The sequence below is a fragment of the Malus sylvestris genome, chromosome 9 (assembly GCF_916048215.2).
Source record: "Malus sylvestris chromosome 9, drMalSylv7.2, whole genome shotgun sequence".
Lineage (NCBI taxonomy): Eukaryota > Viridiplantae > Streptophyta > Magnoliopsida > Rosales > Rosaceae > Malus > Malus sylvestris.
Window position 1 is genome coordinate 17,274,534 of NC_062268.1, and position 72,089 is coordinate 17,346,622.

General features: G+C 38.0%; 2 protein-coding genes and 1 pseudogene across 2 annotated transcripts; all 3 read right to left on the reverse strand.

Annotated features, from left to right (window-relative positions):
• Positions 1-8,264: 8,264 nt before the first annotated feature.
• LOC126633848 (uncharacterized) lies at positions 8,265-9,614 on the reverse strand (annotated as a pseudogene).
• Positions 9,615-10,239: 625 nt separating this feature from the next.
• Positions 10,240-13,537, reverse strand: LOC126634457 (uncharacterized). Its single transcript, XM_050304984.1, has 4 exons — positions 13,467-13,537; positions 10,719-11,230; positions 10,406-10,631; positions 10,240-10,293 (listed from the first exon to the last, which is right to left on the reverse strand). The coding sequence occupies exons 2-4, from the start codon at positions 11,145-11,147 to the stop codon at positions 10,247-10,249; spliced, it is 702 nt and encodes a 233-aa protein (XP_050160941.1). The 5' UTR covers positions 11,148-11,230; positions 13,467-13,537; the 3' UTR covers positions 10,240-10,246.
• A 1,543-nt stretch (positions 13,538-15,080) lies between these two features.
• Positions 15,081-18,519, reverse strand: LOC126634451 (phospholipase D alpha 4-like). The gene is made up of 5 exons (XM_050304973.1): positions 18,440-18,519; positions 18,288-18,407; positions 17,433-17,993; positions 16,149-17,346; positions 15,081-15,790 (listed from the first exon to the last, which is right to left on the reverse strand). Exons 2-5 carry the CDS (start codon positions 18,381-18,383, stop codon positions 15,345-15,347), a joined length of 2,301 nt encoding a protein of 766 aa, XP_050160930.1. The 5' UTR covers positions 18,384-18,407; positions 18,440-18,519; the 3' UTR covers positions 15,081-15,344.
• Between the last annotated feature and the right edge of the window lie 53,570 nt (positions 18,520-72,089).

Genomic DNA, 72,089 nt, shown 5'->3' on the forward strand with positions numbered 1-72,089 from the left:
CCATCTTATTGGCACCATCATTCAAAAAGCCCACTGTTCCTTTGTAGCAATCTGATACAGTCCCATTTTAGTTCTAAGTCTTGCATGCAATCCCTATTTTCCGTAGATGTGATAATGCACGCAATTGCATTATCCCAGTTAATTAAAATACTTGTATCTTGCCAGGATATTCGGTAGTGATAATTACCCCATCTTGCATGCTAAACTAAATTTTGTAAACTAAATGATATGAAAGTTGGTGATTGGATTATTACTTAATTATTGATAAATGTGGTCATTTTCTATTAGTAACACCTCATTAAATTTGCTAATTTAGTATACAAATTTAGTTTCCCTAGCACTACTCTTATAAAATTGCAACCGTATCATCCCACATGGCACTGCCAAATTCTATCAAATCAATCTCCTAATGATGCATTACTCCACGTGGCCAAAGCAATACATGAATAAGACAAAGGCATATCCCCATTATTCCACTTTGTTTAAACCAACTAGGATCTTAGATAATATTAGGGTAAATTACATAGTAGCCCCTCAAGTTTGAGGTCTATTTGCAATCTTATACAACATCTTTAAAACATTTCACTTTCTTACCTCAAGTACTATTTTATTTCAATTTCATACAACCGTTACATTTTCCATCCATGGATCTGTTAAATGCTGACGTGGCTGCAACATATATGCCATGTGGCTGCCAAATGTCTGCCACGTGGCAAATAAAATAATTTTTTAATTTTTTTAAAAAAACCTGAAATTGGAAGAAAAAAAAAAGGGACCGAACCTCTGCAACCCAGAAGAAGAATGAGGAAGAAGAAGAAGAGAAGAAGAAAGAGGAGGAGGAGGAAGAAGAAGAAGAAGAAGAAAAAAAAAAAAGAAAAAAGAAAGGGACCGAGCCCAGAAGAAGAAGGAGGAAGAAGAAGAAGAGAAGAAGAAAGAGGAGGAGGAGGAAGAAAAAGAAGAAGAAGAAAAAGAAAAAAAATAGAAAGGGACCGAACCCAGAAGAGAAGAAGAAAGAGGAGGAAGAGAAGAAGAAAGAGGAGGAGGAGGAAGAAGAAGAAGAAGAAGAAGAAAAAAAAAAGAAAGGGACCGAACCCAGAAGAGAAGAAGAAAGAGGAGGAAGAGAAGAAGAAAAAGGAGGAGGATGAAGAAGAAGAAGAAGAAAAAAGAAGAAGAAGGGACCGAACCAGAAGGAGGAAGAAGAAGAAGAGAAGAAAGAGGAGAAGGAGGAAGAGAAGAAGAAGAAAAAAAAATGATCGAACCCCCTGCAACCCAGAAGAAGAAGGAGGAAGAAGAAGAAGAGAAGGAGGAGGAGAAGGAGAAAAAAGAAGAAGAAGAAGAAGAAGAAAAAAAAAAAAAAAAGGGACCAAACCCAGAAGAAGAAGAAGAAGAAAGAGAAGAAGAAAGAAAGAAAAAAAAAGTGGCAGACAGGTTTTTTAAAAAAAAATTAAAAAATTATTTTATTTGCCACGTGGCAGACATTTAACAGCCACGTGACATATATGTGGCAGCCACGTCAGCATTTAATAGATCCATGGATGGAAAATGTAACAGTTGTATGAAATTGAAATAAAATAGTACTTGAGGTATGAAAGTGAAATGTTTTAAAGATGTTGTATAAGATTGCAATAGACCTCAAACCTGAGGGGCTACTATGTAATTTACCCATAATATTAAGTTAAAACAATTTACTATACTATTAAGAGATTATAATTATGATTGAAACCTTAATAATGATAAGAAATTACCTTAACAACTCTATCATCCAATGGTCTAGAACTCTGCTCATTCAACGGTTGATGCGAAAATTAACTTAACACACAAATTAAACCTTCTTGTTAACAATTGTAGTATGGATAAGTAGGGATCGTTCTGGACCGGGGATTAGGAGGGATTGTTAATCTACTCTAAACTGACTTAGAAACACAATAATAAACTTAAAAACACTTAACAAGACTCACAAGACTCAAAACTGCCTAAAAACAACACTAAGGCATTTTCTGCTACTAACACAAGTTTTGGACAAAAATTGATTATATCTTGACTCAAAACACTTAAAAACAGAATCTAAAACAAGCTCTAACTAATATGACTCAAAGAAATAAGGTGGGGTTGATTTTGGACGAAAATAAGTAAATCAAGACAAAAACAATTTAAACAGATTCTTAGACAAATTTAGGTGAATTGATGGGTGATGGGTTAACTAGGGAGTTCTTCTCCACACATGACACACTTGCATTCAAATTGATTTCCAATTGCTTCTCTCAATAAGTCATGAAACTCAATACTCCAGGTTAACTGTGACAACACTTTTTTAACCTTCAAGTTCTCCTTAAGTTACTGAATTAGATGGGAAAGCACATACAACAATTCATAGCATTCTCTAAAAGTCCCCTATGTGAAAAGCACAATAAAGGTACAATCAAAGATCATTAAGTTTCATGAAAACTATAAGCATTGACAAGGCAATTGTAACTATGAAAAGCATGAAACTTTTGCCAAGAATTCACTTAACACGATTGTTTATAAGCGACCTCCACTACTTGCAAATATAAGTTTGTAACTATTAGGTCAAACTCCCTTATATTTTAGCTTCAAATCCTTGCATGAAAACTAAGTGTGCACTCTTAATAAACATACAAGAATAAGTTATCAATCAAACGGTTAAGCAAATTGAATTCACAACTTATGAAATAACAACTGAAGGTAATCAATTCATAATGCAAGTATAATCATGGTATTGAATAGCCCCCTAGCCAAGAAGGGCTTAGTTCCTCATAAACGCAAAACAAAGATACATAAATTTAGACATTGAAAACAAAGAATGAAAACACCTAGAAACGCTTCAACAATCCAACGTCTTGAATGGCAAGCACGTCCAAGGGTCTCCTTCCTTCTTCTTTGCTGCGGCACAAGGGATGGTTGAAGGTTTTTGTGGTGATTTGTGGTGGTGGATGGATATAGGTTGGTTATGGTGAAGGGTGTAGTGCTTAGAATGGTCAGAAAGAGGTCTTATTTATAGGGAAAGGAAGGGCTACGAATTTATTAAATTTGGAATCAGAAATCAATGGAAAATAGGCAAGAAAGGTGCAGGAATTAAAGAGAATAGGAAAGGAAATTCGGAAGAGAGTGTAGGACAGATTTAGGAATGTGTTTTGAGGCACAAAATAGGTAAGAATCCTCTCCCCTTGTGTAGCAAGAATTGAAACAAAAGGGAATGCAATTTTGGGTCAGAAAATAGGTAAGAAAGGAGAGAAAGGTAAAGGGGAATGTGAATTAAAATCAGAAAATAGGAAAAGAGAGGATCCCTTGTGCGGCAAGGAAAGGAAAAAGCCTAGGGTGGTGCGGCAATATCTAGGGCAGGTTCTAGGACTTCTGGAAATATGTAATTAGGCAACCTAACATGTTTTGAAACCCTTTTGTGGCTGGAACATATGTGAGGAAGGATTAGGAAACTTTAGAGCCAAAGATGGAAACCTCCAAGAATAGAAACTTCCAACTTTAGAAACTTTGGCTTCCAATTCTGAACTCTTTGTTCTTCATTTTCATTTCTTCATTTCTTTCATCTCATTATTCATTCCTAGCCTTCTTTGATCTTCAATTTCGTCCATCCACCTTGCTCCAAGCATAAGCTATCCATTCCATGCCCAAAACTGCTCGAAAAGGCTCCAAAATGCACATGTTTGCATACTTTGTCCTTAAAACCTGAAATTGCACGAAAATAGCTTAAAATACTAAAATTACTAAGTACTAGCAATGTAAATGCAAGGAAACAAGCTAATTAAGTCGCATAAATATGCTCCTATCAACGGTCTCAATTGCTCGGACCAATTGTGTAAAATTGGGTACAAAGATAACTACACCATATAACCAAAGTACAACCTAATCAATTAATTTTCAACAATATCAAAAGCATACGCACAAAATACGTACATAGTATGCACAAATGAAGATCAAATAAACCATGAACAAAATTAACTTCAAAATGCATGCAATTACACAACCCTAAAGCTTAATCCGTTAATTTTCCCCAAAATAATTGCCAAAAATAGTCAGTCGCACCCAAACCTAGGGGTGGTTCAGTATGGGATACCAAACCGAAACCCTAGTCCCGATTCCCAAATCGAAATTTTTGAGATTCTCAATTTTAAGACCGATCCCAAACCAAATTTTTGGGAATCCCAATTTTCGGGAATCCCGAAATAGTTTCGGGATTTTGGGACAAATCGGGAATCCCAAAATAATTTTGGGCTTTTGGGTTTTTGGGCATTTGGGCTTTTCAGCTTTTGGCCTATAATAGTGGGTTTTTGCACTGTGCAATGTGCAGAATAGGCAGAATAGCCAATTGGCCCAATTTGCATAACATAACAGTTCTTCAGTAATGCCCCAGCAAGAATAACATATACAACATCTCACAGTAATGCCCCAACAAGAATTACAGAAGGGCAAAGGAGAGATACAAACAATATATTCACATATGCCTCAAGGCTCGGGAAAAATAATCATAAAAATGTATATATGTATCTTGAACTTGATGGTGGGATTTGATTGTTCTACAATATATAATTAGATTGTTCTACAATATTTATAGCCTTGCATTACAATGGTGGAATTCAGCAAGGAAGCTAAGAGTTTGTTTGGCATCCTTCTTGGATCCAAAGTTTTGTTTTAAAAATGTGGAATGTAACTAAATTACTTAACATTTAACACTCATTAGCTTAAAGAAAAACTAAAAATTTGATCCAAGAAGGATACCAAACAAGACCTAATTGATTGATACCAAGTCTTGAAGAAATATATCTATCAACCAATAAATAAAGGACGTCAAGAATGTTTTGATCCAAAGTTCCAAACACTGCTTGCGCTTGAACAACATGCAATGCAACCACCACAAATTAAAACTAGATTAAATGCATGTGTTTTCTCTACCTTGTTCTACTTACCATATATATAATTAGATTTTATCATGTAGTGTAGGGCAGTGTTCCCAAATCAATTGGCATAGATTTTCAAAGCAACCACTACAAATTAACTGCGAAGGTAGCACTAAAGCTGAATTTTTTAAGTTGTGGAATTACAGATACAACAAATATTCATAACCATCTCAAACATATTTGATAAACCACAATGTCAAACAGTTAGGGAAATTAATTATTGGGTAAGTTCCAAGAGCTCAAATCTTTACACCGCCTACAACAATTGAATTGAATTAAAACCCTAAAACTTGAGCAGCAACTAGGTTGTTAAAGTTGAGCAATTTGAAAGATGAATAACAATAATAAAGATTAAAGCGAAACAAACCTTGACGATGAAGAATTGGGATCCCTAAGCAGCCAAATGGAATTCTGAATCCCTCCTTACTCTTCAAATGCTGGAATTAAAGCGTAGGCAAAACTGATAAGCTCATATTTATATATATTTTACATCAAATTCACTTGTCTTTTTTTAGTTAGTTCCTTATATTTTTGAGCTATTTACTTTGTTTTTGTGTTTAGTAGGATTTGTCAAACAAAGAAAAGAAAAATAGCACAAGTTGGATATTAGGTGACAAATTCGTCAAAACTGCCTGTGCAGGTCAGCTGACTTTGGAAGCAAGTTGCGAACAACTCAGAATGAATTAGAGAATGAGCCTTATATGCTTAGAAAGCTACGGATGTCTATTTTCTGGAGCATTTCGCGGATTGTTAATAGCATTTTTTTAGAAGACGTTATGGCCGTTTTAACACTGAAAGGTTTCCAAGACGCTGTGCAGTTTGTAACTGCATTGAAGGCAATAAATCCAATAAAACTTGCAGCCAAGAACAAGCCAGCTGACACCTCTTCAAATATCAGATGAAATGGAATTAAAAATGAGGATTAAGAGGGAGTAATTGGCATAAAGGCTACCTAAAGTGTTACAATTGTTTTACCACATTTCCTCTCACTTATTGTCATCACTAAATGGCTATTAGTGGGTGAGTTAAGGAGAAGAAAATGATGCAGCAAGAATGGGTTTAAAACCAGCATTGGGGAAGGAAGAAAAAGGGAGGAAGCCTCGGTTGATTTCTTTCGGTTCTATCTTCTCAAACTCATGTCTATCTTTTGTTTTAACTTAAGGATTGTGTGTAACTAAATTTTTAGTAGTTAGGGGCTGTTTTGAAGCCCCGAATATGATTGCAATTTTGTTATGACATTTCGTTGAATTACTTTTATGAATGGATGAAAATTGGTTCACTACTTGTCTCATTGATGAATTCTTTATTTGTTTTCTATGGATGCATACGTAGTAAGCATATCTAGGATTCTAACACTATGAATGTGTGTGTGCTTGCCCTTGTTGAATGAGGACCTACATATGTTCTAGAGTAGTATTTGTTAATTGCGATTAACATGTGAACCAATTTCTAGGATAAGTAAGACAACGCCAGTACTTACGATGCCTTGTGATGACTCAAACTCTTTTCGTTCTTAATGATTTCTACTTGTTAAATCTATGAACACGCCATTCTAGATTGCATGCTAGGGACTAAGTTAAGATGAAAACGCCATTCTCTTAACATACTACGTAAGAAAGAGTAATAGGTTGAGTTCTAACATTGAGCCAACTTGAGCATCTTCATCCGGAAATAAAAGAAATTTGAATGAAACATAACATGTTTGCATGATTATTTGGTGGTGGATAGCAATACCCCTAACTCGTTTTTCTTAATTTGTGAACTACTTAAAATTTGTTTCTATCCTGTTTTTGTTCGATTTAATTTAAATAGCAAATCAACTCCAAAAATCCCAAAAATTTGTGTGAGTGTAGCTTTGTGTGTCTAGTATCTACATATAAAATTTCGTAGACTTTAGATATGTATAAGTCAGTCTAATAATTATTTTTCAGTGGCTGGTCAGTAGGGACAGCAACCCAGTTTTTGTGACATTTTAGGTAGTTAGATAAAACAATCTTCTGCGAGAAAGACCCTTATTTTCATATGCTACAATTGACAAATCTTAGTGTTAATAAGGAAAATCAATAGGACATTTGTGTGCTACTTTGTGGTGTGCTTTTAATCCTATCAAAAACCCTAGATGGAGAAGTGCCTTTTTGAACATGTAGACTAAAAAGATTACTCAGGTGAGTCACTTGTGTGGCTGGATTTGAAAACGGAGAGAGAAATCGGCGAGGAGGGTGAGCGAGGTTTGAGTCTGAGGTGAGAGAGAGTGAGTGTGAGACTGTGAGTCATGACTGTGTGAGTGAGTGAGTGAGTTCTGTTCTTCTGTTCTGACTTTTGAGTAGGTTTGATAATATTCAACGGTTGAGATTAAATCTTAACCAAATCCGACGGCTATTACAATTCCGCATATATATTTAAAATTTTATTTTTTTATTTCGGTTCGGTTCGGGATTACCGAAATCCCAAAAACTTGAGACCGATTCTTGTATCGAAATTTCGGGATTGGTTTGGTATTAGGTACCACAATTTTCGGGATTTTTGGTTTGGTATTTTTTCGGTTTGGGATTTTTGGTATTTTTTTCCAGCCCTACTAATTGGGAGAGAGAAAAAGCGAGAAACATTATCCAATCTATTAATAATTAAATTTATTTAAAAAAAATATCATTTCTGAAAAATTATATACTAAAAGAAAAGCTCATGTACAAACATGGAGAAGTGGTGGCGAGTCGAACGACGTCATCATGGGTGAAGGAAAGGCGGTGAGGTTGACAGTGGCGATCGAAGCAACCAGCTAAGCTGAAGAAGAAAGCCTTGACGAGGCCAATCAGTGGTCAGCAAAACGCACAGAGCGTCTCATCGATCTTCAGTGAGCTCGAACTCGTTTGAATTATTCACAGAAGTAGCATAGATTGGTGTTGAGTGAAATTTTCCTTCTTATTTTCTGTGGAAACAAAGAAAGAAAGTTGGAAGTTAGAGGGTGAGAACAATACCGTAAAGCTGTAGGCGGAATAATTTATACGAAATATAAGGTCATGGATTTGCAACCCGGGTAGTACTGACTATTTTTGTTGGATAAGATAAATAGCCACTGGATAGTACTGAATAAATTAGTCGGGCGCTTGGTGCAGTATCGGATTAATGACCGTATTATTTATACTGTGTTTGGTACTGAACATGATAGGACAAGAGAAAAAAAAAAATTGACAAATCTTTGTTAGTTTGTTGAACTTTTCTCATATTTATACCTTTTGAAAACTACACAAATTTTCAAATAAAAAAGAAATATAGTAAATTCCATACATCAAATTCAAAATATTTTCCAATAACATAAACGAAGGTTCACAAAAAACAACTGCAATCGTTACGTTATATGATCCAACCACATATCCAAGTTCATAAAATATACAAATGCAAGTTGGTTTCAGTAAGAAACAGTTTGTCCAGATAGCCAAAATATTTGCATGCTGCTTTTAACAAAATATACGCATGATGCAGCTTTTAACAAAAGATATGCATGCTGCTTTTAACAAAATATATTGTTGTTGGTTTGCAATGTCAATTGCGGTTACTTTGTCCAAGTAACATGAGTAAGAAGTCTTTTTTCATTGGACTATCCAAAGTCAAGAATGTCGTCTCATTCTGTGGCTTTTCAAAAAGGATATTTAGTGCCTTGATTTGATCCTCATTAGACAAATTCATTTTTGACAATTCTGAAGCAATCTCAGGTTGTGGCCCTTTCCCAAAAGTAGCTTGTAAACTCCACCCAACTTATCAACTGATTCAAAAATCATTTCTTTAAATGCCACAGCAAGATCATTATCATTAGCAGCTCTCTTCCTTTTTCGAGTACTTGAACTGCCAGACCATCGAGCAACAGAGGGAGATATAGTCTCCACCTCATCTTCATCTTCATCTTCATTAATGTGCTCAGGCTCATTCATCATCTTAATAGGAGTTGCAGCTCCTACTCCAATTGCTCGATCTTTCCTAAAAATAACATTCAATCTGTCATACAATGGAAATGATTTTCCTAGCCAACCCTTTGCTTATTGGTTAACCTACAATGCGAAAACAAATCACACTATCCATAAAATACATAATCTTATTTTGTTCCCTTCAACCTATCTTGATATAATCAAGCATCCATCAATTTAATCAGCAAAACTGTTGTGTACCCAATCATATTAAATTTAATCAGCAAGACTGTTGTGTACCCAATCAATTTAATCAACAAGACTGTTGTGTACCCAATCAGTTTGGTGGACACAATCATACTATTAAATTCTATGGAAAGGAATATGTTAAGTAATCAAATATGTAAAGTTAAATTCTAATATTATGTTAGAGAATTACCTTCACATAAGATTGCCATACTTCAGTGCTATCAACCTCAATACACTTTCGTACATCATTCCATGCAAAACCAGTTTTATTAACCATGTCATAAACTATTGCATAATCTTTTTTCCACCTCCTCATTTTGGACTCAATATGTGGTACTGCCTTTATATTTGCATTAGGACATTTCAAATTAATAGCTGCTTCAAACTGAGCCATTGTTCCGGGTTTGAAACAACTGTTATCACATCGCAAATTCTTAACAACTGCTTCCTCAAGTATAGACAACAATGCATCTTCTTCATATTGTTTCCAAACCCTTCTACTTCCTTTTGGTTGACTACTTTGATCACTTTCCATTCCTATAATTACATGCACAATAAGATAGCATATAATCAATAGTGCATACAATTAATAGTAAGTGATAAAAACCATAAGCAAATCATCACACTTTTTAAATAAATACATAACCAGTTCACACTTTGTTCGAATAAAGTATCATAACTGAATACATAAGAAATCACTATTTGTTCAAATAACAAACCATAACCAAAATACAACATGGATATGTAAGAAAATTAATCAAATTATGCTTGTGCACGCCACTCGTTGTACATATTCATAGCCAAAGTGTTTCTCCATGCAGTCCATTCTTGTGTAGGTTGAACAGTCTCAATCATATCTTCATCATCATCACTACTTTCAGATTCGTCCAAGTTTAGGATTTCGTTTTCTATTGGATCAGCTAACATATGCATTCTAATAAGATTATGTAATAGGCAGCAGGCTGTCATAATCCTAAGTTGTGTTCTAATTGGGAAAAATGATGGACCTCTTAAGATGCTCCAACGCATCTTAAGTAGTCCAAAACATCTCTCAATGACATTTCTAGCTTGAGCATGTTTCATATTGAAATACTCCTCATGATTAATCGGGAGTCTTTTATTTCTCCACTCTGAGAGATGGTAACGCACTCCCCTATACGGTGCAAGTTATCCTGGACCATTTGTGTACCCACCATCCACAAGGTAGTAGCACCCTAACACACCAAAAAATGTATATTATTGTATATAAGAAAAATGAGGATTCAAATTACTAATATAAATTCTCTTCAAAAAAATTACTAATATAAACAAATAATCTATTGTTACCCGTGGGAACTTTTAATCCCGATGGTCTACTTATCGCATCTCGGAGTACTCTAGAATCAGAGGCCAACCCTTCCCAACTTGGGTACACAAATATAAAATTCATGTCCATATTACAAACTCCCAACATATTGGTCACAATCTCTCCCTTCCTTGATCGGTATCTTGGTTTATCTCGCTCAGGGACATGAACGTTAATGTAAGTCCCATCCAATGCCCCCAAGCAATTCTAAAAAAAAAATCATTAACATTAGTAAGCTCAATATATTTAATTACATTAATTTTATAAGTAATTTTTATAAAATATGAAGAATACCTCAAACCAACTCCATTTAGGATCTGGGTAGGCATTAGGAATGGGTTCTGGCACTTTCAAAAGTGTACCTTGTAGCCTTAACACTCCATGTAGAATGGAATTGAAATACCTACTTATGGTCTCCCCCAATCGACAAAACCTACTCCCAATTGTATGATTCTTTACATGATGTGCAAATATATGCAAAAACATGCAAACTTGTTCTTCCATTGTCACTACACCATCCAATTTTACTTTACCATGGTCACGAAGCATTTGACATAAATAATGGAACGTTCTTCTATCCATTCTAATTTGGTTCACACATTGAACATCATCATATCCTATTATGCTGTCTAAATAGGCTGACCCTACCATTCTCCTAACAAATGTGCGATTTCTAAGTGCAAGTTGCCGATTCCGCCTTCTTGCTGAATTACGTTTCATCATGAATCACATCATCAACCAAGTCACAATATTCAAGTACCACACCTTAACAATGAAGCTTGCCACAATCTTTCTTTCATCCATGTCTAGTGAAAATATAAAATAGCATTATTAGATAGTGGCAAAAAATTAACTAGAGCATGAATGCATATAACATTGAAAACGGAATGAAGCATGTTAATAAGTCCTACCAAAAAATGTCATAGTAATTATAAAATATAGGGTAAATTACATAGTAGCCCCTCAGGTTTGAGCTCTATTGCAATCTCATACAACATCTTTAAAACATTTCACTTTCATACCTCAAGTACTATTTTATTTCAATTTCATACAACCGTTAGATTTTCCATCCATGAATCTGTTAAATGCTGACGTGGCTGCCACATATATGACACGTGGCTGCCAAATGTCTGCCACGTGGCAAATAAAATAATTTTTTAATTTTTTTTTTAAAAACTTGAAATTGGAAGGAAAAAAAAAAAAGGTCCGAACCCAGAAGAAGAAGAAAGAGAAAGAGAAGAAGAAGAAGAAAGAGGAGGGAGGAGAAAGAAGAAGAAGAAGAAGAAGAAGAAGAAGAAGAAGAAAAAGAAAAAAGAAAGGGGTCCGAACCCAGAAGAAGGAGGAAGAAGAAGAAAGAGGAGGAGGAGGAGGAGGAAGAAGAAGAAGAAGAAGAAAAAAAAAAAGTCTGAACCCAGAAAAAGGAGGAAGAAGAAGAAGAGAAGAAGAAAGAGGAGGAGGAGGGAGAAGAAGAAGAAGAAGAAGAAAAAAAAAAAAAGGTCCGAACCCAGAAGAAGAAGAAGAAGAAAGAGAAGAAGAAGAAGAAAGAGAAAGAAAAGAAGAAGAAAGAGAAAAAAAAAAGAAAAAGAAAAGGACCGAACCCAGAAGAAGAAGGAGGAAGAAGAAGAAGAGAAGAAGAAAGAGGAGGAGGAGGGAGAAGAAGAAGAAGAAGAAGAAGAAAAAAAAAAGGTCCGAACCCAGAAGAAGAAGAAAGAGAAAGAGAAGAAGAAGAAGAAGAAAGAGAAAGAAGAAGAAGAAGAAGAAGAAAGAGAAAAAAAAAAAAAGAAGAAAGGGACCGAACCCAGAAGAAGGAGGAAGAAGAAGAAGAGAAGAAGAAAGAGGAGGAGGAGGGAGAAGAAGAAGAAGAAGAAGAAGAAGAAGAAGAAGAAGAAGAACAAAAAAAAAAAAAAAAAGGTCCGAACCCAGAAGAAGAAGAAAGAGAGAGAAGAAGAAGAAGAAAGAGAAGAAAAAAAAAAGTGACAAATATGTTTTTTTTTTTTAAAAAAAAATTTATTTTATTTGCCACGTGGCAGACATTTGGCAGCCACGTATCATATATGTGGTAGCCACGTCAGTATTTAACAGATCCATGGATGGAAAATCTAACGGTTGTATGAAATTGAAATAAAATAGTACTTGAGGTATGAAAGTGAAATGTTTTAAAGATGTTGTATGAGATTGCAATAGAGCTCAAACCTGAGGAGTTACTATGTAATTTACCCTAAAATATATGTAGTCTCAAACACCAAATTGGATGGGGACAATATGCAGTATCTTCAACCTCTCTTAAACCTTTATGTACACATTCTCTACCAATATGAAAAACTTTACTACTACAGGGAACCTCATGTGAAAGCTGCTTTTACTCTAGGTAGAGTACTCAAAAAGCTAGCCAATCGTTCTTGAGCCTATTTTTATACCAGACAAGATCAAGAGAAATGCTATATGTTTTTATTACCTTTATTTTTCTGATTAGGATAATATGTCACATGTCATGCTTTTAATAATCTTGGGGATGTCTCAGCAATTGAAAGGAAGTGTACAAACAATTCGTTTTTACATGCTTTGTGGTATGGTATTTAAAATCAATCAACCCCATTCCCTTAAAGCTTTCAATCTGTGAAATCAGTATCTTTTACGCTCTCGTTATGTTTGGATCCAATATAATTGGAAAGTTTATTTGCTTAAACCGAGTCTGGAAGCAAAGTTAACAAGAACTTATGCAATGTTTAGGAGAGGTTAAGGATCATGCAGATTGTCCCCATCCAATTTTAAGGCGAGTGCAATAAACCCTAAATTTAACCACAATAAACCCTAAATTCAACCCCAATAGCAAACCCTAAAATTAAAAAATTCTAATTAAAACACAAAATTACATAATCAATTGCATAATTAGAGAGAAAATAATAACTAGATTCAATCAATTGAAAGAAAATTGCAAGAAAAATAGGAGCAGGGGGAAGAATAGAGGGAGGGGCGGAATCCTAGAAGAAGAAAATTGAAAAGAGGAACTGTGATTCAAACGAAGAAGAAGAGAAGACGAACCTGGGATGAGCGGAAGAGTGCGTCTGGAGAGGAAGAGAGAGCGCATGGAGAGGAAGCGAGAGCGAGCAAAGAGGAAGCGAGGGCGAGAGCGAGCGGAGAGGAAGTGAGGCCGACTAAGTTATATGGTGAATTTGGGCTGTATAAGCAAGCGGGTGAACGACGTGTAAAAAAGGTGGGCCCAAATTATTTAATCCGGTGCCTATTTAATCCAAACGGCCACTAAACACTGTACATCGTATTATTAGTACTATCTGGTGCTTTATAGGGTGTGCCAAATAGGGCCTCAATGTTTGCCATTAGCGTTTGCAGAGAGAGATGTAGAGGGAGTTTGTCGGTAAATGCAGAAGGAAAGGAAAATATTCGTATTCTTTTATATTTAAATATAAGGATAATGTTAGAGAAATCAAAATTTTTCATCAAATTATAAACCAAATGATAAGTCATCAATATGAAATAAGCACGTTAATTAAAGTTACGTAATAATCAAATCATCGACATCCACATTATTTGGTTTATAAAAGTTGATTTAGAAATTTGATCTCCTTAGTATTATCCTAAGTATAATATAAATATCGGTTTACTGAAAATGCTAGAAAGACAAATCTTGTATTAAAAATTTGAAATAACTCAGAAATATAGTTTAGTTATAGTTTTCGTTATTATAAGTAAGAAATTTTGAACAATTTCTTCAATTTGATAAAATTTATTGTTCTAATGCTTAGCTGGGGCGGAAGCACTAAGGGGCAAGGAGGGTCAGCCAGGGCCGACCTTAAGGGTAGCCCAAGTAGGCGCCCGCCTAGGGCCCCTAAAAAAAATTTATATCCTGTAATTTAAACCAACTTCTCATTCTCTTTATTTCTATTGAATGTTTAAACCAACTATTATATGGTCTTAAAGATTGTACTTTAAGGTCATCAAAACTTTGAATTATATATTTTTCTTTTCAATAACTTTTTATTCAATGGATTATTTTACTATTCAATTCGTTAGTGTGATGTTGATTTTAGAAGAAAAAAAAACACAAGAGAAACAATTGGCGTTGAATTAATTATACTCGTCAATAAGGTTTTATTGTTATTTACTCTCTTGATCATCAAGTTTTATTATTCTTCACTCTCAATCTTAAACTCTTGACTGTAAACATTTAGTACATTTGTTTCTAAAAATGTGAATTGTGTAATGTTTAAATAATGTTTGTGTATTTATCTTATTTAGATATTAATTTTTAATGATATTTGATGTGAAAATAGAATTTTTTATGTATTTAATGAATTCTTTTTTATACAAATCAATATACAAAGAACCACTTCGAAGGCTCGCCTAGGGCCCTCAAATTCTCAGGGCCGGCCCTGGGGTCAGCTGACTCTTCAAACTCCGGTGAATCTCCATAGATAATTTGGATGATGCCCCTTTAAAAGTTGGAGTTTGCCTTCATACCCTCTAACTGTTTGATAAAATGCTTCAAAAAAGAGTTCCCTTGTTATTATTATTATTATTTAAATATTACCTAACCAAAATGAAGTCTTTTTGAGTCATGTTATTTTACACACACGAAAAAAAAGAAGAGCAGCTTAAAGGAAGGATACACACATACACACACACACACACTTCAGGTATAAAAACATAGTATTTCGTTTATTGGGGTAAGCAAAGCATCACCACACAAGTAGTTTGTCCTCGTGCAATTATTGACATGTATACACAGTCTTTACAATCTTGACATCAAATTAATACTCTCCCCATTCACGCGACACAACCAAATGAAAATTTTGAATAGTTTTACATTTTCTGCAAACAATGACTTCGCTAAATTGCTCTTAAAAGAATTAAAAATAAAAGATTTGTATATATATATTTAAAAAAAGGCTAATTAATCGACTATGTAGTAAATATTGATGGTATCACTTTTGATCTCTTGCCCTTCACCATAGCCTTTGTATCTGGAAAATGACCATCACTGCCTTTCACAAGGTCCTCAACATATCCTTCCTCTGAAACACTCATGGGATATGTCACAAGATGAACACCTTCCATGTCGACCACTTCTTCCCCACTGTAAATTTCCCACATCCGGTCTCCGATAAAACGCATCTTCTGCACGCATTCTAAGCTTTCGGGCTGCTTGAACAGTTCTTCAACACGACCTGTGTGTTCGTACCATAATGACATTCGGTATGCTCCAATGTTGCCTCCCGAGCTCACCATCATCTTGTTGTCACCGTTGTCGGACTGGTAGCATCCAATGGCGATCTCAGTGTCTCGATGTCCGTCCATGGATCTTTGGTTTATGTTTGCAGATCCTAGGATAAGGTATGCATCGTCCACTAGATCATAGTAGGCACCACAACAAAGATAAATTACTTTAACAATTTAATTTTCTTATATCGCATTATTGATTGTACCACATTATAGAGAACATCTCTAATAGAAGTCAGACCATACATAGGATTACTCAACTTTAATTTGACGAGAAAGTAGAAAATGGAATCAATTAATAAGTAATAAGTAACAGTGCATGTACGATATTCAGTGATCACATTACTGATTGCATTTCTCACAAAAGCGTAAACTATGTGAAATCCACCTATTAAAGTAGGATTTCACCTTTGCGGGAGATAACCAATTAGTAAATACAATACATATAACTTTATTTATAAAAAAAATTGAAATTCATCTACATACCTATCATGAGCTTGGAGTGAACATAGACCATGAACCTCCTATGCTTTTGTGCATTCCAATATTGTGTTGCATGATGAGGAGAATGAGGGGGAACAAACTCCCCTTGGGTCTCAACTTCTCTATTGGCAAGGCAATAGAAGTTCAAATAGTCTCTTGGGTGATGCCCTTCAACTCCACTTTCTTTTATGGCTTCTCCAATCAATCTATACATCATTGACATTGTCTTTCTAGTCCAATGAAGTATATCCTGCACAGGTTCACTCTCAGGTAACCCTTCTGGCCACATTGGAATCACGATATACACTGCAAACCTCTCCTTTTCTTTGATCTTATTGACCACTTTTAGTGCAATTTCAACGGGGATCAAGTTTCTACATCCACTATGCTGATCGTTCTCCCACAGATAACACCCTCCCATGAAATACTGGTTCTCGATGTATAGAAACTTATCGGCGCGCCTAATTGCTTCAACGTAGGCTTCATGAATGCTATGTTCCACGGTTAGGTTTCGAAACAATTGGCTTGCCGAAACGTTGTCAATTGACCTAAGAACTTGAACATTCCAGCCCCTCTCAGAGGGTTTACTTGCATAAGTCTGTTGAATGAGGCTTGTTAAGGTGATAGAAGGGACCAATAAAGAGGGATCACATTTCTTGGACCATCGTTGTTCGAAATTTGTTAGAACATCCCAAGCAGCCTCGCCGGTTATACAAGCGTGAGCATCATGCCACGGCGTTCTTGGCCCTCCTCTCTGAAGGCTAGCCCCGGAAATGTTGGTCTGGTAGAAATCAGCACAATGTGATTCTGTATTGAGTGTTTGAAACAACGAATGTTGCTCCGTGTCGTAGCGCCCATCACAAAGATCTAGACCCCCAACAAAGCTCATGATTTCTTTGTCACTTGCACTGGTGAGTGATTTGATGTCTACAGTTATGGTTTTCTGATGGTGAGAGAAGATTGTGGGGAACTTGCGGTGAAATCTAGGGCACAATTTGCATATCACTTTCGTGTGTGCAAAGTAACAAAATGCATCTTCATCATGTGTTCCCATTATTCCTTTGTTCTTGATAATTTTTAATGAAGTTTGATCATCCCAAAGCATTATTCTCACTGCCACACCTTCCTCGGCCTTCTGCTTTAGTAATTCACCGAGCTTCACCCCTCGCGCACGCGGGATGTCTGTTTGAGGATCCCTGACCTGATTAAGAGCACAATATAAGGCTCTGAAACAAAAGAAACAGTAATAATTTATAGCTTGGAAAATTGTGTTGGGATTCTATTTACCAGAACCATCTTAGGATTGAAAGACCAGCCCGCAATGTAAATCAAATGTGTTGCCCCCTCAATGGCTTTGTATACATCTTCCCATAGTCTTCTCGGACTCCCACAAAACTCCGGCGTAGGGTTGAAAGTTGAGCAGTGGTGAGCATCTTGATAAAGGGTGACATGGCTGTTGGATCGTTGTGGAAATGATGCATTCCTCAACCCCTTGAATCCACCATTAACAGTTATTGTCCCCCAAGTTGGTTCGAACTTCACGGGCTTAAACCATAACATAAACCGGAGCTTGAGTTCTGGATTTGGCTTCCCATTTTCGATTACAAGAGGGAGAAAACCGTTGATAAAACTTGCTTCGTTCAGTATCTCATGTGCCTGAATTTGAAATTTTCCCAAGATGGAGCATTTTGTTTTCATGGTAATGGTGATGGTCGAATCAGGCGGATGAGCACAGAGGATTTGAAAGGTTTGGTTCCACACACGGTCGCGTTCGTGGGTCGTCTTTGCCACTTTATTGTTGTCTATTTTGATGGTCACATATGCAGGCTTTCCGTTTGCAAAAATACACTGTAAAACAAGATTTCCACACAATTTTCCGTTAAAGCAAAAATTCAACTCTTTGAGATTGACACAACAAATTGTAGAGGAATGGTTAAACTCTTGCATGTATAATGCATGGGAAACTTATTAGAATCAATAACTAGACGGTAAACAACTATATGTAGAACATGACGGTTTTCTCTATCGGTACCCCTCTTTACTGGAGGAGGTGCGTGCTGAGTTCAACACTCATGAACTACAGTTGCTGATAAAATTGTAAACATAAAAAAAAAACGATAGCTAGCTTGTGAAAATTCTTACATTGAAGGGGAATATTGGTGGTGGTGAGTAAGGTGTGGCATGGAAGATGGTAGCTTCAATAGTTCCATGGAGAAACTTATATACTTTTCCCTCCATTGCTTTAGCCTTCAAAACAATCTGGAGAGAGAGAAAGAGAGAGAGAGAGAGAGAGAGAGAGAGAGAGAGAGAGAGAGCTTGTCAATTAGTCATTGTCTGATTCTGATATACAAGGTTGCAAGTAAGTTTTATGTGTTTTGCAGATATAGAAGATCGATGGGAAGGAAACTTTAAGTGCAAATAATGAGGTAGCAACAAGAGTAGGAAAAACTTGTGAAACTTTCAATATCCAGTCTTAGAGGCAACCCTCAACTCCAAAACAAGTTTTTACGTCAAGTTGAAGTATCTTAAACTCAAAAGAACAAATTTCATTGGTTTGCCCAAAAACCTAAATTTTATGGTAAATTACATAGTAGCCCCTCAGGTTTGAGGTCTATTTGCAATCTTATAGAACATCTTTAAAACATTTCACTTTCATACCTCAAGTACTATTTTATTTCAATTTCATACAACCGTTACATTTTCCATCCATGGATCTGTTAAATGCCGACGTGGCTGCCAAATGTCTGCCACATGGAAAATAAAATAATTTTTTTAATTTTTTTTTTAAAAACCTGAAATTGGAAGAAAAAAAAAAGGGACCGAACCCCTGCAACCCAGAAGAAGAAGGAGGAAGAAGAAGAAGAAGAGAAGAAGAAAGAGGAGGAGGAGGAGGAAGAAGAAGAAGAAGAAAAAAAGGGACCGAACCTAGAAGAGAAGAAGAAAGAGGAGGAAGAGAAGAAGAAAGAGGAGGAGGAGGAAGAAGAAGAAGAAGAAAAAAAAAAAAGAAGGGACTGAACCAGAAGGAGGAAGAAGAAGAAGAAGAGAAGAAGAAAGAGGAGGAGGAGGAAGAAGAAGAAGAAGAAGAAAAAAAAAGAAGGAATGATCGAACCCCCTGCAACCCAGAAGAAGAAGGAGAAAGAAGAAGAAGAGAAGGAGGAGGAGGAGGAGGAGGAGGAAGAAGGAGAAGAAGAAGAAGAAGGAAAAAAAAAATGGCAGACAGGTTTTTAAAAAAAAAAAAATTTATTTTATTTGCCACGTGGCAGACATTTGGCAGCCACGTGGCATATATGTGGCAGCCACGTCAGCATTTAATAGATTCATGGATGGAAAATGTAACGGTTGTATGAAATTGAAATAAAATAGTACTTGAGGTATGAAAGTGAAATGTTTTAAAGATGTTATATAAGATTGCAATAGACCTCAAACCTGAGGGGCTACTATGTAATTTACCCTAAATTTTAAGTGTCCCATTTGTTTAGTCTTCCATTGGATTATTAAAAATTAATTAGATGACATGATCAAAATAAACTAGACAGCCCAACAAGCAAGAGTATAATGTTAGGATTAACATCCATTAATTTTAGTTTGACTTGCCAAACAAAATTGCCAAACTATAAGTCATTAATTTTTTAAACATTTCTGGGTTCCCCAACCCCGCAAAACTGGCAAGGAAGCCGATTTAGCAAAAAAATTAAAAATTAAAAATTGAAAAATAGAAAGAAATTTTTTTTTAAGAGGAGTCAAGGGTAACTTTATGTACAAGAAACTGGTTGGAAGGATGATGAGTGTGAGTTGAGATTAGTGATAATGACTTCAAGGCACGTTAATGTGTTGTACGGATGTCAACGTTAGAAAGGAGAACCCAAAAGGAGAAAGGACATGAAAATTCATATAATAACTGCTGGGTTGGGAGTCTGAGGAATACAAATAGGTGATGATGGAGATAGCAATCAAGATTGAATTAGAATGGATATCTCCTTACTTTTAAGGCACATTGAATGTAGAATTGACTGATTTTTCATTTGGGGGATTAGAAGAAGATTAGATATGGAGATAACTCATCATTTCTAATTCTACAATTTTGAAGAAGATGAAGGATGGAATGGATAAGTCTTCTTCATGAGTAATTCATTTTCTACTCTCTAGTTGGTCATAATTTTTCATTCCTCGCCTTAACATACCTTGAAATTAAAGACTTATTCATTCCAATTCAATCGTAAATACCAAACAAGTCCTTAGGAAACGATAATTCATGTGATATATTGATTTTAAACACAAAATATGAATAGAGATTTGGAAGAGAATATTGCTTAAGGAATTAAGTTGTAAGGAATCGATGAGATTAATAAGAGTTTACTAAAGTTTGTTGGACTTCGCAACCATGGGCGTAACCACATTGGTTGGAGCAGATGCACTCCCTCTTAGGCAATTAGGTGCGAATTCTCTCATTGCAATTTATATATTAGTTTAACTTGAAAATATCAAAAAGAAAATCTAATGAACTTTCTTCTACAGAGTTTGATTTTTTTTTTTTTTTGGTTAGAAATAGGGCATAAGGTTAAGACACCAACCTGTCATCTAAATACAATGTCGTGTGTGGAAAAACTGAAATATATGACACTATATTATTGATTTAACACGTAATAATGTTGTCTTGATGAGTATATGTAACTCATTCTCGTTGGCCTGTTTAGGGGCATTTAGGTTATCCATGTCAATGGTATTAACTTAATTTATCCAAACCATCAACATAAAGGTAAAATAAAATTCATTTCACAACATAAGTTCATAGTTAAGCAAAGCCTCCAAATTGCATAATCAAGAGTCTTAAGGAAAAGAAAAAAAAAAAAAACTAAAAAAGAACAATTTATTTCTCAGCTGCCCACCAATTACAGAGACTAACATGAATATTAAACATTTCATGCATGTTCGGTTCGTACTAACCGGCAACCGGTCCTGCATGATTTTACCAAGTCTTTGAAAGGACACGAGAAAGAACCAATAATTGATAAGGCCAACACAACCGATCCAACAAAACATGTGATGCCATGCGAATAACTGAAAATAACAAACCAGCTTTTGAAATCACTAAATGTAGTAAAAAGTGGGTATGTTTGCCCACATGTGTATAATAAAGTTTCACATGCTAATATTTTGTAAGTTTTCGTTGAGGTGGCTCTATAAATAGAGCACTTCGGTTGTTCAAAGTGTGAAGAACATCAAGAAGAGAAAATGAAGAAATATAATATTCTCAGTATCCCTCATTTTCTAATATCTGCAATACTTTTGTCAGTATGATATTTTGCACCACTTCATCCTCGCTCTTATCAAAGGTTATTTCTCTACTTTTGCCTATTTATAACACGTTATCAGCACGACTCTCTGATCGTTTCTCATTTCCCTTCATCGAAAGAAGAAAAAAAAAAATGTTTCCTCTAAGGTTTTTACTGTTCTTCTTCTTCCTCTGCTTCAATTGCTAGATATACCCTCGCGAAGAACTGTTTGGACCATGTTTACTTCTAGTTCTCAACCTAACAGTTACTTATATCTTTGATTTTTTTGTTTGGTGTAACTCTTGACTACTAACCCAGTGTTTATTTATGCAATCCAAGATGGTGCGGTATCATTGCCTATGTTGGACTGCAGATTTTAAGTGGAGCGGTATAATCGCCCACCCTATCCTACATATTTAAATTTACTTGCTATTTAATTTTATCGCAATTTTAGGTGATGTGGAATAATCACCCACTATGCTCTACATATTTAAATTTTATCGCAATTTTAGGTGATGTGGAATAATACCCACTCTGCTCTGCATATTTAAATTTTATCGAATTTTATCCCAATTTTAGGTGGTATGGAATAATCACCCACTCTGCTATGCATATTTAAATTTTATCGCAATTTTAGGTGGTGCGGTATAGTCGTCCACTCTGCTTTACATATTTAATTTTATCGCAATTTTAGGTGATGCGGTATAATCGTCCACCTAACTCTACATATTTAAATTTTCCTGTTGTTTAAAGTGGTGCGGAATAATCGCACATCCTATACTTGTTTCGATGAGAATGGTGCGGTACAATTGCACTTCTCATTAATCATGTAAATCTCAAGCCTGAAGTTTCGAGTACTTAACATTTTTGCCTGAAGATAAAAAATTTGTAAGAACCAGAAGTTCTAACAATATATTCCTCCAGAACACATATTATTGTAAGTTTTTACACACCTCATTTTTCTTTTAGAAAAGAAAATGGCGAACTTGGTAAAGCTTGATTTTGCTGCCCTGGACTTTACTGGAAAGAATTACCTTACCTGGGTACTGGATACCAAGATCCATCTGGAAGCAGCGAATCTTGGAGATACCATCAGGGAAGAGAGCAGCTCATCCTCTCAAGATCGGGCAAAGGCCATGATTTTTATTCGACGCCATCTTGATGAGGCACTAAAGAGTGAGTACTTAACAGTTGAAGATCCGTTAGCCATCTGTAAGGCCTTGAGAAACATATACAATCACAGACAGCAGTGATTCTTCCAAGAGCTCGTTATGACTGGACTCACCTAAGGATCCAGGATTTCAAGTCAGTGGCTGAGTACAATTGACGTTATTTAGAATTACCTCTCAGATGAAGCTCTGTAGGGATACTATTACTGAGGATATGTTATCGGAAAAAACTTTCAGCACATTTCATGCCTCTAACATGCTCCTGCAACAGCAATATAGAGCGCGATGCTTCATTGAATACAACCAGCTGATATATGTGCTCCTGGTAATTGAACAGAACAATGAGCTCTTGATGAAAAACCATAATTTTCGATTTACTGGATTAGCACTGTTCCAAGAAGTGAATGCTACTTCCCTTGAAAGGAGTACCATATCCTCCCGTGGCAATAATTACAAATGAGGACGTGGCCACAAGCGAGGCCGGTGGAACGGGAAAGGCAAAAACCATGGTGTCCAATTTCACAACCAGGTTCCAAGGCATAATTCAGGCCCGAGCTTTAAAAATGCAAATTGCCAGAAAGAAAAAACTCATATGAACACTCCTAGAAATCCTGAAGGAGTTTGCCATAGGTGTGGTGGCAACAGACATTGGGCGCGTACTTGTAGCACCTCAAAGCATCTGGTGGATCTATATCAAGCCTCCTTCAAGGAGAAGGGTGTCGAGATCAATTTCTTCGACCAGGCTCAACCAATGGAAACATATGATCCAGTGACCAATTTATCAGGACAGTTAAACACAACACACCTGGATACTAAAGACTTTATTAATGAAAGATGAAATGAAGTTTATGGATCCCATTGAATTATTTATGTTTAATGTACTCTTGTCATTTGTACTTGTGGTTTAATGCTTGCATTTTCAATTCAATAAAAGTAGTATTCTGAATAAACTGCTTTTTCTTTACTTAGAGAACAAGGATAAAAATTATGGTTATTCTCAAAATAAGAGCAATGGCGGAGACTTTTGTCTTGCAGACAGCACAACCACGCATTCAATACTTCGAGTTTCAAAGTATTTCTCGAATTTGGTACTTGCAAAAGTAAAGGTAACAACAATATCAGGGCAATCAGATGTAATTGAAGGCTCAGGAAAAGCCCAGATTATGTTACCAAATGGAATAATATTGTCCATACAGAATGTATTATATGCTACTCAATCCATTCGAAATTTGTTGAGTTTTAAAGACATACATCTAAATGGATACCACATTGAAATGAAAAGTGTAAAAAATGTAGAATATTTATGCATTACCTCTAATGATACCCAGAAGCGTATATTGGAGAAGTTGCATGGTTTATCGAGTGGATTGTATTATACATACATAAAGACAGTTGAGACACATTTGTCATGAACCATAAGTTCATGGATTCAAAGGTTTACATGCTTTGGCATGATCGTCTGGGTCATCCAGGATTTACCATGATACGTAGAATCATTACCAACTCTAATGGACATCCATTATTGAGCAGACACATTGATATCTCAAATGATAACCTTTGCAAGGCTTGTTCTTAAGGGAAGTTGGTAATTAGACCATCACAACTAAAGGTTGATGATGAATCCCCATCATTTTTGCAAAGAATTCAAGGGGATATTTGTGGACCTATTCAAACCATTTTGATATTTTATGGTTTTGGTTGATGCATCTACCCGATGGTCACATGTTTGCATATTGTCTACTCGAAATGTAGCTTTTGCAAGACTTCTTGCTCAGATAATTAAGCTGCGAGCACAGTTCCCAGATCATCCCATTAAGTCCATTTGACTTGATAACGCTGGTGAATTTACGTCTCAAACCTTTGATGATTACTGCATGGCACTAGGCATTGATGTTGAACATCCTGTTCCTCATGTCCATACCCAAAATAGTTTAGCAGAGGCATTTATCAAGCAGCTTCAATTAATAGCCCACACTCTACTCATGAGAACGAAATTGCCAGTCTCTACATGGGGACATGCCATTTTACATGCAGCATCATTGGTTCGACTAAGACCCATAGGCGGCCACCAATACTCATCAATACAACTCGTGTTTGGACATCAGCCAAATATTTCACATTTACGAGTTTTTGGTTGTGCTATTTATGTGCCTATTGCACTGCCACAACGAACTAAAATGGGACCTCAGCGCAGACTAGTAATTTATGTAGGTTTTGATTTACCATATATCATTAGATATTTAGAACATTTCATTGGTGATATGTTTACAACTTATTTTGCTGATTGTCATTTTGATGAGACAGCTTTCCCGTCGTTAAGGGGAGAAAAGATCGTTCTAGAAGAACGACAAGAGCTGACATGGGTTGTTCCCACCTTATCTCATTTTGATCCACGAAGCACTCAATGTGAAAATGAAGTGAAAATGATCGTTCATCTTCAAGGTATTTCTAATCAAATGCCATATGCATTTAATGATGCTTCGAAAGTGACAAAGTCACATATACTAATTGCAAACGCACCTGCAAGAATTGATGTCCCTGTTAGACAAAGTGGCAGTGAATGATTCATCCAGTGCACTCCTGAAGCGCGGTAGACCCCCAGGTTCAAAAGATTCAGTCTCACGAAAGAGAAAGATGAGGGCACAATTGAATCCAAATGATATCATTCAAGAAAAGAAATTGAATGATAAATCCACAATTCATGATTCTGTACTTCTAGAAAAAGAAAATGTCCTTGACGAGACACATGTCCTTGAAGAGACAGAAGTACATGAAAGCAAAGAAATATCCATAAATTATGCATGTACTAATGAATTGTGGGATTGAAATGAAATAATCATCGACGACATGTTTGCATTTGCAATAGCCACTGAAATTATCTTAAGTGATGACATTGGGCCCCACTCTGTTGATGAATGCAGACAGAGACAAGATTGGCCTAAGTGGAAAGATGCAATCCAGGCAGGATTAAATTCCTTGGAAAGACGAAGTGTTTTTGGACCAGTAGTCCAAACCCCACCTGGTGTGAACCCCGTAAGTTATAAATGGGTATTCACAAGGAAACGTAACGAGAAAAATGAGATTGCAAGATATAAAGCACGACTTGTTGCACAAGGTTTTTCACAAAGACCTAGAATTGATTACGAAGAGACATACTCTTCTGTAATTGACGCAATTACGTTCCATTACTTAATAAGTTTGGTGATTTCAGAAAAACTTGACATGCGACTTATATATGTCATCACCGCGTATCTATATGGAGAATTAGATACAGACATATATATGAAAGTCCTAAAAGGACTTAAGTTGCCTGAAGCAACTAACAAACCACAAGGAATGTTCTCAATCAAATTAAGGCGATCACTATATGGGCTGAAACAATCTAGGCGAATGTGGTATAATTGTCTCAATGAGTATTTGATTAAAGAAGGATATGCCAACAATGTCATCTGCCCTTGTGTGTTCATTAAGAAATCAAATACTAGATTTGCTATAGTGGCAGTATACGTTGATGATATGAACCTAGTTGGAACCCCTGAAGAGCTCAACAAAACTGCTGACTATCTGAAAAGCGAATTTGAAATGAAAGACCTTGGAAAAACCAAATATTGTCTCGGCCTGCAGATCGAACATTGTGTTAATGGAATTTTGGTCCATCAATCAGCTTACATGAAAAAAATACTGAAGTGATTTGGCATGAACAAGGTTTATCCAGTTAGCACCCCAATGGTTGTTCGTTCTTTAGACATTTAGAAATATCAATTCCGTCCAAAAGACAATGATGAACTGGTCCTTGGTCTAGAAGTACCATATTTGAACGCAAGAGGTGCTTTATTGTATTTAGCATAATATAATATACCAGATATAGCTTTTTCAGTTAACTTGTTAGCTAGGTACAGCTCTGCTCCAACAATTCGTCATTGGAAGGAAGTCAAAGATGTTTTACGATACCTTCGTGGGACAACAGATATGTGTCTCTTCTACTCAGACAAGCCCACAAATGAATAGATCCTTGTTGGATACGCAGATGCTGGTTTTCTTTCCGATCTGCATAAAGCTCGCTCACAAAATGGATATGTGTTCACTTATGGAGATACTGCAATTTCATGGCGATCAACGAAGCAAATGCTAGTTGCTACATCTTCCAATCACTCGGAAATAATTGCTTTACATGAAGCAAGTTGTGAATGTTCTTGGTTAAGATCAATGATCCATCACATCTGGAATTCATGTGGTCTACCTTCAAAGACAGACACTCCAACTGTCATCCATGAAGATAATGCAGCATGTGTCACCCAGATGAAGGAAGGATTCATCAAAGGTGATAAGACTAAACACATATCTCCAAGATTTTTCAGTGCACATGAGCTTCAGAAGGGTAAAGTTATTGAAGTCAGACAAATCCGTTCCAATGAAAATTTAGCAGACTTGTTCACCAAATCTCTACCAAGGTGCACATTTCAGAAGTTAGTGCAGGGAATCAGATTACGTCAGCTTACAAATTTGAAGAATGCGGAATTAGGGGGAGATACAATTCAGGGGGAGCATCCATGATACATGCATGTTGTACTCTTTTTCCTTCGATTAGGATTTTTCCCACTGGGTTTTTCCTATCAAGGTTTTAACGAGGTAACAAAAGCATGCTTAACACCATCCGGGGTAAAGTGGTACTCTTTTTCCTTCACTATGGTTTTTTTTCCCACTGGGTTTTTCCAAGCAAGGTTTTAATGAGGCAACTGATGTTGATATGTGGGTATCCAAGGGAGAGTGTTGTAAAAAGTGGGTATGTTTGCCCACATGTGTATAGTAAAGTTTCACATGCTAATAGTAAATTTTGTAAGTTTTCGTTGAGGTGACTCTATAAATAGAGCACTTCGGTTGTTCAAAGTGTGAAGAACATCAAGAAGAGAAAATGAAGAAATATAATACTCTCAGTATCCCTCATTTTCTAATATCTGCAATACTTTTGTCAGTGTGATATTTTGCACCACTTTGTCCTTACTTTTAGCAAATGTTATTTCTCTACTTTTGCCTATTTATAACACTAAAGAAGTTTTTAGAAAAAAATATTTTTGATTTCAATCTTCTTGTAAGAAGCACTTCAAGTGTTTTTTAAGGATTCACTTGCATATTTATTAAGGATTGGTTCAAAAAATATTTTCATCAAAAGCATTTTTAATAATTTCAAAAACACTTCTAAACGAGCTCTAAGTTCACCATAAATAATTAGAAAAAAGTCTAACACCCGCATAAAAATATCATCAAGGACTAGTTTGAAAAGACAATACAAGTGTATATATACAATTTACTCTATTTCTATATATGCCTGTGGTAAATATTAATTACCTCCAACTCACAAGCGCGCTGAGTATTTAAATATAATTTTGATGTTGTATTTGTCATGGCTCTATATATGCCTGTGGTAAATATTAATTACCTCCAACTCACAAGCGCGCTGAGTATTTAAATATAATTTTGATGTTGTATTTGTCATGGCTCTTGGGTATTTATACACTTAACACCTCATGTATTCTTTTCAAGTCCATGAATTTTTTTTAATACACCATACACTTTTGTAGACCTTTTTAAAGTCCCATACATACGCTTGCATTCTTATAAACTATATCAAGTTTAAATTAAATACGATCGGATTATAATTTATTAAATTTGTTTAATATCAATCAAAATCCCATTTGATTAAAGAAAATTTTACTGAAAATTAATTAGATTCTTTATTAATTTTCATCTAGATGATAACCACTTTGATTTAAGAGGATAAAAAGCAACATAAATGTCGGTTAATGGGGGATAAAGACGTGATTTAAAAAATATGGAGATCTTATGATCGAATCTCGTGGATACCGAATTCGATACCAAATTAGGCTACCCATTGTGCGGCTTAGTCAAACTCCCCCTCTTTTAGTGTAAAAATATCGATGTACTAAAAAAAAAAAGATAGTAGAACATGGAAACACCAAACTTCTTTTCTTTTCAAACAATAAAGCAATTCATTCAATCGAAATATGGTTTAATATGTGTCATTTAGCACTACGGTATCAGGATTTTTTTTTTTCATTTGTAAATAAGAGGTCTTAAGTTCGACTTACGTGGATGACGAATCAAAACCAAATTATTATTATGACTCACACATGTGTGGCTTTGTCCAATTCCATGCCCCTTAATGTAAAATTATCATTGTATATTAAAAAAATAGATGATAACATCTCTCTCTAAAGCGAGAAGTAATGAAATCACATCCAAACAAATAATAAGAAGAAATCAAGAAAGGCTACTGAAATGAAATCTCATTTATTTAAGAGTTTATCATGGTCAATAATATAATTAGTAAGGTAAATCGCTAAAATGATCATTGAGATTTGCATAACTTATCACTTTGGTCCCTGAGATTCCAAATCGATAAAAGTGGTCCTTAAGATTGTCCACCATCCATCATTTTGGTCATTCCGTTAAAAACTCCATTAAGTGTCCCGGAGCTCTTGACTGGAAGTTTGGGCAATTTTCAAAGTTTTGTAACTCAATCGTTTCTTAACCAAATTCGACTCATAATATATCAAAATGAAGATAGGAAAGTGTAGAATAAGATTATACCTATTTCAAAGCCCAATGGTTGCTAGAGATGGCAGGAAAATAGCCTCAAAGTTGACTAGTCCGAGTGAAAACTTGAAAACTCGTCGGAAACTGGGTAAACTTTAAACGTTCATAACTTCTTCAATACTCAACGAAATCAAGTGATTCAAAAATGAAAATCATACTTCTCAACTAGACGAAGAAAAATGGTACATCGATGCTAACTCACCGTGGTTTGGCCGAAAAACGGCTCGAAAGTGGCTAACTCGAGACAAAGATAGCCACTTTCGAGTCGTTTTCCGGCTAAACCATGGCGATTTAGTTGAAAAAGGTATCATTCTCTTTGTCTCATTGAGAAGTATGATTTTCATTTTTGAATCACTTAATTTCGTTAAGTATTGAAGAAGTTATGAACGTTTAAATTTTACCCAGTTTCTGGCGAGTTTTCAAGTTTTCACTTGGACCAGTCAACTTTGAGGCTATTTTCCAGCAACCATTGGGCTTCGAAATAGGTATAATCTTATTCTACACTTTCCTATCTTCATTTTGATATATTATGGGTCGAATTTGGTTAAGAAATGATTGAGTTACAAAGCTTTGAAAATTGCCCAAACTTCCTGCCAAGAGCTCTGGACACTTAACGGAAGGACCTAAATGATGGATGGTGGACAACCTCAGGGACCACTTTTATCGATTTGGAATCTCAGGGACCAAAGTGATGAGTTATGCCGCAAGGACCATTTTGGCGATTTACCCTAATTAGTAAATGCGGTTAAATCTTAGTATCCCGTGTTTTGATACTTTTGTTTTTTCCATTTCGTATTTTTGTTTCAATTATATATCCATTATTTATTGGGCAGATGATCAATTTTGCACATGAAGTTTGGGGTTTTCTCAATTAGCCCCGGAGCCGGGTCAATATGGCAAGGGTGGGCAGCTACCTAATCAAAACCCAAAAATTTCCCTTATCGGCCAGACGTTGCCCACTCAGCAATTAGGTATGGCATTTTGGTGCGGCAAACCATAACCATAGACAGTAGGATTAAGTGGCTAAGTTTTTATAGGGTTATTATCACAAATAATTCTTGAGAGATCAAACTTATTATTTTGGTTCCTCATTTTCAAAATCAATCATTGTCGTCCTTGACATTCGCTACCTCACATCAATTTTGTCATTCCGATAAGATTCCGTCAACTATTCCGTTAGTTGGTATGTGGGACCCAAAAATCCAATGAAATAGTGACACGTGGTTACACAAAGTAAGAGTTTTTATCGCAAATGGCCCTGACATTGATCCAGCTCCTCATTTTGGTCCCTGAGTTTCAAAAATCGATAAATTTGGTTCTTGACTTTCACTACCGCACATTAATTTAGTCATTCCGCTACAATTTCATTAATATTTTTCATTTGTGTGTTGATGTGGTCCCACTAATCCAATCATATGGCTCCACGTGGATTAACTATAAGAAACTTTTTTTTTAAGAGTGAACCATCGGATGAGTAACCCGTGTTGACATTTTTCTCGCATCCCACAACCCCAATTGGGAAAAAAAATCAATATAAATTCAATTCAAATTTGACAGAATTATAACCAACTAAAGAGAATGATGAGTGAGTTTAGGAGGCCAAGTACTTTAGTGGTGTCATGGTGCCTTCCTTTTATTTTTAAGCATACCCTGATGATGATGATGACGACTTTTTTCTTTTAATTTTGGTTTCTAGTTTATTATTTTACTTTTAGTTTTAAATCTTAAAAAAAAAAAAGTTTCTTGTAATTAATCCATGTGGGGTCATATGATTGGATTATTGGGACAAAAAATATTGACGAAACTTTAACAGAATAATTAAATTGAAATGTGGTATTGAAAGTCAGGAACCAAATTTATCAATTTTTTTCTGAGGACCAAAATGAGGAGCTGGATCAATGTCAGGGACCATTTGCGATAAAAAGTCTTATTTTGTGTAATCCACGTGTCACCATTTCATTAGATTTGTAGGTCCCACATACAAACTAACAGTAACGTTGACGGATTCTTAACGGAATGACCAAATTGATGTGTGGCAGTGTATGTCAGGGACGACACTGATTGATTTTGAAAGTGAATGACTAAAATGATGAGTTTGATCAATCTCAACGACCATTTGTGATAAAAACATATCTTTTTATCACAAAAAGAACAACAAAAAAAAGACAACTGCATTTCTTTCTACTCGAAACTAGCAACTATTTTATACTTTTTGTGACAACCCGTCCCTAGTTATATGATTTTATAAATTTTAAAAGTGTGAATTTACAAAAATGCCCTAGAGGTGAAGGTTTTGACTTTCATTGACCAACATGTAGTGAGATGTGCGAAATATTCTTTTAGCGTATTCCTAAAGTACTCGATAATACAGACGCGCAAGCGCAAGCAGAAGCGAATTTGGAGTTACAGTTAAAGTTTCACGAAGCTACGAACCCGAAAGTATTTTGAAGGAATCACTATTTTATACTACTAAATTATTATACCACATGTGTGTGGCTGAGAGGGGAATATAATGGAATCGGGGAGGAGGAGAAATAGAGGAGAAGGTTTGGGCAGAGCTGCCCAATCAGAGGAGGAGAGAAGAGTTCCGGGAGAGAAATGAGGGAGGTGGGACGAATCGGGGGAGGAGAGAGGAAGAAGGAGAATCAGGGAAATGAGGGAGAGGGGATGCACGGGATCGGATCCCCGACCAATTTTGGTTCGACCTGACTGGAGGCATGCCATGCTTCCTGACGCCATTCATGGCTTTTCACAGAAAATTGAGCCAAATCACCACTTGGAAACAACTTCCTAGCCTACCATCTACCAATTCCATCCCAAAATTCATGTAATTTGGCCTTGGATTCGCAAGAAATGCATCAGTGGGTGCGATGGCGTCTCGACGGTGATCTGCCATTTCCGAGGCTCACTCCATCAATTATCACCACCAAAATATATCACTCCACCTCAGGAACAAAGCCCAATAAGTGGTTGAGGTGTCGGAGCATATTTTGAGGTCGAATCGGAGCATACCCAATTCTAGGGTTCCGGCGGTTCGTGGTCGATTTGAGGTGTTTCCTGGCCAAATTGGACTTGGCCATAGGTATGAAACCTGCTCCACTCACTGAGATTTATTTTCATGTAAAATTTGGTAATTTTTGGAAATACTTGAATTTTCAGGTGAGTCGAGGCAGCCAACCGCCATGTGCGGTGGTGTGTGCGGTGGCGCGTGGGCTGAGACCCCACCTGCCCTTTCTAGACTAATTTAGATACTCTGATTCCATAATTGAAGTTCGATTGACGGAATCTCATTGTATGACTATAGTTTAGATAGAGGCCGCCCTTTGAACCTTAAGTGAATCGACGATCCAACCTTTGGATTGTCACCAAACTTTATTATGTTATAGTACGTAATATTTTAGGGTCATAGGAACTTATGGATTGGGAATACGACGTACGGATCTTCCCAAATTGGATTTGTAAGTTCGTAAAATAAAACGTTAACCGTCACTGGAAATTATGATTGGCCAAGATCTGACCGTCGGATCGTGGTGAGACTTTAGTATGATGTTCTATGAGTATAATGAGGGCCTTAGGAAGTTACGAATCTGAAATCTAATGGGCGGATCTTCTGGATCGAGTTACATAGGATTGTGGACCATACCGTCGGTCTTTGACAGACGATTGATGTTGGTCAATGGGTCTCAAATCATTCTAGAATGTCCTTGGGATATGTTTTATGTAAGTTATGTGTTCTATTGATAAGAGTTCTGAGACGTGACTGAATATTTCTTCTAGGTGACGATCGTTCGTGACGTTTCGATATTCGTGTTAGGGAGTCGTAGCTGTGGATGCAAATTTTCTCCTCCTCGATATTGGACGATTTTGCACCTATAAAACAACTAGCACCTTAGGTTAAGGCCAAAAGCCTCACGCGCCCACAATGAATGGGGGGGGCTTTGGCCGAAGAACCTCCGATGCCAAAGTTAGAATTTTAGAGAGAAAAAGTGTTTAGAGTGTTTAGGATTTTTTGCAAGAGGATTGGAATGAATTTTTGGTGAGAATAGGTGCCTATTTATAGGGTTAGGCCTTGCCCAATTTTGAATAAAGGTAATCGGCCACTAAAGGGTTTTTTTGGGGTTCAATTTCATGTTTAATTAGCCAATTTATTGGCTAATTAAATATGAAAAGAATAAATGGGTGATTATAAAAATAAATGACTATTTTAATAAGGAAAATGGGAAGGGTGAGGATGGGAATGGTGGCCAGCTTTGACTATTAATTTGGGTGATTTTATTGACTATTAAAGATGATTTTAGGAGATATGGTAGGTATATATTATTTAGCTAATTGATTAGCTAAATAATGAAATAGAAAATACTAGGTTTTGGGAAATACCTTATATAAAGGATTTGATGAAAGAGGTTTTTAATTGTTACCTTTTTTGGACACTTTTGACTTGATTAAAAGATGATTGCCCGCTGCTTGCGCGTAGGAATCCTGGTATGCCTCAAGGGTATTTTTGTCCTCTTTTGTCCAAAAGTCCACGTGTCGCCTAGTGAATATTTTTGGCTCCACAAATGCCCCCACACCTGTTGGGCTGCTTGCAGAAAAGGGCAACAGGTGTAGAGATTTTTTCGCTTTAGGAAACTTTGAATTGCTTCCTATTTTATTGTTGATTCTCTCTTTTAATAGGAAATTTAATTCTTCTAGGAAAAGGAAATAAATTTCCTCAAAGTTTATTTAAGTCCACCTTAAGTGGATTATTAAATCAACTTTTAGAGGGAAACTTATTCAACCTTACAAGAGAGAAAGAGAGCTTAGAGGATATTTGTTCCCCCTCCTCTAGCAATCTTCTTTGTCTTGCCCATGTAAAAGATCGTCTTTTGTTGCGTGCTTCGTCTTCTCGTTGTTTCTAGGTAAGAAAAATTTTATTTTTCTGTCTTCATAATTTTCTTGGAAGTCTTGGGACTTGAAATTGGCTCGATGGGGGTCGAGGAGATTTGACAATGGACCTAGGGAAGTTGCGGCACTGTTGCCGTGCCTGGGCTATGAGAAAGGAAAAAATGTGGGGGCGCCTGCCCCTTGTCAACTGAACTGGGCCCGTGCCCTAGGAAAAAAATGAAGGGTCTTATACCCTTTTTGGGTTTTTGCGGCTAGGCTTTGTTTTTTTTTTTTTTTTTTTTTTTTTTTGAAAACCACTCTCTAACAAATCTTCCTTGTACTTTTGTAGAATCTTCAAGCATGTCTTCTTTGAGCCACAAGAATGATGATGGTGTGCCCCCGTTTTATCGTCAAGGCGGGTCTTTGAGCAAGGTTGTTTACTTCAAAGCTGCTCACCTCAAGATTAGCTCTGTTGATTTGTTTAGAGATTTTCTTGAAGCGTATGGCATGCCATTCCATCAGGAGTGCGTGTGAGGCGAGTCAAGGATGGTAGCAGCTGGGAACCATGCAGTGGAACTCGGAGAGCTATCAAGTTCAATCCTTATTATTTTGTGTGAGGGTTTACTTTCCCTATGCCGCGTTTCTTCCAAGAAGTGCTCTGTTCCATGAAATGTGCGCCTGCCCAATGTTCCCCAAATGCGGTCCGAGTGATGGTGGGGTTCCACAATTTGAACCATTTCTTTGACTTGGGACTAACCACCAACGAATTTTGGTATTTCTTTGACATAGGTCGCATTGATGGAGTTGGGCAACTGCGAACTCGTTATAAGATTTTTGATAATTCGAGCAAAGGAGACCATGATTGGGCCAAAGAGACTTTGGAGATAAGTGGAGAATGGGAATCTGATTCTTCCCCCGAGCTGCGTGTACCAACGGTCTTCATATCTGGTAAGCAGACTGCTTAGTCTTTTCGGCTGCTTTGCTTTAGTGTCAAATTATTTTTCAATTTTTTGATTGTCTTCCGTCGTTTTTTTTTTAGATTCAGAATTTGACTCAACTCTTAGGGTTTCTCCGGACATGAAAAAAGTACATGTCACTCTGGGTATCCATTCCGAGTATCGTGAGTGGCGTTGGCTGCTTAGTCCTCTTCGTAGGGAAAAAGGTAGGCTACCCCCAAAAGAAGAAATAAAACGGATCAAGGCAGACGCGATGGCTCGTCCTATCACTGTGATGGAGCCTACTATCAATGAAGGTGGGAAAAAGAAACATTCCCCACCTGCTTAAGAGATGCCCACTGAGAAGAAAACGAAGACTGCTCGTGGGGATTCTCCGGCTGTTCCCAAGATTGTGATTGACTTGACTTCCTCTAAGGGCGAGAAAGAACGAACTGCTACATTTGTGCCGGTAACACCTATTGCTTTGAAGGTTGCTAGCTCGATTGTTGAAAAACTTGCTCAGCGTAAAAGTTCATATGTGCCTCTGGTACCGAAGTTTGTGCTGAAGCGTCCGCCTAAGGCTAAGCCTGGCTTACCCTTGAAGAGGCTTGCTACTATGAAGAGTGATAAGGTGCCCCTGTTTGCTAAAGTGGCGCCAAAAACTGCTTCTTCCGCTTCTGCAAGCAACTCGTCTGCTGATAAGAATGAAGCTACTCGTTTAGGCAAGCTTGAAGAATCTGGCAAGGCCGTTTCTGGGGAAGCTGCTAAGATTTGTGCGCTTTTGAAACCAGATCTTCTTGAAGACATGGATGTATGTGCCAAGTTTGTTGATGGCATCAAAGAGATTGTTGGTCCGAGCCTTTTTGCGAAGCACACACCCGAGTATAGGAAGACTGCTCTGCTAGCCATGATGTAGAAAACAACAATTCTGGCAGCCGAGTCTATGTTCCTTGACCAAGAGGATACCAAGGCTGCTAAAGAGATGGTAAGAACTATGGCTGCCGAAGCTTACTCCTCGGTCGAAAAAATCAAGAAATTGGAATCTGAGCTTGCTGTTTTGAAGGAATCTAATACTTCTGCCCCCACTTCTCTGCAGCTTGAAGCCGCTCGTCAGGAGATCATGGATTTGAAGACTAGGCTTGATGCGATCCAAATAAAGTATGAAAGTGCAGAGAAGGAAATCGAGCGTTACATACCTCAGATTCAAGATCTTGAGCGTTCCATCTTTGAATTTCGCTCCGCTGCTTATGCAAAGGATGAAGAATTGATTGCTACTTACAACTAAGTGATCCACTTCAAAAAGGTTGTTGACGGGCTTGAGCCTCAAGTGTCGAAACTTCAAGGTGTTGTGAAAACCAACGACAATTTGAAGAAGGAAATTGAGGAGTTGCAGCGGGTTCGTGCTTGCCTGCTTGAGGAGAATGAGCAGTTGAAGAGTGAGAAGGATGGTTTTGAGGCTTCGCTTATTCAGAATCAAGCCGATTTCTACAAGTTGGGCTATGTTGATCATCTCTATGGGCGGCCGTCTGACTTTGAGTTTTCCGGTAAAGACTTGGAGACCTTCTCTATTTCTCCAGAAGACTTGCTCGCTTTTACTTTTGACTCTTCTATCGGTGAAATAGTTGGAGGAGTTGATACCCAGGCTGGAGCAGTCGAGGGTAAAGAATAAGAGGATGTCGATGCTGAAAACACCAAGGCTGCTGAAGATGTAACGACCGAGCAGTTAGAAGATGTCCAAGCTATTGAATAGTAGTCTTCTAGGTAGCTTTTAGGATTTCCTTTTCTTTCCTTTGTTGCTTTTGCTTGAACTCCTTCGGTATTTGCTTGTTGTTTATCAATTTTGCTATAAAATTTAATAAACTTGATTCTTTTGATTTTCCCATCTTTGCTTCTTTTTTTGTCCATGCCCTAACCTTTAGACTTTATAGGCTAGTGGCAGGCGTGCTACTTTTCTATAAGCAGACAGGCCCACATAGCCTATGCAGCCGTAGGTGTTGGTGTAGAGCTTTTGCAAAGCTATTAACCATAGGGTTGGCAGCCGGATGCCTTACTTACAGAAGCAGACGAATCAGCGTAACCACTTGGCTATTTAACCTTGGCTCTTTCCAATTCCGTAGGTTGTGTAGCAAGTATCATAACACTTTAGGACTTGGTGTAGGTTGTTCTGCATTTGGCAGAGGTGAAGCTTATCGACTACGTAGCATGTCGGCAGTGGATAAAATCTTCGCGTGTGCACGCTAGCTTGTTTAACCTTTCACAAGAATGTGCGGTTGCATAAGTCAAGCGTGGTTCTACTGCTCGAAAGGCCAGCCGTAGGCAGTTTTCTGGAAATCCGTAGTCTACCTTAGTGCACTTGGTAGCAGCTTTAGGTTTCCAGGGCAACCGCCCATCGAGTGTGCTGCATAATGTGCCCCTTCCGTCTCTAGGGCCCGGTTCCCTACGGATTAAGCCGATAGACCCATAATCTTTCAACTAGCTAAGCCTTGAAACAGACCATTGTGGCTACTTCTAGGAATCCCGGCACAAGCCATCATGCACCTAGTTATACTAGGGCAGCCAAGCTCATCCACGTCTGGATATTCAGAGTGTTGAGTTTATCCTCTCACCTTGGAGAGCACAGTTGGTCCCTCAGGGGATGCAATCTTCTTTTGAAGTGCAGAAAAAGATAATTTGTTGTAGACATATAATAAAGCCAAGTTACAAATTACTTCTTAATTCTTTATTGAAAAATGAATAAAATGAGCAAATAACTTGGTTGCAAAAAATTGCATGATGATTGGATAGTCCTCGGTTTACGAGGTAGTGCCCGTTGAGCTGCTTGAGTCTTCAGATCTTAATATAGTGTGAAGTCACACATGGTATTTCCTCAAATTGTAGGCGTTCCATTGCTTCTCGATCTCTTTATCATTCATGGTAGCAAGAGTATAACTACCCTTGCCGCCTACTCTGCTGATCTTGTAAGGACCTTCCCATATGGGATCCATTTTTTTCGAGCATTCTCTGCGGGCAGTGATAAAGGCCTTTCTTAGGACTAGGTCTCCGGGTTGGAACTGCCGGATCTTGGCCCTTTTATTGTAGCTGGAAATGAACTGCTGCTGGTAGGCTGAGATACGGGTGATGGTTTGTTCGTGCCTCTCTTCTGCCAAATCTAAATATGTGGCCATCTATTTACTATTCTGCTTAATGCTTGGCAATAGAGTGTTGATGCTTGGCACGATGATGTTGGGATGAATGATTGCTTCCAAACCAACGCCAAAGAGAAAGGAGTTTCACCGGTTACTCATCTTTTGGTGGTGCGCTACGCCCATAAACATCCCGGGAGCTTATTTGGCCATTTTCCCTTTTTGTCGGTGAGGGATTTCTTGAGGCAGTCGAGGATCGTCTTGTTGGATGCTTCGGCCTGCCCATTGCCTTGAGGATATCTTGGTGTGGACATGTGTGGTTTGATGTCGTATTTTTGGAAGAACTTTGCCAAATCTTTTCCCACAAATTGAGGGCCGTTGTCAGTGGCGATGGACTGAAGGATGCCAAATCGGCAAATGATGTTCCTCCATATAAAACGCTCTATGTCCGTCAGAGTAGTGGTCATCATGGGTTCTGCTTCTACCCATTTGGTGAAGTAGTCGGTTGCCACGATCATCATGCATCTGCCCCTCATAGCAGGCGGCATAGGCCCTACCAGGTCGATTGCCCATTGCATGAATGGCCAAGGACTCGTTTACGGGTGTAGCTCACTGGCGGGTAGTGCTGGTAATGGTTTGTAGCGTTAGCAACGGTTGCACTTTTGTACTAACTCCTTAGCATCTTGGTGCATGGTAGGCCAGTAATAGCCTGTGTTAAGAGCCTTTTGGGCTAAGGATCGGCCTCCGGAGTGATTCCCACAAACGCCTTCGTGGATTGAGCTTAGAACCTTCAAGTCATCGAGAGGTGCTAGGCAGCAGAGATGTGGTCCGGTGTAAGATCTTCGGACGAGAATGCCATTCCACATATAGTAGCGTGCCGACTTAATTTGGAGCTTCCTTGACTCCAATCTTTCTGTGGGTAATGTGTCGTTGACCAAGTAGTCTATAATTGAACTTTGCCAAGTGGGAGTTACACTAACCTTTGACACTTCAGCTATCGGCTCTATCTCTATGCTTGGCTTGTCTAGATATTCCACCGGAATGGAGCGTTTAAATTGGTGGTCAAGGGCGGAGCCTAAACCAGCTAATGCATCTGCATGAGCATTGTCTGTCCGCGGAACTTGAGTGAGAGTGTAAGTCTGAAATGCCTCGAGGTGCTGGCGTACTTTCTCTAGGTATTGTGCCATCCTTGGGTGTTTTGCCATGTATTCCCCAGGAGCCTGGTTGGTGATTAGTTGGGAATCAGAATGAATTGTGAGTTTCTTCACTGCCAAGTTTTTTGCCATTTGGAGGCCTGCTAGTAGAGCCTCGTACTCTGCTTCGTTATTGGATGCTTTGAAACCTAGAATGATCGCCTGCTCGAGCATTGAGCCGTCCGAAGTAACAAGAACTACACCTGCTCCCGAGCCTCTATAGTTGGATCTCCGTCGACATGCAAATTCCAGAAATCTTTATTGGATGGATCAAGTGTGGCTAAGGTACTCTCGGCTGCTTCTAGGGCGTCGTTAGGTTGGGCCGCTCTGTTGCGTTGCCTAGGCTAGGCATGAATTCCGCTATGAAGTCTGCCAAGGCTTGGGCCTTTATTGCTGTGCGAGGTCGGAAAACTAAACCATATTGGCCAAGTTCCAATACCCATTTCATCACTCGTTGAGAAGCGTCTGGACCATGTAATATTGATCGTAAAGGATACTGAGTCATGACAATGACTGTATGAGCTTGAAAGTATGGTCTGAGCTTCCGAGCCGCAACAACTAACGCCAAAATTAATTTTTTGATCTTCGGATACCTTGTTTCCGCATCGAGAAAAGCTTTAGAAGTGTAGAATACCGGCAGTTGGGCCCTCAGCTCTTCTCGTTTAAGAGCAAAGCTCACTGCTACTTCGAAAACTACCAAATAAATGTATAAATCCTCCGCTGCTTCTGGCTTAGATAGTAAGGGAGGTGATGTGAGATAATTCTTCAAGTCTTGGAAAGCTTTTTCGCATTCTTCATCCCATTTGTCTCTTTGTGCCCCCTTGATAGCTTTGAAAAAATGCTTGCATCGATCGGTGGATCGTGAAAGGAAGCGATTGAGGGCAGCTGCTCGTCCGGTCAAGCTTTGGATCTCCTTCAAGGTAGTTGGAGATTTCATCTCTATGATTGCTTGGATTTTCTTGGGATGTGCTTCAATTCCTCGTTGGGTTACTAAGTACCCTAGGAATCAGCTTGAAGATACTTCAAACATGCACTTGGTGGGGTTGAGCTTCATCTTGTACCTTCTAAGGATATTGAAAGTTTCTGCTAAATTGCGAATGTGATCTGATTGCTGCTTGCCCTTTACCATGATATCGTCGACATAGACCTCCATGGTTACCCCAATTTGCTTTTTGAACATCATATTTACTAGCCTTTGGTAAGTGGCTCCAGCGTTATTGAGGCCAAAGGGCATGACCTTGTAGCAGTAAGTGCCTCGCTCTATCACTAATGCAGTTTTCTCTTTGTTGGGCTCATGCATGGCTATTTGGTTGTAGCCGGAGTATGCGTCTAAGAAACTAAGCAAGTGGTTTCCAGAAGTTGAATCTACTAATAGATCAATCCAGGGGACAGGATAATGGTCTTTTGGGCATGCTTTGTTGAGGTCGGTGTAGTCTACGCAAACCCTCCATTTGCCATTCTCTTTCTTCATGACTAGTACGACATTAGCAAGCCATGCCGAGTGTGCTACCTCTTCTATGAAACCGACCTCCAATAGTTTGTCGATTTCTGCCTCGATGATCGCTACTCGTTCGGGTGTGAAATGTCTTCTTTTTTTAATTACCGGTTTGGCAGTAGGATCGACGTGCAACTTATGACAGGCCACTTTGGGATCAATACCGGGCATGTCAGATGGTGACCATGCGAAGATATCTCAGTTTTTCCTAAGGAAAATTGTAAGTTCTTCCTTCTCGTCTGGGCTTAGTCGTGAGCCAATTTTAGCCGTCTTTTCCGGCTGCTGGGGATCAAGAATGACGTCTTCGGCATCCTCTTCAGGTTTCCATCCTATCTTGTCTACTTGGGCGCCATCTTCTCAATCCACCTGCTGTAATTGCTATTTGGTAGTTTCTTTGTCTTTTCGGACTTCGGTAACCTCTACGGGGGTAAAGGTCTTCTTCTTTGACTCTTTCAACATTTGCACAGTGCATCGTCAGGATGAAGCCTGGTCAGACTTGATCTCTCCGACTCTTCCTCCCGGGATGCGAAATCGAATTTTTTTATACTTGACGGAAGTGACGGCATCCAGCTTGATCAACCAAGGTCTCCCAAGAATCCCATTGTAGGGAGATGGGTCACTTACGATCGTGAATGTTTGCTTTGCGACGACTGGCGGTGTTTTCACGTCAAGTGTGATATGGCCGATAACAGTTGAGGTGTGTCCGTTGAATCCAATAAGTACCTCGACCCGGCGTATGATTATACTTTCCAAGCCCATCTTCTGAATGACCGAAAGTTGAAGTAGGTTGACTGCACTTCCATTGTCAACCATCGTCCTGTCGACTATAGCATGGGCTAGTTGGACAGATACTACTAATGCATCATCGTGTGGGAAATCGACTCCTTCCGCATCCTGCTCCGTGAAGCCAATAACAAGTCCAGGTTGGGTGTCGACTGCTTGAACTTATGAGATTAGTAAAGCCTGCTGGATCTTCCTCTTTTTGGAGTTATTAGTGGCCCCCAAGTGCTCAAATTCGGTGAAAATGCCATTGATTCGAATCATCTTAGTTGGTGGCTCTTCATCTCCGTCTGCATTCCTTTTTGGCTGCACAGCTGGCTTGTCCAAGTATCTATCGACTTTGCCTTCTTTCACGAGCTTCTCTAGGTAGTTTTTCCAAGTGTAGCAGTCGTTGGTTGTGTGACCATGACCTCGGTGGAATGCGCAATACTTGGTGTGGTCCAACTTGAAAGTATCTCATTTTGACTGTTTCGGCAACTTGAACCATGGTTCATTCTTGATGTCACGAAGGATTTGATGAATCGGAATTGAGAACTTAGAATAGTTATTGGTTATCAGGCCTTCTTTGGTCGTGGATTGGTCCATGCGCTTGACCTCCTGCATGCCCTTGTTGGGTTGCTTTCCATCCTCATTCTTTTGAGCAGCTGCCAATTCTTTTCGAGGCTGTTCAGGAGCCTTTTCTGCTTGTCGAGCCTCGTCCCAAAGTGCATGCTTCTCTGCCAGAGCAAAGGAATCTGCTAGAGTTAGGTATTCTTTCATGATCATTTCTCTAAACAGTGGGTAGTCTGCAAGGAGTCTTTTTTGGAAGGCTGCACTTGTTATTGAGTTATCGCATCCGACGATCTTCGCTTTCTCTGCTTTGAATCTCTTCATGTAATCGCGAAGTGACTCTTTTGGGTTTTTCTTTGATCGGACTTTTTCTTGATTGAACGATAAGATGAGTATTCTTTCGTGAAAACCAAGGAAAGATCATCAAAATTCTGGATGGATCGTGTCGGCAAGGTATGAAACCAATCTTGTGCCTCGCCTTGTAAGGTAGTGGCGAATATTTTGCACATAAAGGCGTCATTATTCCGATAAAGGACCATCGCACTTCGGTAATGCTTCAAGTGTCTTTCGGGATCTCCGTCTCATTTGAAAGATGTGAAATGCGGCATGCTAAACTTGCGCGGAGGCTCTGCCTGCTCGATCTTATCCGTAAAAGGTGACCTGCTTATGTTGGTCATATCTCGCCTTAGTGCTTCATCAACCATTTCGTTGAGTCGAAAATCACGCATCCGTTCATTGAAAAGCCTTTCTACCTCTTCTTGGATTTGCTTTTGTTGGGGTAGCGGAGCCTTCGGCTGCCCTTGGTCTTTATCTACCGGTCTAGGTTGCTCTTCTTCTCGCTCGGTTCGTCTATGCCTTGGCTGCAATGTATGAGATAGATTCCTAGCAGGCGAGGGATTTCTTTGCAGGCTACCGGTTGAACTAGAGCCGGATTGAACGATTGTTTCCTTCCGTTTGTTAGGCTGCTTGCTCTGATGTGATGTGGAGGATACTACTTGTGGGCCTAATCGCGAATGAATGCTTTGCCTGGAAGGCTGCTCATGTTGATTATCAAAGCGTGGCCCCAACCATGAATGTATACTTGTTCGTGGGCCTAATCGAGAGTGCAGGCTCCTCCGCGCGCTAAGACGGGAGTATACGCTATTTCGGGGGCCCAATCGAGAGTGTGCAATGTCTGAATGCTCGACTTGTGATTGGTTGAACGGCTGTTTTCCAGGACGCTGCTTAAAATGCTCATTGTCTACCCTTGTTCTACTTCGGGAAACTTCATCGTGGGCGCGTTGCATCTCAGTGCGTTGCAAAAGTTGATTCACCAAGGTAGTTTGTTGTGCAAGGGCACTCGTCAATTCTATGACTTGTCGGGACAAGTTTTGTTCACCATTCGGATTGGAAAAACTTGGATGGAATGCACCTCCTTGAACAATAAAAGGGTGGTTGACTCCAAGTGCGAGATTTGAGTTGGGGAATGTCAAATCTGCGGAGAAATGTGATGAAAACGCCTCAGCCTCGATGATTTGTCCGGATGGTTGAGATTGTCCCAGGCCGACTTGGGCAGCTTGGGAAACCATGAGAGTAGGCTGGATCAATGCGTGGTGCATGTGAATGCGAGGCTTGAGCTTGGGTCCATGTAAACTTGGATGGTACAGCTTAGGTCGTGGCCTTGGTATCGTGAACCTTGGATGGCACGGCTCGGGCCGTGGTGAAGGCACCATGGACCTCGCCACGAGTGGCTACCGAAGTAGCCACCGCGGTGGTTCCCCTGGTGGCCGTGGTGAAGGCACCATGGACCTCGCCGCAGGTGGCTACCGAGGTAGCCACCGCGATGGTTCCCATGGTGGAAACTCATGGTGGTGATGCCGCTCCCCTTATTGTCGCATTTTGCCTCACGGATCTCCGCAATCCCATATCTTGAATATTAGAATTTTCACTTGTGGAATTTTCTAAATTTCTAGCCATTATATTTTTCTTATACGTTTTATCAAAGAACCTTTGCAAGTAAAAAATTCTATAAATAAGAACGTATGAAAATATTCAAATGGACTAGAAAACAAAGAAAAAAAAACTTTTTGCACGAGAGTCTTTTACGAGTATGGATTTCAACTCTCAATGAAAGCACCAATTTGTGGATGCAAATTTTCTCCTCCTCGATCTTGGACGATTTTGCACCTACAAAACAACTAACACCTTATGTTAAGGCCAAAAGCCTCACACGCCCACGATGAATTGGGGGGGGCTTTGGCCGAAGAAACTCCGATGCCAAAGTTAGAATTTTAGAGAGAAAAATTGTTTAGAGTGTTTAGGATTTTTTGCAAGAGGATTGGAATGAATTTTTGGTGAGAATAGGTGCCTATTTATAGGGTTAGGCCTTGCCTAATTTTGAATAAAGGTAACCAGCCACTAAAGGGTTTTTTTGGGGTTCAATTTCATGTTTAATTAGCCAATTTATGGGCTAATTAAATATGAAAAGAATAAATGGGTGATTATAAAAATAAATGACTATTTTAATAAGGAAAATGGGAAAGGTGAGGATGGGAATGCTGGCCGGCTTTGACTATTAATTTGGGTGATTTTATTGACTATTAAGGATGATTTTAGGAGATATGGTAGGTATATATTATTTAGCTAATTGATTAGCTAAATAATGAAATAGAAAATACTAGGTTTTGGGAAATACCTTATAGAAAGGATTTTATGAAAGAGGTTTTTAATTGTTACATATTTTGGGCACTTTTGACTTGATTGAAAGATGATTGCCCGCTGCTCGTGCGTAGGAATCATGGTATACCTCAAGGGTATTTTTGTCCTCTTTTGTCCAAAATTCCACGTATCGCCTAGTGAATATTTTTGGCTCCACAGTAGCGCGGCCCTCAGGTGAGTGTGTCTTTTCCTTTTTATCGTATATATATATATATATATATATATATATATATATATATGATTGATAGTTCTACAAATGCTTTTAAATTGATTTATGCATTTTATGCCATGTCATGTAAATTTATATATTCTAAAATACTATGATACAATTGAGTTTTTGATTGCATCATGACATATCCATATGCATATTACCTACATATAATTGTTGTGAATGCTTTGAAGTGCTAAGGTGAACGCAGGACGCGCAGGTAAATTCAAGTGAGTTTATGGTGTTATTGAAATGATTGAGTTATGACATAACTATATTTGTGTTTTATGCAACTCCGACACTGTCGTACAAGTTGCAATAGGCAACTTCGACACTGTCATACAAGTTGCAATAATAGGCAACTCCGACACTGTCGTACAGGTTGCCTATGAGTCGTATAGGTTGCATTAGGCAACTCCAACTCATGTGTTATCATAGATTGATCTATGAGTTATCAAGTTGCATTAGGCAACTCCGACTCGTGTTTCAACATAGATTGATAAGCATCTGATTTTATTATGCTGTTATCGATATGTAGTGATTTGGAATATTTTTTGATTTACTGTTGATTTGTATTTGATTTCATGCACGTAGTATGATTTTTTGGAAACTATACAGGTTTTACAGCGAGATATTATAACATTTTAGAAGGTCTTTATTAAAACTTTATTTTCAGGCCTATTCACCCTTATTTTTATTTCACCCCTCTAAGTTTTAATAGCTGAGCTTTTTTATTCACAATTCATGCTGAAGGGTGAATTGTGAATTGTGAATATAAATATATGACTAGTTTTTGAGGTTTTCATTTTCAACTTAGGCAGCAGCAACGTCGTTCGTGATTTTGAATTGTGACTTTGTGACATATAATTAGACTGTTTGTTAATAGTGCTTTTATGTTTAGGAGAGTATTTGTGATGTTTAAGATTGATTATTAATTTGAATTTATTGATTAATTAATAGAGTTTGTATTTTATTGGTTATTGATATGGAGATGTTTTTAAAGAGATCAACACCGGCGCCGACCTCTAATGTTAGAGCACGATTCTAACTGGCTAGTTACATTAACTGTAGTGTTGCCGATTACAATGGCGGATTCAGGATTTGAAACTTGACAGTCTTAGTGTGAATATAATTTTTTTATATAGGAACAGAACGTGAAGCGCGCAAAAAAATAAAAAATATCAACCTATTCACTTTGGCATTTCGTTGAACGCTTGGTGGGCTTATTATTGTCAACTAAACTATGTTGCACACATGTCAACATGATAATGGCATATGCCGAAGGAATCTAATAAGTAATATAGAGAGAATTTTGTCGAATATTATCAACACAATCTATTGAGATATGTCTAGCATTCATTACATCAAACATTTAGTAGGCACAAAAAGAACCAATACCAAACACTCGGAAGATCCTCAAAAGGCCTTCGCATGTATATTTTTTGAACTTCGGTGATCCTGCTTCATTGGATGTGTGGACACACGAGAAATGATAAGATTAGGAATAAGGATATCCAAGGTAAAGTAAGAGTCGCCGATATTGAAGGAAAGATGAGAGAAAATCGGTTACGGTGGTTTGGACAGAGCTCCAGGATTGAAGGGGTAAAGGAAGACCTAGGAAGACTTTGGAAGAGACTCTAAGAAAAGACTTGTACTAGAATCTAACGGATGACATGATACATAACCGAGCACAATGACGCTCTAGAATTCATCCCACCTCCACTTAGTGGGAAAGGAATTTGTTGTTGTTGGTGATCCTGAGACCACTTTGGTCCTTACTTCCATCTGCTTCTGACTGGTTGTAACACCTTCGATGGATAAAGTTGTTTTAGCTATGAACATAAGCAATGCCTCCAAATCAAGGGCTCATTTGATAAGATTTTTTTTTTTGTTCATATTTGTGCTATATAAATAGAAGATACGTATGTGAGGTAAATGAGAAATGAAGAATGGTGCAAAGTGATGTTGGATATAAGTCAACAATCTGTGATAATTTATATATGCTAATAAATAATAAATGCAATAGAAACTAACAGAATATAAACTAGAATATGAATTATAAAACAGACAACTTGAAGATCGAGGCTTGCGTACCGCAATGTCCTTGAAACAGAAATTTCGTCCCTACTCTGTGCTTGTAGTTCTACGGACGTCTGTTCCACCAGGATTCAACGATCTAAGTTAGAAATTCCAGCACCGGAAAATAGACTTCTGGCGAATATTAATGTGGTTCTCTCAGTAAGAAGGTTTATGAATGTAGAAGATGAAGTTTATTATTTCTGTGTTCTAAATGCTATGCAGATGTATGAATATATAGCAGATAGATGCATGTTTGCAACAGGTATGAGAATGAGGTGTGACTGTTGGGAGACATCTCTTCAGAAGGGTGTTTTGCTCTGTGTTCAGAAAGAACTCTTAGACTTCATCTGAAAGGATGAGTCTTTTCATAAAAAATAATTAATTAATTAAATTCGAATTTAATTAAAAAATAATTAAGTAAATCCGAAAAATAATTAATTAAATAATTTAATTATTAGAGACCAAGAGCCCCAAGGCCCTAAAGGCCCAAGGCCCATCTTTTGACAATTAAATATATATTAATTATATATTAATTATAATTAATTATTACACCCCAAAGCCCAACCCCAAGGGTGAGCCCAATTTTAGTCTCCAGGCCTATTACTCCAATCACTTTCTTTAAAGGACAAAACCTTATAAAGTGATAAAATCTTTTGGGAATGGCCAATGTGGGACAAGGAAATTTCTACTCAAACTACTCAAATTTCCAACAAGTGAAACAAATTTGAAGTCAATTTCTCTACCTCCTACTTAATTCTCCGTTACTTTTGTCCATCCTTTTCCAGCTTATAATATAAACTGAAATCTAGAACTTAAAAATAATATTATTGTCAAAGGAAATTTATGTAAACTTTATGTGGTTATATAATTAAAACACAAACGAAGGAATTTTAGCTGACCTGATCATGAAGCGATAGCCATTGGAGATCAAACGAAGAAGTTGAAGGATGCGGCAACACCAAAGTCTTCTACAAAGCACCTAGCCGGATACAACTACTTTATGGGAAGTGTTTGTTGTGTCTCTAGGGTTTGCAGGGACCTTAGTATTTATACTGGCTAAGGCATTAAGGTTCCATCCATAAAGGAATCCCAAATCCCACTTTTTAGCCTATCAGTTAGGTATCATAATCACATAAAATCAAGGACTCCATCAATCTTACTTGTATTACAAGACATCTAATATAAGATTGATATCTTTAGGAAATAAATCACAATATCTACATTAATCTCCAATATTACATTCCTATTATATGTTGTAGACCATTTAAGTTTGATTTACATCGGAATAAATCCAACATTCTCCCACTGGTCTACACATAGTATTTATGTTTATACTTGAAATTGGAGATTAATGTCACTTTAATGGCCATGTAGTTGTGATAACATCCTATCCTTGATACAAGTTTCTGTCAAATAAGTCTTTCAACATGGAACTAACAAGGTTGTAAGGTTGACACAACCAAAAACCTTCATAATCACACATGCTAAAATCCTCATCCACATGAAACACCGTCAAATTATGATTGCAAAGATGAACTTTAATTACCTGAATGTGTCTCAACTTTTATCATCTCAGGTCCTCTTTAATGCAAACTTCTACTGTAGTTGCAAACAAAACTTCATAAAACACATTTAATTCAACACCTACGAGCAAGATGAATTAACATGTTTTTTTTTTTTGACACTAGTTCATATACCATATTAGTTACTTTCGTGAGAAAAAATTTTCAACACTTATGAGCAAGATGAAAAAACCCTCACAACTAATACAACATATAAATCATGTCATGCCATTTTAAGTCGAACCAAAAGAATTAATCCACACCTACGAGCAAGAAGATTAACCATTCCTTTATGACTTAAAATGCAATTTGCTTAACTGGATATCAGATATATCATCATCTGATAATTGACCAACACATAAACATGTGACTTCATGAATCCAACCGGAGATTAAACTGAATGAATGGATTCAATCAACCATACATACCTTATAGGTCATCTGCAAATGTAAGGCATCAATTACATGAAACTCAAGCTCCCACTGATTTGCAACATCGTCACTTAATTTGCAAATCACTACTTAAATCATATTTTTGAAATATGCTTGTGGGAACACCCTTACTTAGTCAATGAATGCATATCACTACAAAATTGTCTTTCTTTAACCTTTCCTTAACACCTTAAATAGCATAATCTCAATGAAAGGTAAAACTAAGACATTCACCGCTGTTTATACAAAACCATGCATTTCACAACCATCTATTTGCATTAATAATTCCATATTTGTGCTAAGTCCCCATGAGCCTCAAAATTCTTCTAAAGATTAACAAATAATCAATCAAGGCATCCAAATGATTGCAAGTAAAAATATACACATACACCAAGTACTCATTCTGCAACTTAAACATATTATTGTCATTCGAGTCATGACATAATTCTAATTTCATCAACCAAAACACATATTCATGGAAGATAGAATAACACTTTATGCAAGTCCACTTAATGCTCAAAACTTTAGAACAACTCCCACTAAACTTTTAGAGTTTATACACTTATTGCAAATAAGTTAATGAGTGTGGAGCCCAATTTTCTTTCACTAATTCTCCCACTTGGGCAAACACTCATTCATATATTCTTTCAAGGATTTACCTAAACAAATTTGCTTCATATTTTAGACATAATTAAATAGACATCACAACCAACATAAAGTTATCAAACAGAATTTCAGCAATGAGTTACACTTACTTTAGAATTTATCATAATTAATTTACAAGCTTAATTGCTACCAAAATTTTACAGATCAAAATAGACATACTATCATAAAATAAAAATATAGGGCCGTTTTAGGTCAAACTAATTGTCTAAAGTGACGTCTCAAAAGACAAAAACAATCTGCCAGCAAAACTGTCTGTACGAGCATGGGTTACTAGTAAATTCACCATAATTACACTACATGGCAAAACTTCACGAAAATTTTCAGACACATAGTAGACATATATATGTTGAACATATCAAAAATTCAGGTCGTTTGGTGATCATTAGACGTATCATTCACTCAATTTAAATCAAGACATGCAATCTGCCAGAAACAATCATGTGCATCTATCATGAATTTATACATCCATAACAATTCAATTTCATATCATTTCAATTTTGATGTCCAAGGGAAACTCTAGTAGTCAAATTTCATCATCTAAAACGACATCATACTTCAAATTGAAAAGATTTACAAGCATAAGACTTAAATAATGTGTACCTTAGCAATCCTTGATTAACCTTCATGGGTCCAATACTTTGCATGAACAAGTCTCATGAATAGACACAAAATATGTTATGATGCAACCGATTTCCATGCCTTAAAACCATAACCTATTATGGGGCTCATAGTGGGATTTTGTAACTGATGGCATGGAACTTTATCCCCAATAAACTTCATGAAACTAGATTAATTTACACCTACGGGCAAGAAAATTAATTAGTTTCTAGTACTGAATTATATGTCACAAGAGTTACCTTCATATAAAACTTCAACACCTACGGGCAAGATGAAGTTTTCACAAACTCCTGTGAAATAAAACTCATACTATGCCATCTTAATTAAAACAAAGGAAACGATCCACACCTACGGGCAAGAAGATTATCCCTTTTATTCTAATTAAGATGCAACGTTGATCAAAGTAACTTAAAACCATAGTCCCAGCATCAACTAAGCCGCTACGGCTTGCTTAGTTGACAAGACATTAATCATCTCCAGCCTTCATGACTCCTTTCGATATCCAATTAATCTCAAAAAACCTGACAACATACTTGAAAGGAGATTAATCACATATAGATCAAGTTGTATAAGAGCTATAATATCAATCTTCCACCACAAGGATATCAACACGTATGAGAAAACATGATGGAGCTAATAGATTCAAAATGGAAACACTTTAAACAATATAGTCGCTTTTAATTCAAAAGCCAAATTGTGATATCACTTAAATGCTTTCTTAAGTCAAATGGGTTCCTTTCCTTTTGTGCCTTTCTTTCCGTAGTACAAGACTCCATATATTAGCCTTGAATAATTTATTTTCTTCTCCCCTTATGGCACAAAACGATTGACTGATCAAACATTGTTTAAATTCTTTAGGCATAGGAAAAACTAACAAACTATATACAAGTTTGAAAACTTATGCTTATCAATTTAGTCATCTGCTTTAAATGAAATACATTCCTCATGCCTTCATATGTTCACCACTTCTTTATAAACATATATATAATCACATGACCAACCACAATTCTCATATAAATAGATAAAATACAAATGAGAATGTCACATAATTACTGCAAACCTCATTCATTTGTATAATGTTCTTGTTCTTGCCACCGGATGCTTTTTGTCACTCTCAATCAATCCACAAGTTATGCATCAATTTCATAGTTAACTAGTCATGTACAATTAAATGACTATACTGAGATAAGAAAGCAAAATTGTAGACAAAACTAATTTTGGTTAGTCATGCGGATTCCTTATGGAGTTAATATGACTTTAAACATTACTTGAATTAATCCCCAGTCATACCCAAGTATGAGTACATAGTGTATATATTCTGGACATAACAATAATTTTACCGCATTATTAGTGCTAATCTGCCAGATTTATCATATATTTGTGTCTTTCCATGGGATCATCTCAAGCAATATAGGACAATCCAATCCCCTTAAAAAGAAATATGCCATATATCATTTTACTACATGTTTGCAAAACTTAAATTTTTAATCCATATTGATTATTTTCAACAACAACAACCAATGACATGGCTATTACATTCAGTCTATATATATTTCCTACACATTATCATGTAACACAACTGATTGAAAATATTTCAATGAATTTATATTACCCATGAAAAACAGAGCAATAGACTTACTCATGTACTAGTGCCGAAACACCCAGACTATTTTGACATAATATAGTCTAAAAAACAAGTAAAATAATTTATGCATATTTACATATGCTTCTCGGGATGCTTTTCATATGCATATAAGAATTTATCATGTTCAAAGCATATATTTTCTCTTTGTTATAATTATCAAGTTCAAAACTTAATAATCAAAACTAACCATATGTATGATCGACTATTTCGTACTTGACATATATAATGATCAACACAATTTGCTTTGATAGAGGACTTTACCGAGCTTGCTGAGTTGAGACGCTTCATCAATATTCCTTGGCAAGGTCAAAACAAAAGTATATATTTGCATATGCTTACAAAATTGACAACGACATTAGCCAAAGGTGGTTATATCGTCACTAAATTTATTCAACCAAAACCATTAGCATGAAAGTCAAAATAGAAAACTTAAAAGCATGCTATATTCTTCCAGTCACGATTAATTTAGTAAAGATAAACAAACTGTACCAATCTTTCTTTATGAGAACTGAATACAAGAAAGAAAGCTTTAAGTGCTTGAAAACCTACCATTCAACAATTATTAGTTTACCAATTTAAGAGTGATATATCAAATAGCAGAATATGTGATTCCAAAGAGATGTGATTCTCTGCAAGGCTGTGCCTTGGGAGGTGACGTCCATGACTTGTCTTCCTTTGGACGACGTTGTCTTTATGCCTCGGCACGGTTTGTTGGCCTTATCCGCTCTTTAACCGACCTCCATTTGATTCTGTTTTCTTTTATATTTAACTAACCCTTTCTTAAGATCAAAAGAAAAAATCATACAGGATCTCATATGCTGATGCATATATGAACCTCCTCATTGGGCTCACTTATCATCTCAAAAAATTCTCCAGTGCAAAGTTAGAACACATGACTATTTCAATTGAACCAAAACGTTAACATGAACATTGAAATAGGAAGCCTAAAGCACCAGGTCTTCCAATTAAAACTAATTCAATAAAAAAAAAATTGAACTAACTATTTCAATCTTTCTTTATTATAGTTAATTCAATATCATCATTAAGCGCTTCAATTAAAATAAAGGCCCACGTTTGGGTTTGAAGGTGGGTGGCGGTGGAAGCAAAACTTGAACTCAAGACACACCACTCGTAGAAACAGATTATCCAATTATGTAATCATTTTATTTAATTGATAATTTCGGTCTCTAAGGCCAAATAGGAACTGATGCAAAATATGCGTTGTGCATATCATATTAATATGCCAAGTATATTCGACTATATGCGAAAACGTACTGATTCGGTTTTCAAGGAGGTCTGACATGGTGGTGTTGCCAAGCATATGCAATCACAACTTGGACGCAGTTCATGAGAATATTATGTAATCCAATATTAAACTTAATAGGTTTTAATTATATAACCAAAGGCTCTGATACCACATGTAAACTTTATGTGGTTATATAATTAAAACACAAACGAAGGAATTTTAGCTGACCTGATCATGAAGCGATAGCCATTGGAGATCAAACGAAGAAGTTGAAGGATGCGGCAACACCAAAGTCTTCTACAAAGCACCTAGCCGGATACAACTACTTTATGGGAAGTGTTTGTTGTGTCTCTAGGGTTTGCAGGGACCTTAGTATTTATACTGGCTAAGGCATTAAGGTTCCATCCATAAAGGAATCCCAAATCCCACTTTTTAGCCTATCAGTTGGGTATCATAATCACATAAAATCAAGGACTCCATCAATCTTACTTGTATTACAAGACATCTAATATAAGATTGATATCTTTAGGAAATAAATCACAATATCTACATTAATCTCCAATATTACATTCCTATTATATGTTGTAGACCATTTAAGTTTGATTTACATCGGAATAAATCCAACAATTTAAATTACGAATATTTCCGTGATAAAGTAAGATGTTTTTTGGTCTGGAAAAATAAGAGCGACAACCATGCTCTCGTAGGCTAGGCCCTCAATTAGCCAATCCGGCCAGGTTTAACTTAAAGGACCCTCGATGATCTAACGGAATTCGGCTTTTATTTGGATTTTTTTTGTGAGGACCTTGAAAATTTGTAAATCGCGTCTATTTATCGTATATCATTCGGTTATAAATTCTTTCAATTTTTTTATTTAAAATTAAGGGTAAAAAACTGTTTACTACCCTCATGTTTCGTGGTTTTCATTATTTAGTACATCAAGTTTTTTTCGTCTCAGATTCATACCTAAAGTGTAAATTTTGGGACAGTCTCATACATCCGTTAGTCAAACTGTTAAGTTTTCCGCTAACTGTGACGTGGCGCACTGACTGGGTGCCACGTGTCATCCACGTTTTTTTTTTCTTTTTTCTTTCTTTTCTTTTCTTCTTCCTTCTTCTTCTTCTTCTTCTTCCTCCGACTGCAACTTTCTTTTCTTTTCTTTTCTTTTTCTTTTCTTCCTCCTTCTCCTTCTTCCTTCCTTCCTCCTTCCTTCCCTTTCTTCCCCTTCTTCCTTCTTCTTCCTTCTCATTCTCCTTCTTCTTCCTCCGAATCTGGGGAAGCTTTTCTTTTTTTTTCTTCTTCTTTTTCTTCTTCTTCTTCTTCTTCTTCCTTCTCTTTCCTCCTTCTTCCTTGTTCTTCTTCTTCTTCCTCCGAATCTACCCAGATTCAGTTTTTTCTTTTTTTTTCTTTTTTTTTTCTTTTCTTCTTCTTCTTTCTTCTTCTTCTTCTTCTTCTTCCTCTGAATCTGCCCAGATTCAGTTTTTTTTTTTTTTTCTTCCCCAGATTTCGGAGGAAGAAGAAGAAGAAGGAGAAGGAAGAAGAAGGAAGAATGGGAAGGAAGAAGGAGGAAGAAAAAAAAGTTGCGTTCTGAGGAAGAAGAAGAAGGAAGAAGAAAAGAAAAGAAAAAAAAAAAAACATGGATGACACGTGGCACCCAGTCAGTGCGCCACGTCACAGTTAACGGGAGACTTAACAGTTTGACTAACGGATGTATGAGACTGTCCCAAAATTTACACTTTAGGTATGAATCTGAGACAAAAAAAACTTGATGTACTAAATGTTGAAAACCACAAAACATGAGGGTAGTAAACAGTCTTTTACCCTAAAATTAAACACAAACAGTATCTGACGAAAACTGACTGCACAATGTACGATAAATAGATATGATTTATGAATTCCTAGGATCCTCACAAAAGAATCTGAATTGGCTACTGACGTGTCACCATTGGCTATCTCTAGCAACACACCAATTTTTCCCCGCTAGTATCCTGGCACGTGTGGGATCAATTGGCTTCCATTTATAGAAAGAACCTAGATATTTTTGGTCCAAAAGAAAAAAGTAACACGCCACAGGGCGTTCAGGAATGGCCTCCACCTCGAGAAATTTTTCATGTGACGGGAACACAGGTGGTACATCATGTGTTTTTATGTAAGTGGTGAAAATTTTTATTTTTTAAGTTATTAACTTTTTAACACTCATATCTCACCATTTGTATAGTGACACGTGGTGTATCACCCTGTGTGCCAGTCAACAACAACAACAACAACAACAAAGCCTTTTCCCACTAAGTGGGGTCGGCTATATGAATCCTAGAACGCCATTGCGCTCATTTGTGTCATGTCCTCCGTTAGATCCAAGTACTCTAAGTCTTTTCTTAGGGTCTCTTCCAAAGTTTTCCTAGGTCTTCCTCTACTCCTTCGGCCCCGAACCTCTGTCCCGTAGTCACATTTTCGAACCGGAGCGTCAGTAGGCCTTCTTTGCACATGTCCAAACCACCGGAACCGATTTTCTCTCATATTTCCTTCAATTTTGGCTACTCCTACTTTACCTCGGATATCCTAATTCCCAATCTTATCCTTTCTCGTGTGCCCATACATCCCACGAAGCATCCTCATCTCCGCTACACCCATTTTGTGTACGTTGATGCTTCACCGCCCAACATTCTGTGCCATACAACATCGCTGGCCTTCTTGTCTTCCTATAAAATTTTCCCTTGAGCTTTAGTGGCCTACGATGGTCACACAACACGCCGGATGCACTCTTACACTTCATCCATCCAGCTTGTATTCTATGGTTGAGATCTCCATCTAATTCTCCGTTCTCTTGCAAGATAGATCCTAGGTAGCGAAAACGGTCACTTTTTGTGATCTTTGCTAGATTGCTCCGGTCATTAGTGTGGATAAGTATATAAATGGATAGAGATAGGAAAGTAAACACAAGATGTACGTGGTTCACCCAGATTGGCTACGTCCACGGAATAGAGGAGTTCTCATTAATTGTGAAGGGTTTACACAAGAACATAGGTTCAAGCTCTCCTTTAGTGAGTACAAGTGAATGATTTAGTACAAATGACATTAGGAAATATTGTGGGAGAATGATCTCGTAGCCACGAAACTTCTAAGTACTGGAGTGTGGTATCGTCTTGACTTGCCTTATCTGTCTCATAGGTAGATGTGGCATCTTCTCTGGAAGTACTCTTTCTCCATCCAGGGGTGGTATCTGTAACTGGTGGAGATGCACAAGGTAATGTATCAATTTCACTTGAAGCTTACTTGTAGTTTCATGCTTGGTCAAGCGAGATACAAACCATGTAGTAGGAGTCCCCCAAGTCGCCGAGCTGGGGGATCTGCTAAAAGAGGTGACAGACAAGGTAAGCAATCAGAGCTCCGGTTGATTGTTCACATTCTCCCTATCTTGCAGGCAGCATGAAGGATAAAGAGAAGAAAAATGAGGAGAGATGATATGGGATACTTTTGCTTTTGAAGAAGTAACTTTCCACAGGCTTATTCTTGAACTGGGCTGGAGGGTTTTCTGGTTTCCTCCAGAGTATAAGGCCGACTGAAGAATTTGAGGGTCAAAACAAGTCTATCAAATCTAGAGTACGTTCGACCCTGCTGATATGGGATACTTTTGCTTTTGATAGAGTAGTGGATGTATCGGCACGTGTACTGTTACGCTTGTCTCCACATGCTTCCTTGTATCCTTCTCACTTGCCCTTTCTGTTCCTCAGGCAGATGCGGTATCTTCCCTAGAAGCATAAGATGTTGAAGATGAGTACTCGAGAGCAATGCCAGGTAAGTAATCAGGTAAGGGGTTCCAGGCAGTCAGTTCCTGGCTGGAAGCTTGATTCCAAGTGCTGACTGATTGCTCTCTTTCTCCTTGTCTTGCAGGTAAGAACAAGGCCAAAGGAAAAGACAGGGAAAAAGCATGATATGGGATACTCTTGCTTTTAACCCTGATGATATGAGATATTCTTGCTCTAGTATAGCTTGTTTACAGAAGTATTATCGGGGGGAAAGAAAGCTGAATATTTCGAAAGGCTTTGTTGGGAGTGCCCTCTCAGATAAGAGAAAGGGTTGAGCATTTTTGCAGGTCTGCCTGTCCGTTAGGGATGGAAGTCGACATATATAGGAGTCTCCCTAACATCAAGTAATAATGCTATTCCTTTACCCTGCTTGGTTATAGCACGGTAGTGGGAGCTGCCAGCTTCACATGTTTTAACTCTGTCAGAGCACTTTGAAAAAGTGGTTTATTTGTGGTATCTGGAAAGCTGATGTTGCGTGTGAAGATTACAGACCTGTCGGGGGTCTGGCTCTCGAGATTCGGAGAACGATGCCTCTTCGAGTTTTGAGAAAGCAATCCTGCTGGGGGTCTGGCTCTCGAGATTCGGAGAGCGGTGTCTCTTCGATTTTTGAGAAAGTAATCATGTTGGGAGTCTGGCTCTCGAGATTCGGAGGGCCGTGCCTCTTCGATTTTGGAGCAAGCAATCTTGTTGGGAGTGTTTTCTCGAATGTGAGTAAAGGTTGGGCATGTTTTCTAGTCTACCTTGCCACGAAGCACAGAGGTTGACACACAGGGACTTTCCAATTATCCAGCAGTGGTACTGTTCCTTTACCATCTCTTCGATTTTGAGAAAGTAATCATGTTGGGAGTCTGGCTCTCGAGATTCGGAGGGCGGTGCCTTTTCGATTTTGGAGCAAGCAATCTTGTTGGGAGTGTTTTCTCGAATGTGAGTAAAGGTTGGGCATGTTTGCTAGTCTACCTTGCCACGAAGCACAAAGGTTGACACACAGGGACTTTCCAATTATCCAGCAGTGGTACTGTTCCTTTACCCTCTTTTCGATTTTTTAGAAAGTAATCATGTTGGGAGTCTGGCTCTCGAGATTCGGAGGGCGGTGCCTCTTCGATTTTGGAGCAAGCAATCTTGTTAGGAGTGTTTTCTCGAATGTGAGTAAAGGTTGGGCATGTTTGCTAGTCTACCTTGCCACGAAGCACAGAGGTTGACACACCGGGACTTTCCAATTATCCAGCAGTGGTACTGTTCCTTTACCCTTGTGGGTAATAATATGGTAGCTAGACCTTCAAAATTTATGTGTCTAAACTTTGTTAGTGTTATTTCTTTGCAATTCTTTTACCCTTCTTGGTCAGAGCTATGTAGTAGGAGCTGCAAGATTCACGTGTCTCAACTTTGTCAGAGAACTTTGGCAAAGTTATCTGTGGTACCCATGAGCTACTGTTGCGTGTGGGAAGTGGGTGATTAAACAGTACGATTCATGTGCTTTCTACTTCGCCAGAAATCTTCGACAGAATGCCCATAATTTCCGCAAAGCTGAGTGTGCGTGTGACAGGTGCTGACAAGGCTGGAAAAGTAGGTGCCTCTTCGATTTCTGAAATCGGCCCTCGTGGTCTCTGAGCAGCCCAGCTTTTGAGAAAGCAAGCCTCTTCGATTTCTGAGATCGGCCATTGTGGTCTTTGAGCAGCCCAGCTTTTGAGAAAGCAAACACCTCTTCGATTTCTGAGATCGACCCTCGTGGTCTCTGAGCAGCCCAGCTTTTGAGAAAGCAAACGCCTCTTCGATTTCTGAGCAGGCGCCTCTTCGATTTCTGAAGCTTCGTCGAGTGCAGATTTTTATAGGGGCTGACATTAAGTTCCAAAGCACACTTGAATATCCACCAGTAGAAGCTCCATTCTTGCACTTCTAAGATCTTGATTTGTCCGACCTCTTCTCTCTTCAACACCTTTGAAAATGTCTGGCCCCTCCGACCGTCGTTTTGACTTGAACCTTGTTGAAGAGGCAGCCCCGCCTTCTCCAGACAACATATGGCGCCCATCCTTCGTCTCCCCTACTGGTCCTCTTACCGTTGGGGATTCCGTGATGAAGAATGATATGACCGCCGCGGTAGTGGCCAGGAACCTTCTCACTCCCAAAGATAACAGACTACTTTCCAAACGGTCTGATGAGTTGTCTGTTAAGGATTCTCTGGCTCTCAGTGTTCAGTGTGCAGGTTCTGTGTCTAATATGGCCCAACGCCTATTTGCTCGAACCCGCCAAGTTGAATCATTGGCGGCTGAAGTGATAAGTCTCAAACAGGAGATTAGAGGGCTCAAGCATGAGAATAAACAGTTGCACCGGCTCGCACATGACTATGCTACAAACATGAAGAGGAAGCTTGACCAGATGAAGGAATCTGATGGTCAGGTTTTACTTGATCATCAGAGATTTGTGGGTTTGTTCCAAAGGCATTTATTGCCTTCGTCTTCTGGGGCTGTACCGCGTAATGAAGCTCCAAATGATCAATCTCTGATGCCTCCTCCTTCTAGGGTTTTGTCCAGTACTGAGGCTCCGAATGATCCCCCTCCGGTGCCTTCTCTTTCTGGGGCTCTACCGACTGCTGAGACTTCTCCTAAGCAACCTTTGTGAAGGCTCCCTCTTGTTTGTTTATTTTGACTCAAGTATATGTACATATTTGTAACTTATCGGGGATATCAATAAATAAGCTTTCCTTCATTTCAACGTATTGTGTTAAATACACCAAAGCCTTCTTCGCTAAGTTCTTTGAATTTTCTTTTGTTGAAGCTTGTATGTTGAAGCTTTGTGAGTGGAGCATATAGGTTGAGGTAGTGTTCCCTTAATTTCCCGAGTGAGGAAAACTTCTCGGTTGGAGACTTGGAAAATCCAAGTCACTGAGTGGGATCGGCTATATGAATCTTAGAACGCCATTGTGTTCTGTCCTGTGTCATGTCCTCCGTTAGATCCAAGTACTCTAAGTCTTTTCGTAGGGTCTCTTCCAAAGTTTTCCTAGGTCTTCCTCTGCCCCTTCGGCCCTGAACCTCTGTCCCATAGTCGCATCTTCTAATCGGAGCGTCAGTAGGCCTTCTTTGCACATGTCCAAACCACCGTAACCGATTTTCTCTCATCTTTCCTTCAATTTCGGCTACTCCTACTTTACCCCGGATATCCTAATTCCTAATCTTATCCTTTCTCGTGTGCCCACACATCCAACGAAGCATCCTCATCTCCGCTACACCCATTTTGTGTACGTGTTGATGCTTCACCGCCCAACATTCTGTGCCATACAGCATCGCCGGCCTTATTGCCGTCCTATAAAATTTTCCCTTGAGCTTCAGTGGCATACGGCGGTCACACAACACGCCGGATGCACTCTTCCACTTCATCCATCCAGCTTGTATTCTATGGTTGAGATCTCCATCTAATTCTCCGTTCTTTTGCAAGATAGATCCTAGGTAACGAAAACGGTCGCTCTTTGGTATTTCTTGATCTCCGATCCTCACCCCTAACTCGTTTTGGCCTCCATTTGCACTGAACTTGCACTCCATATATTCTGTCTTTGATCGGCTTAGGCGAAGACCTTTAGATTCCAACGCTTATCTCCAAAGGTTAAGCTTTGCATTTACCCCTTCCTGAGTTTCATCTATCAACACTATATCGTCTGCGAAAATCATACACCAAGGAATATCACCTTGAATATGTCATGTTAACTCATCCATTACCAACGCAAAAAGGTAAGGACTTAAGGATGAGCCTTGATGTAATCCTACAGTTATGGGAAAGCTTTCGGTTTGTCCTTCATGAGTTCTTACGGCAGTCTTTGCTCCTTCATACATATCCTGTATAGCTTGGATATATGCTACTCGTACTCCTTTCTTCTCTAAAATCCTCCAAAGAATGTCTCTTGGGACCCTATCATACGCTTTTTCCAAATCTATAAAGACCATGTGTAAATCCTTTTTCCCATCTCTATATCTTTCCATCAATCTTCGTAAGAGATAGATTGTCTCCATGGTTGAGCGCCCTGGCATGAACCCGAATTGGTTGTCCGAAACCCGTGTCTCTTGCCTCAATCTATGCTCAATGACTCTCTCCCAGAGCTTCATTGTATGACTCATTAGCTTAATTCCCCTATAGTTCATGCAATTTTGTACATCGCCCTTATTCTTGTAGATAGGCACCAAAGTGCTCATTCGCCACTCATTCGGCATCTTCTTCGTTTTCAAAATCCTATTGAAAAGGTCAGTGAGCCATGTTATACCTGTCTCTCCCAAAACTTTCCACACTTCGATTGGTATATCGTCTGGGCCTACTGCTTTTCTATGCTTCATCTTCTTCAAAGCTACACCCACTTCTTCCTTCCGGATTCTACGATAAAAAGAGTAGTTTCTACACTCTTCTGAGTTACTCAACTCCCCTAAAGAAGCACTCATTTCATGTCCTTCATTGAAAAGATTATGAAAATAACATTTCCATCTGTCTTTAACCGCGTTCTCTGTAGCAAGAACCTTTCCATCCTCATCCTTGATGCACCTCACTTGGTTTAGGTCCTTTGTCTTCTTTTCCCTTGCTCTAGCTAGTTTATAGATATCCAACTCTCCTTCTTTGGTATCTAGTCGCTTATACATATCGTCATAAGCCGCTAACTTAGCTTCTCTCACAGCTTTCTTCGCCTCTTGCTTCGCTTTTCTATACCTTTCACCATTTTCATCGGTCCTATCCTTGTATAAGGCTTTACAACATTCCTTCTTAGCCTTCACCTTTGCTTGTACCTCCTCATTCCACCACCAAGATTCCTTTTGGTGTGGGGCAAAGCCCTTGGACTCTCCTAATACCTCTTTTGCTACTTTTCGGATACAACTAGCCATGGAATCCCACATTTGGTTAGCTTCCCCCTCTCTATCCCACACACACTGGGTGATTACTTTCTCTTTGAAAATGGCTTGTTTTTCTTCTTTTAGATTCCATCATCTAGTCCTTGGGCACTTCCAAGTCTTGTTCTTTTTTCTCACTCTTTTGATATGTACATCCATCACCAACAAGCGATGTTGATTAGTCACGCTCTCTCCTGGTATAACTTTGCAATCCTTACAAGTTATACGATCCCCTTTCCTCATTAGAAGAAAATCTATTTGTGTTTTTGATGACCCACTCTTGTAGGTGATCACATGTTCTTCTCTCTTCTTAAAGAAGGTGTTGGCTAAGAAGAGATCATATGTCATTGCAAAATCCAAGATAGCTTCCCCATCCTCGTTTCTCTCCCCAAAATCATGGCCACCATGAAAACCTCCATAGTTGCCTGTCTCCCTGCCCACGTGTCCATTTAAATCTCCTCCTATAAATAACTTCTCCGTTTGAGCAATTCCTTGCACCAAATCTCCAAGGTCTTCCCAAAATTTCTCCTTCGAACTCGTATCCAACCCTACTTGAGGTGCGTACGCACTAATCACATTGATAAGTTCTTGTCCTATTACAATCTTGATTGCCATGATTCTATCTCCTACCCTCTTGACATCTACAACATCTTGTGTCAAGGTCTTGTCCACGATGATGCCAACACCATTTCTCGTTCTATTTGTGCCCGAATACCATAGTTTAAACCCTGAGTTTTCTAGATCCTTTGCCTTACGACCAACCCACTTAGTTTCTTGTAGGCACATAATATTTATCCTTCTCCTCACCATAACTTCTACTACTTCCATAGATTTTCCCGTCAAGGTTCCTATATTCCACGTTCCTAAACGCATTTTGCTCTCTTGAACTCTACCCTTCTGTCCTAGCTTCTTCACCCTTCCCCGTCTAATAGGATCAAAGTACTTCTTTTATGTGTCCCGTGTAAAGTTGATAAGAGCATATGCTCCCAAACAACTTTGAGTGGAGTCGTTCGAAAAGAAGTTTCTATAACCCCCTTGCTCATTTAACACTGTATCCGGGTGCCGATGGAGATACAGCGACCCTTGCTCACTTATCATTGTGCTCAGGCCACACAGCGCGCCACTTACGGGTGACGGCCTAGCTTTAGCGCGATTTCGTTCTGGATTCATTTTCATAAGGATTCGACGTGATCATGGAGTGCCGGCTGTCGACTACCTGACGCCCTCCCCCTCCTCCTTTATCCGGGCTTGGGACCGGCAATGTAAGATAAACTTACATGGCGGAGTTACCCTGTGTGCCAGTCACATTGAAAAATCTCCCATCCACCTCGTTGGCACCCATACGTCTCTTTCTCATTCTTGTCCCCACAGAGCTTAGTGAGGTCTTGTCCGCACAATAGTCCAACTTATCCCTTTGAAAAGTTTTTGAAGATTGGACCATTTGCTCTTCGTTAGAGTTCCTTCTCTCCCCATGAGAGTTTGCTGTCAAATCCTTTATCCCTTTTCCGTCACCAGCCATGGCTAAGGCCAGGGTCGGTGGCCATCTCTTGTTTCTCCTTTTTATTTCTTTTTGTATGCTCGTTGGCTTGTGCTTTTGCCTCCGATATTTCGTCCCAATTTACTTCATACTTCACCCAATGTTTCGAACCCTTTTTCATCCAATCTCTATTTCCCATTCACCTCCCTATTTCCCTTCATTCTCCATTTTATCCTACGCTCTGGCCTTCCTCGATCTCGTATCGGTTCGGATTTGCAGTCACTTTTTCTTCGCGCAAATTGCCGCGAACCTCTTGGAAGGTGCATACAACTCCAACTTTGGTGGATACACCACCACCTTCCATGTGTATGCCTTTTTTGGCATTATCACTGGTGGGATCTCTTTCCCACTGGTGTCTTTCATACCACAAGTTGTTTTTACTCTATGACTCAGATCCATTAGCTGCTCGATGGAAGAAGGTCCACTTCTAGGGAGTTGGTTGGATGGATCCACTGTTGGGGAAGATGGCAGGCACAGAGCAAGATTGTTGTGCTTCAATGACAGTTGTATTAAAGGCTGATTTGGGCTGTTTAGTTTCTGTTTTTTGTCTGGCCCATTTTCTGTTTGGGCTTTGTTCTGTTGGAGGACTCATCTTTTATTTTGTGCTTTAACCTGTAATTGGGCCTCATAGTTTGTATATTTGTGGTGTTGGTAATGAATTCACCTTTGACCCAAAAAAAAAAAAAGATTGGGCCGCTTGTTCTTAGTACAAAAATTACCATAATTTTGTCTAAGGCAACTTTAGAATGTTTCATGTCATATAATAATCCAGTGCACCTGCTTATTTTCCCTCCTACAAATACATCTATGTGACGAAGCTTTTAACAGTACACATTATTTGTATGGCACCACTCACAAAGCGTGTGATTTCTTAGTTAATTAGCACTAGCGAAGTTTCTCTATTATGAGAAACAATACATGAATTCCCTTTTTGTTTAACATCTATTATCGGTTCTGCACACTATAATTGAGTTAAGGTGAGAAAGTGGATTACTGGATTTGGTAACGATATAATTAGTTTCCTTTTTCGAAGAAAGGTAAATTCATTACCAACAAAATATAATTACAAGAAAGGAGATCCAGCTACAATATACAAGCATCCAAAATATAGACCACCAAAGGAAAACAGAGAGAAGCCCAAAAACTGACTTTTGAGCCCAAACTAAACATCGAAACAACCTAACAGCTTCCTACCAATGACGTTGCTGGCACGCCACTTCCACCTAACAAAAATCAACGTCCCCTGCAAACCTTTGATATCCAACCATACACAGCCTCATACATAGATGAAAAGAAGACTCCAAATTCCATTAGAAAGCACAACATTATTCGCCACCACACAACGAAAGAAACCCACTAGCATCGGTGCTATCAAAGACACCCTAAAGGAAAGAGGTGGTGTAAACACCTGAATTGAAGCTCTACACAGCTTTCGAGAGATCACCGAGAAACAGCATTGTAATTGCAAGAAATCACAATGAGAAAAATCGGGTGACGAATCAAATTATTGGATCAATGAAGGACAGATCCAATTGGAAACAATATGGAGTGGATTAGTAGAAATCGTGGAGGTGGAAGGAAGGGGAAATGAAAATAGAAAATGGGCATAGTGAAATCAGATGCAGAAAGGGTTGGGGGGAAAGAACGATCGAACCAAAAGGTAGGGAAAACAAAAGTTGTGGCAGAAGCGAAGAAAATGGAAGAAGAAAAATGATGAGAAGATGACTGCCGCCAACCTTAGCCATAGCTAGGGTTGGTGGCTAGAAGGACGTTGATGTTAAGGAGGTCACTCACACATAGGTGAGAAAAGCACTCACAAAGAGAAGCTCTCTCACAAGACGGAGAGGAAAGATTAATTTTGCTCTTTGTCACGATATAATTAGTTTTACGTTCACTTTGTTAGGGGCATTTGATACCATTCCATTTTTTTTAAATAAAAATTTATTTGGAAACTACTTCCAGTTTTGAAAAGAATGAGAACTAAAATTAAAAAAAAATTGTTATATGTTATAAGATTCTCATTAAATATTCATATCACCCTTGAATTATGAGTTTGTTAGGTATGTGGTATGCGGTATGCACATATGCCAATTTTCACCACGAATAAATTGACGGAAAAATCTTCATATAATTACCACTATTAGGTTGGTTGACAAACATCCAAGAAAGAGGGAGGATATCCGCCAAAAGGCCTTCAATGCTTAATTCAGAAAAGAAAAAAAAAAGTATGAGAAAGAAACTGAACTTAAATAATTCTGAGTAGTAAAGGACGATTACCAATTTTCCTGGTTAACTTGGCTATTTGTAGGAGAGACTCTTCATATGCAGCATTTGAAATTTTTTTCATTTTTTTAAATAAAAATTTGTTTGGAAACTGCTATTAGTTTTTATAAGAATGAGAACTAAAAGTAAACAAAAAAATAATAATAGGTATCAAATATTTTATAAGATTCTCATTATATATCCATATCATCGTTTTAATTATGAGTTTGTAAGGTATCTGGTATGTGTGGATGCAAATTTTCTCCATGGATAACTTAATGGAAAAATCAGCATATAATTATCACTGTTAGATCAATTGATGAACATTCAAGAAAGAGGGAGGGTATCCCCATAAAGGCTTTCAATACTTAAGTTAGAAAAATGGTGAGAAAGCAATTAAACTAAAATAGTTCCGAGTAGTAAGTGGTGATTGTCAACTTGGCTATTATAAGAGACACTCCTTGTCTGCTCCATGACAATGGAGTTGCAGGCCATGCTAAGTAAACTTTGCTAGGAGAGTTTGACCACTTGAGCATATCTCTAGGCATGACCTTTGACAGATAGGTGCGCTGAAGTAGGGACACCCAAAGTAGACTTTGAAAAGTCGACCCATGCCTCCTTGAGCTTAGGAAGGGCGAGATGTCAATCCAAGCAACAACATAATGTTTAAATTAAAAAAATAAGTAAATAAACTATAGATGTCAGCAAGGAGATCAATTTATCTACACTAAAAACTATGGAGCTTGTATACAAAGTTAATTACATTAGGGGTGGGTAAATGGGTCCAGAACCACGGGTCAAGGCGGGTACCCGCAATTTGGGGTGGGTAAGGGATGGGTCCAAAATTTCAGAACACAAAATGGGGCGGGTATACAAATTTAGTGGGGCGGGGCTGTTCTTAAACTAGGAATAAACAGGCCCCTGACCCAACCCGTTTCTAGCATTTTCTAATCTGAGTCATTCAAAATCACCTATCCATTTTACCCACAACATTTTCTAAACTGAATTTCAGTTTCCCTTTCCCTCAATCTCTCATCTCCTCTCACTCAAACTTCGATCTCTCCTCCGTCCGCCACTTCCTACCATCCTAATTTCGTTTGCTGCCACCATCATCAACTATGTCCGCCACCATCATCATTAGCTCCGCCGCCATCATCATCAAATCTCGATCCATGGTCACTGAAATCCTCTCTCGTTTTTTTTTTTTTTGGCTTTAATTTATGAATGCATAATGCCTGTAAGAATTCCTTCATTTTTTCCTATCTCACTCACTCTCTCTCGAAATCAATCGGAATTTTGTTGGGTTCTTGAATCTTGACCTCTGTTATGTTCCAATTTCAAATTTATTGTTGAATTAAATTGAATCTGAATATATATATATATATATATATATATATATATATATATATATATTGTGATAGTTCATGTTTCTGTTCAACACATCAACACACACATGTTTGATGGATTTTTTGTTTTTAACTGAAATTGAGTTTTTTGGGGGGGGGTTGTTTAGATCCATAGATGACATGAACTTTATTGTAGAAATGTATGTTGGCAGAGGACATGAAATTTTCGACATGTTTGATGGATTTTCATGCCTTGAAAGACATGAAATTTTCGACATGTTTAAACTTGGTGTAATGGGGGTAGATCCGTAGATGTGTTTTTGAATTAAATTTTCGACATGAAATTGAAGGGATTTATTTCTGTTTCTATTCCTAGGATTGTCTTTAGCAATTGCAGGTCGACGGAAAATGCTTTGGCTGCGGTAGAGGATTTAGTAGATTAGGTTTCTGTGTGTGTTTTTTTTGGTTGGGTTCTTCTTTTGTAAGTTTTGACAAAAAAAAATGTTCCATTGGACCCGTGAACCCGACCTGAACCGACCCATTCAAACGGGTCAGGTTAGGTCCAGTTCCAGATTCTGAAATTTCATTATCCGGACTAACCCGGCCTGCTTCTTTCAAACCCGAGTCTGGTCCAGTGCCTTCAAAATTGGGTCCGACCCAGCTCGTGCCCAACCCTAAATTTCATATGTCATGCAGTTGAACTTTCGCAAATAACAATACATAAATAGCTTGAGATACCAGTTGCATTCTTGTCGTACGGAAGGCTCTCTCTTACACTTGCTTTCAATAACAACTTTCAACCCAATTTGATTATGTAGGGATTGATTTTGACGAAAAAAAGTTCATATGCTGAATGCCAACAACATTCTTATTTTAACTTTTTTGTTCTTCTTTCTTGATTCTCCTTCTCATCCTGTAATGTTATACAATGATACGAACTATTTCTAGGTTACCCTATAAAAATCAACATTGTCAAAATTCAACCAAATTTTAAATAGGTTATGTTTGTGCAAATTTCTGTCGAGGTTGAATTGACAAGAAACATGCAAGACAAACGAAGTATACAAAGACAAACAAAGTTATGACTAACACAGGTATGGTGTTTTCCAAAGGGCCTCCGACGCTCAAGTCACGAGAGAATTTTAGATTTGTATAAGTGTGGCTAGAGAGAAATTAACTTGAAAAAGGATGAATGCTTGGCTATTTATAGGCAAACAATGAGTAAGCCCTAGCATCTAGGTTCATTGAACATGGAAGTAAAGTGGTACCTCGTATACAACACCGATGTAGAAACATTCTAAAAGGTCATTGCAGAAGGTGTTCCCCTGCAAATGTGTCGAGTATGCTTCGGCAGTTCCTGCCAAGAGCAGGGACTGGCAGGCGAACTGATAGTATATCAAGATCGCTTTCATTAAGGCTGTTTGGTGGCGAGATAGGCCTCGAGACCTGATGATTGTAGGCTTTTTAGGCGCTATGCATAATAAAGGCTCGTAAGCCCATCAAGATATGGACAATGTTTGGATAGTTCGTCAAGGGCAAGACGGGTCATATTGGAGCTAAAATACATGTGGCATACTCTAACAGGTCAGGATATCTCAACAGTTTAGTCATCTGTAACACATCCTCAATTGGTTTTCGCATTACCAAAAAAAATAACCCCTGATTAGTACGCAAATAAAAAAAAACTAAAAACGGGAAACAAACTTCTTTTATGCAGACAATTCGAAAAACCTTTATGAGGTGTACAAAAATAAATAAAACCCTTAAATCCCTCCTCTAAGACAACCTCAGCTCGTCTAGTCCTTGCCTTGCCAAATAACTCATCTGTAAAATAAAAGGGTGAAGGGTGAACAACCATTGTCGCCTACTAGTAGAATATGTAATACGCAGTCAAGCGTGCTGTTTTACACTCTAGAAAATAGAGTACTCATATAAAATCGTATATCACATAATTCTGATCGCATGATCCCTTTATGTGTACAGTTGACATTCATCCCTTGGAATAATACAACATTGAAGTTCTCATGCTCCATGAACAGTCCCAAACAATTATGATCATATGTATAATAACTCTGAAAACATTTAACCAAATCTAACATGCTTAACTTGAAAGTAGAGATAGATTTGTACATAGAGTAAACCCACAATAGTTTGTGGTTTTCACATTCATAATAAAATAAGAAGTTTATAACACATTACATAAATCACTCACCTTAATCGATGCCTAAAACCTTTGTAAGACAATCCCCTTAACAATCTCCACACATCGAACAATCTAACCCTAAACTCTCTTCCTTCTCTCTCTCTCTTTCTCTCTCTCTCTCTCTCTCTCTCTCTCTCTCTCTCTCTCTCTCTCTCTCTCTCTCTCTCTCTCTCTCCATGTGAAACAACAACTTGCATGCATAGCATGCATTTCTCAAACAATTTCATGTTTGAAAACAATGGCAGGAAACCTAATTATACTAGAAATGGAGGCTATAAAACTTAATAACTAAGTAAAATTACTTATAAAATAATATTGGTGGAGATGTAGATCAACTTCAAACTTATTCTAGTGACACTTGCCAAAGTAATATGGATGGTAAAAACTAATGGGAGTTCTAACGAAAAGGGCCTGGAATTATTCATTCTTAATCAAAAGGACATTTTGTGTATGAAAAGTCCATAATGGATCATGTTCGTTTCTTTATTTACTCTTATGCCATTACAGCGGGGTCACAATGATGTTGACATTTCTGTCTGGGAATACATTATTTTACATTATGCTATTAAACTTATGCTAATTTATAGCTAGCTCTTCAGGCTTCCATCATGTTGTCGATGTTATGCAGCTCTTCTTCTGTCAAATTATTCCAGTACTGTTCATCGCCTTATACTAACTCAGCATCTCATTCTCTATCTTCTTTCACCTTGTAGTATATTTCTGTTGTTTCTTCTTTGAAATTTTGGGGCTTCCAATAAGGCTGATGACTAATCATTGTCTTGCTGTAAATATACATCTCTTCTTCTTCTGCTACTAGTACCATGTCATACCTAAAATCTTCAAACTCATCTAAGGCAAACATTTGAATCCCTCTAAATTTTAAAATGTCTTTGTATGAAGGAGTCCACCTATGTGAGGAGATAGGGGTTAGTCTAAAGGACTCTTCATTGATCATGGCTATATGTCTAGCTTTCTCCTTATGCATATGTACATACCAATCTGGAGGACTACTAATAAAACTTATGCAAATTTCTTTCCACCTTTCTAGAAAATCTTTTGCTACTTTTATAAGCTTTTCAGGAAATGATTCTAGTTGAGAAATACGGTTAATAAATATTTTATCAAGATAACTAAACTCTAATAGTAAGGCAGGGGTAACTTCTACCACATTATGCTTTTTCTGATGCTCATAACTAAAATGCCATGATTTAAAATCTCTCATGTTAATCCTAGCCACAAATACGCTAACCTCTGGTTTACAAATACAATTCTCTATACTATCGCAAAGACATGGAGGATACATCTTTGTAATAATATCCATCCATAGTTTTGGATCAAAGATGGACTGATACAAGGCGCATTGTAATTGTAATTGTAACTCTTTCATGGACTGTGATACTCTGCTCAGGATCTCATTTTGCATATCTGTTGGCATTATTCTTAATTTTGCTTTTGAAATTTCTTCTAATAAAACATCATCTAATATTAAGTCTGAAGATATATTCCTAAGAAAACTTTCATATTTTTCTTGTTTTTCTTTGTCACTCAGAACCTGATGCTACTCATTACTTTGATGTTGCTCCATTTCAACGTCTTCTTCTAAGAGCTCAATCTTAATTTCTTCTATAGGCTCATTAGCCTCTTGTTCTATGGGTTCAATAACCTATTTTCCTTTATTCTTATGCTAATCAATTTCTAAACCTATTTTTAATTCTCTTTTCAAAGTGTCACTTGTCTTTTGCTGCATTCTAAGAGATTGGAGTTCTTGGTTCATTTTAGTAAACTTACCAAGTAATGACTCATGGTCCCTAGAGATGACTTGAAGGTTGTGCTCAAGAGAATGAATATGTTGCTGGTTTTGGCGGAAATTAAAATTAAAGCTATCAAACTCTTGTTCCAATGCTCTAATTAATTTTTCATGACCTAACCTCATGCTTGGCTGCTTAATTTGGATATTCCAAAAATTATCTAAGAGAACCTACTGCCTATCAGAAAGCCCTGGTACCCTTGACCTATATCTCAAAGTTGGATTTCTGATTCTTTCAACAATATTGCCATTAAAGTTGAACGTAGGTACTGGTGGTGATGCTGGTCTGCTCATGCTATTTTGAAATCCACTGAATGGTGGAGGTTGATGATGCATCATCATACCATTGAAAGAAACTCTTCTGCCTTGCAGCCTTGTGCTATTTGCTGATGATGGTCCATGATATTCCATACATGTTCAACAAATTAATCTTGATAAGATATCAGCTAATGTATTATCATTACCTTTTATATGTTCAAAAATTGGTTTAAAACCATTTCCTGTAATTGAATCAATAAAATTAACCCATCTTCGGGCTGCCTGTTTATTAGCATGTATCTTGTTATAATGAGAAACTATATTTTGACAATCTGTTCTAATCGTAAATACTTCATTATGTAAAAATAAAGAAAATGCTTCAAGGTACTTTACTATTATAATTATACTATTAAAATGCTAAATTTGGCTCTGATACCAAATTCACAACGCATGCTTGGTTAAATAGTTGGATGACCATTATAACAACTAGACATAGAACCTTGCACATGGAACTCGACATGTTTCAGCATGACGGCCACTCACAGTACAAGTATAAGGCCTTAACGGCTGAACTCAAAGGTACGAAGAACTCAAAGGTATGAAGAACTCAGAGGTACCCTAGCTAATGTCCAGTTATTTGTATGGCAAGCATTCAACTATAACAAAGTGCTCGAACAAAGTATGATCGTCAGTTTAGGAAGTTAATAATATAACCACAAT

Excerpts from the sequence above, each read along its gene's own strand:
- LOC126634457 (XM_050304984.1), bottom strand. The coding sequence starts at position 11,147 with ATGATGAAACGTAATTCAGCAAGAAGGCGGAATCGGCAACTTGCACTT. Across the intron at positions 10,632-10,718 it reads CTAAATGGAGTTGGTTTGAG|AATTGCTTGGGGGCATTGGA; the intron begins GTATTCTTCATA and ends TTTTTTTTTTAG. Across the intron at positions 10,294-10,405 it reads GGGATTAAAAGTTCCCACGG|GGTGCTACTACCTTGTGGAT; the intron begins GTAACAATAGAT and ends TTGGTGTGTTAG.
- LOC126634451 (XM_050304973.1), bottom strand. The coding sequence starts at position 18,383 with ATGGAGGGAAAAGTATATAAGTTTCTCCATGGAACTATTGAAGCTACC. Across the intron at positions 17,347-17,432 it reads TCAATCCTAAGATGGTTCTG|GTCAGGGATCCTCAAACAGA; the intron begins GTAAATAGAATC and ends GCTCTTAATCAG. Across the intron at positions 15,791-16,148 it reads TCACTCCAAGCTCATGATAG|TGGACGATGCATACCTTATC; the intron begins GTATGTAGATGA and ends ACTATGATCTAG.